Raw genomic sequence first — 72,089 nt, 5'->3', positions numbered from 1 at the left:
AAGTTAAGAATATATAGCAAATTTTAATACTTCGTTGCATATCATTTAACAAGCACTCAAATAACAGAAGAAAAACACGTGTTTGACTAATTGCCTTTTGATTATTAAAGAAACAATTGAGAAAAGGTTTTCATTCTCTGACAAGTCATCAAGTTTATAATTTCGAAATCAACTGTTGGCCACATATTATAGAAGTGAAAAGATGGAAAACTGTTTTTAAGTACAGTGACCTCTCACTTATGCACCACCTCTTTTATGCACCTTTTTCATTTATACGACGATTTTTATAGGTCCCAGTACATTAGATAGGAAAATAATGATAAACATCCTTCGTTTATGCGTCGCTCTAAAAGTCAATTTTTCAATTATGCGCCGAAATTTTAGACTAACATTTTAATTTTTTAATCCTTTAAATATTTTTTCTTTTCTAAAAAAATGTTTTAAATTAAAAATGAAGCAAATAAGCAATCCTTGTTACAGATGAAAAGAAATATATGTTGTTAGATCCTATTGAATTTGCTTCCCCCTGTGACCTTTTCATTTTTGCTGTTTCTGGAAAGACATTCTTTCTAGAATTTTGAATAGGGTGTCTTATCTGTTACACCAACAACAATGAAAGCCCATTCATCTTTTAGAAAATGACCATTCCTCTTGTTCAGAGGTTAGTTTTACTCCCATGCTGTTTTCTAGAGAAAAAAAAAGACACCTGGAATACGAAAGATGAAAGAGACCGCGATCACTTACTTGCAGTCAGATGGACATTATAAGACAAATAAAAGGAGGTGATCTGTTTAGTGACATTAGCAATCGAACAACTTATTGTGCAGCATATTATGACGTCAAGTACTTTTCTTAGAAATTTATCATGTGATGTTTCACCCCCTCCCATAAAACTCAAATTTTTTGTGAAGAAGTGTTCATTTATATCTAACTAAAACTTGTGGACGATAAGAACGTGGTGGATGATACTGACGAGGATGATCATTTCCAAATCACACAACAGTATTGGAAGCTTTAGACACTATTCGTGATTATTTACAATTTAATTTTGTTTCTGAAACTCCCCCTTATTCCACTTATATGAACTGGAGGAAACTATTTTTGAAATACGTCGGCAAAAACAAATACAAACATGTATTAAGATTATTTTGCAAGGAAATAAATTATCTTAAGTTATGTTAAATTTTTTCTTTGTATAATTATAGTACTAAATACCAAAACAGTATAAATATTAACATTTAATCTTTAGAAACATATTTATTCATATTGTCACTGCAATTTACGTTGCGTTTTAGAATTTTGAAATTTTTAACATATGCGCATCTTTCACTTATGTGCCTTTTTCTCTTGGCCCCTAACACCGGAGCATAAGTGAGAGTTTACTGCAATTAGATCATCCCTGAATTAGATCAGAAGTACTGTTTATGAGAGTAACTGTTTATGAACAATAGTAGTCGTAAATCCATAAAATTGGGTAGTCTGTTCAACGACGGCTATAAAAAAAATAAAAAAAGTAACTGTTTATGAGAGTTACTGTTTTTAGAGTGCACCAAAGGATATGATGTTTCTAAGCATTGTGCTGTCATGTAATAGAGACTTCTGGAATTTTGGAAGCATCTACTCAAAAACAATACCAAGGAACAATCCAATCTGAAATCGTATCGTAGGACCTCATTAACGCAAATTTGCTTAAAGTGAAATATCGCTTTACATGAAACGCATGATTGTTCCCGTGGGCCAACAATTATTAGTATTGTATTTTGAAATTTTAAGATGAAATTTTCAAGCTAATTATTGCTTAGCAGGAAAGGAAATTGGACATGTAGATGTACGCACAAATAGCAAGCATGTAAATAAAGTGAGTGAAAAATCAATCACTGACTATTATAACTCGAAATAAAATGTATAAATTATTGATATTGACATTACATTTTTCATCCGTTATTTTTAATAAAATAATTAGAAAAGTAGAAATCATTTTACAGCTAATTTCAATTTGTTTGGTACATAATATTATTGTTAATATACATTAATGTAGTACATAATATGTATTGTTAGAAGGTAATTTTTTCTCATGACCTTCTAACAATAATTGTTAGTAGGTCAAGTTGGTCAGTAAGTAAATTGTTTTCATGACGTATTGAATAAGATAGATAACATGAAACGGGATAATAATTATTATAATCCCGCCAATTTTCTGTTTTCGAGAATTCTCTGAGGTTTGAGTATTAGGAAAAAATGAAGCTTATCGCTGTAATGGATAGTCATGAAAAAAAACATCAGTTTTTTTAAAAGTATCTTTTTTATTTAATAACAAACAAATATAACATAAAATAATAAATGCTGAAGAAGCCAATTCAAAGTACCGATTATTTAATTTAACTTTTAAATTTAAAAAAAAAATTGCTGAAGTAAGATATCATAAAAACCTTGCAAAATACAAACTAAAACTTTAAATGCAATATTTCATGAGTTAAAAATACTGACAAGCATAATATTTAATAATGAATGATAAAGTGTAAACTAGAACTTTAAACACAATATCTAATTTGATTAGTAAACTGATCTTATTTTAAAAAAAACTAAGACAAACAACTCTTTAAACTATTCTATGAAACCTAATTATGCAGGAAAACATTTTTAACGTCCTCTTGCATATAAATGATGTAATTAACTGTAACTGTCTGATTTTTTTCCTTGTCTAACCGTACGTGTCTGAGAAAATGCAGCTTGAGTAATCATTTTAAAATGATATTGTTTGAACGCTTTTAGATGTTTTCTCTAATATTTTTAGTTTAGGAAAGAGAGATTGAAATTCTGTTCATAAAGACTTTCAGAGTCCTATTTAAACATTTCGTTTTAATTTGTTTTTGAATATTCTATGTGGTGGCAAGTATTCTTGTTTTCTTTATGACATTTTAAAACATTCTAGTATCAATTTTAGTTAAATAATAAACTTTAAATATTTGTTCTTTCCAGCTAAAAAGAAAAAGATATTTTAAGAAAGTTTATCAAACTATATGATTGTTTTAGTTCATAATAATTTTTTAGGAAACATACGCAGTAAATTTGTTTTATGTTATGTTTTTTTTTTAATAAATGAAAGTAAAAATTTAAATCATTAATATTTTTAAAAATGAAACAAGAGAGCCGGTGTGACCCCATTTCAATTGCGCTCTTCCGCGTAAGTTATTATGTATCTTTCATAAATTATTATGAATCATTAAAACAAAAATATAGCTCAAAATTATTATGTTGTTGTTGTCTTATTCTACTTGTCAATACTGAAAAGCAGCCTATTTTGAGACGGAGAGGTGCGCTTCTTGTTTCCCATTGGCCCCATCTATGGCCAAGAATTCGACTTCTGTCACACACATACAGCCTGTTTTAGAGCGGGGACACATTCACACACCATCCATCCACAGATCGTAATTTTAACCTGAACCACAGCACGTCAATCTCCAATCCAGTACCTCTAGAGCAGTGGTTCCCAACCTTTTGTGGACCATCGCCCCCTCTTGGGTTTGGCTGACACATATCGCCCCTCTCTCTTTTTGCTCAAAAAACCATTTATTGTTGCTTGTGAGCAACCAAACACTGAATATATGCAATGTTATCTGATTTTAATTTAAATTGTAATGCAAATAAGGAGGCACATTTATCCTGTCATTTTTATTAATTAAAAAAAAATTGTGCATCTTTTTTTTTTCAAAAAGAAATTATATTTAAAACGGAATAGTCAAAACAAAAGTGCATTTTTTTTAAATTCATATTTTAATGTAATCAAGAAAAAGTTGAAACATTAACAACTAAAATTTGCGAAAAAAAATGAAGATTGAGAAAGTACATTTTTACCACTTCAATGACTGCTCTGTGCTTGGCGTATTTCAAGCTAAAGCTTGAATGTCAGGTTTTATGCTCCTCAGATTTAAACGCGGGTCTCCTTTGAAGCAAATGTCCAACCTTTCTCTTTGCATTGTGAGCAGCTGGAAGACAGAACTATATTCTGTCTCTACTAAATATGTTGACGGGAACGAGATAAGAAGCGGCTCAGTTTGTTTCCACAATTGTGGATAAGTGTCCATAAGCTTTACCCAAGCTAACTTGTAACCGTATTTTTTTAAGACAACTTTAGCCTGACAGTCATACTTCAAATCTAAAATCTCAGTCTACAAAGAGGAAGTGAACTTATCCACAGCTTCAAAAGAGAAAGGATCGAAAATCCAATCCGGAATTTCTAATTTCATTCAATCTTTAAATCTTGATTCCATAACTGATCAAGGTGATCAGTAAAAGTTAAGATTTTATTTTCGAGAATCTCGATATCTGCCATTGAACACTTTTTAAGAGTTGGAAGTTGCATTTGAGACCAATGTTTGACTTGTAGATATCAAACTTGGCGATGATTGAAGATATGATTCCCTTAGCCTTGATAATGTTCATTTTATTTCCTTGAAGTTTTACGTTGATTTCCTTCATTTTTTCAAGACTATGAGTGAGGTACGCAGTTTCCAACTTGCGTTGCTTCAAACTCTCACTTAAAACAGGATCTGTGGTGTCGAGAAACTCAGTAACCGAATCCAGCAATTCGAAGAAACGGCTCAGAAAGCCGTCTTTTGAAAGCCATCTCACGGCTGTATGTAGGAGCAGAAATTCAAAATCTTCATCATTTTCATGGCAAAATTCTCGGAACAAACGGTTATTAGGAGAATTAGCTTTTATTTTATTGATGCCAGAAATAGAAAAATTTTCGCAGCCAAAAGTTGACGATGAATTACATAATAGTGAGATAACTTCCGGTACTTCTTTTTTAAGGTGACCAGAATTTGACAACCAGACTTGGTTGGAGCACCATCTGTTGCAAAAGCACTTACATTTGTGAGGGGAATTTCTTTTACCTCAAAATAATCTTCGACCAATTTAAAAATCGACGATCCTTTTGTATCTGTGTTTAAAGTTCTTGTAAACAACATTTCCTCGCTAATCTCCTTACCATACCTGCCAACTTTTAATCCTTTCCATTATCATTTTTCCCAGTGGTATTAAAATGGAATTAAAATTTCAATTTTAAGCAAACAAATACGTTGCATTTGAGAAACCTTAAGTTGACAACCATGATAGTAACGCATATTAATATATGTGCTTAATTTTTGTAAGAATAGTGGTGATAAAAGAAAAAATAGTATATATTTACTACCACTTTAAATAAAAAAATAAAATCTTCCGGAAAATCCGGAAGAGTTGGCAGGTATGCCTTACTCTCATTTATGAATCTCACGTAAGCTAAAACAGCTTTGTTATCTATCACAGTTGATTCACCAATCTGCAACGCAAATTTACCTTCTTTCAGAAATTTGATGAGTTTTGATTCAACGTCGGCGGCCATCTCATCAATACGCCTGGAAAGAGTATTATTGCTCAGAGGAAGAGAGTGACTTATCAGATTTCCGCCTGCGATACCAAAACGTATGACGAAAACGATCCTGCACTTGAATTTTTTTTAATTTTTAACTATCATAATTCTTTGTCTACACCAGAACCATAGGTTTCATATATATTTTCAATTTCAATCTCAAATAGCTTTTATTATTAATATTATTAGCAATTTTTATCTTTTGAATACTTGTCGCCCCCTGATCACCCCCCTAAGGATTATCGCCCCCTTGAGAAGCTCTATCGCCCCCAGGTTGGGAACCACTGCTCTAGAGGTATCCTCTAGAGGTATTGATTTGTTATGAGTACTTGGAGAACTTTGTGACTCCGACATATTTAGCATGCAGCAGTGACCATTGCTGTCAGTCTTCAGCCGGCTGGGATCAAACTCGCAATCTCTTGGACATAGGACAACGCCCTACCAGCCAGGTTCTTCCGGCCAAATTATTGTGTAAACTGTGTAAATCAACAACCAATCAATGACACAAAAATATAGGGCAGTTTGTTTTACTTTTGCGCTGGTCATAGCTCAGTTTGTTCTTGTCTTTCGCTGCTAACGCTTGAAACGAACTTAAATTGGTTTTGAGATCCTATACTTAAATATAGGCGTTTTTTATTTTATTTCCAATGGCTAAACGAAAGATTATATCAAGCAGTAGAACAGAGAACAATCGAACAGTAAAACAATGGGTCATGAAAAATAGAACGAAGAGCAGAGGACAATAATCATTGCTATGATTCAAAAGCATATCTATAAACAAAACAAACACGTAATTTCAAGTAGCTTCTTATTGGATGATGTCACTCTTACGTGATAACTTAGTTTATCACGATGATAATAATATATAAATAGATAATGATACATGAATAATGATAAATCCTAATGAATTATGATAAATGCTGAAAAGTCTAAATAAAATTTAAGAGTTTTTAGGATTTAGGACTAAAGTTGCTCCTTACATTCACAGTTTGAATTTTAAGACCTTAGCTTAAACGGTCTGGGAGTTAAATGAAAACTTTATTATTATACGCGTAATTTAGTAAATATATTTTTAGCAGCGGTGCTGTATATTAAAAATCTAGTTTACATCATTGAAAAAGTATATAGTCTTTATGAATAGAGTGAGGGGATAGAAACGAATGTAGAAATAATAGAGAATAATATCATATTACTATCATAGTTTTCTCTAGCGCAATATGTCTAGTATAAGACTTTAGATTGGCTCACAAAACTCAATATAACCTTCAACAGATTGTTGGTTGCCAAGCAACAAAGAAATGGATTACATATTCAGAATTCCATGGCCTCAAACAGTGTTTGGGAAAATAAATATTTATCTTCTGCTTATTATACAAATCCATACACTAAGAAATTGATGATACATTGGTTTACGAGATTTCAACGTTAAAGGAAGCGGTTAAGCAGGCGGCATATTCAACACATTTTATGCAAATTTGTGAGTTTTAAGTTTTATCTAAAATGTAGCTATGTGAAGTTTGCTTTAAATTTTTGGAAGAATTTACTCTAACTTCAAAACCTCTGTTTTCCTTTCTTTCATATTATAAACCTTTTATAAAGCAATATGCTACACTATATTGAGGATGTCTTTCGACGCTTTTTCGCCAAGGAAAATAAAAACAGCCTTACAGTTTGAGTGCCTAAAATTCAAAGTGAATCTTTAATTTTAAAATGTATATAACCGATTTGCTTTTGATCTAATAATCGAATTTTCTCGTACTTAGATTTATTCTTAATGATACAAGAAGCTGACTGTAGGTATCTTAATTAAAGCAGATTATATTATTTTTAAGTTACGAAATCAGACACAAATCCGTACTTTCTCTGAATAAACATACTTTTTTTATACCTATTCAGATTCTTTATTTTCAAAATACGGGCAGTAGCCACAATCTGCGAAATATGGTGCAAATAGTTTAATCAGCTAAGCGATCGAAAGTTTGTAGCTCTTTACGTTAATTTTATTGCGTATTTCATCATATTTAGATGACTTTATAAGCAAATCGAAAAATTTTAACGCAAAATTATAAAATTCGTTCATTTAAAAATAATTGCATAAAAAAATAATATTCAATAATTATTGATTATTTAATTTTAATGCATAATGACATTATAAAAACGTTTTTTTTATATGTTTTTTAACGTTTAAACGTTATTTTTTTTTAAATAATTCTGAAGAATGCAATTTTCATTAAAGAATACAAATATAATTTGTCCCTTTTTCAAAGTAATCTAATATATGTATATTATTCCAAACAGTTGTCCTAATTTTTGTTTTGATACTTAAAAAGTTTGTGTTGATTTATCGCGACTTATTATTTAGTTTTTCATTTGAATATTGTTTTATTTAGTTTTTTTAACTACTTCAATTTAGAGTATTATTTAATTGAATTACAGTAATAATTTTAATACAATTCAAGGAAAAATTACAGTTTTTCAGTTTTAAGAGTATATTTCCGACTAAAATATGATAATAAGAAATGATACTTTTTACAATTGCATATTATTTTAATTTAAAAATTATTTTCCCAACTTTTATATTAGTCCAAAAAATATTATAATATTATAAAGTCCATATATGTAGTCCAAAAAATACTATAAAATAAAACTTTTAATGAAGTCATATATTAAATTATACGATAAAGGGGCTGATTATTTGAGGTTGTGATGGAATTTAGGTTATACCAAAAAAACATGAAAAATGTATGATATAAATTTCTACGAGAAAAGAGTTATTTTCTTCAAAAAGTTATATAAAAGCTTTTAAAATAGCTCTGCATCAAATGTCTTATCTTTTTTTAGAACTCATAATTTTTTCTATTTTATAAAAGCAGATTTGTTCGCTTCCTTTTACCTTTATTCTTCCCGAAGGAGGAACACAAAGTTTTACTCCTTTTTGGTAAAAGTAAAATCTTAAATCATGAAAGTTATTTTAAGCAAACAAGCATTAAAATATATAGATCTAATTTAGTTTTAAAGCTCCCATAAAGAAATTTGGGATCAAATTACGGTAAAAAGTACCAGCACTCAGGGTGCTAGTACAATTTACCGCAAAATTCATTTTTATCGTAAAATACTGAGGAACAAAATATCTGATCTACCATATATTTCTCTGTAATATTTACTGTAAAATTACAGAATCACCGTAATTAAATAAATATTACTGCAACAATTATGGCTTAAAGTTTAACGGTAAAAATTTGTTCTATGTCGGACTGTATATTCGCGACAATTACACCACAATATCATGTGGTGCAATTATCGAACAATTGCACCACAACTTAAGAAGTACGATAATAGGGTTCAGGTTAGTACCATATTAATTATGTAGAAAACTTGAGTGATTATATGGTTCAACATACTCCAAACTTTAATGCAGTATATTATTATATTTTTTTACTGACCTGCTCATTAATTTTAATATGAGTAATATTAAAAATTATATGAAATTTGAAATATAAAAGAATCAACTTGTCAGTTAAGAAATCATTAGAAAATTTATAAAAGAATAAGTGTGTTAGCTTAAAATTTTCAGAAATAATAATAATTACTTGTTCTATACAGCATTTTTACGAGTCCGAATTGCCCACTCTGTAAGAAATGTGCAGTAATGGATAAGAAAGCACTTGATGGGATGTTCGGTAGTACACGGAGACTCCGAAGTGAAAAGATATTGGAGTGCTAGGCATCTGCTAATGAGTCATTGACTTTTTTCTCTTATCTATTTCATTTACATATATTCTTCTTGTTTAGAGTTTGTCAATTTCTGCCATTGGAAATAAAATAAAAAAATCTTTACAGAAAGTAACAAAGAAACAATATTTTTCAATTTATTGTAAAATAAATATTAGGATATATATTAAGTTTGTTAATTAAACATTTACTAGCATAATTGAACTAATAAAAATTATTAACTAAATCCTACAGACTAATTATTTCAAAATAGCTAGAAAAATCAGAATAAAAACAATGTACTTAATTACTTATTTAACATCACTTGAACTTCTTATCTTTCGTGATACTGATAATATTTTTTTTCAGTGAAAGTTAACGGTTTAAATAAAGTTTGCCTATCACGCTATTTCAAAATTAAGCACAAGAAATAAGTTTATTTTCAACCTTTTTTTAAAATAATAATTGAAACAGAACAGTAAGTTTTAATTTTTAAAACAGATTAAACAACGAAAGTAAGTCTAATTTTCTTAAAAGGAAAGAGAGAGAAAAAAGCTCCTTAACATTACTTGTCTTTTAAACATATTAACTGCAATCATAAATTTAAAATTCTTGCTTCGGGAATTTTTCAATAGATCTATAACATCATAAAATATATATTCACGTCTTTTAATTCAGTATGTTTGTTTAGGAGAATGAATTTGAAAAAGAAATGAAACAAACTCATTATTTTTAAAATAATGTTACAATTGTTAAGTTACAATGACTGTAAAGCTTAATAGAGAGATTTATCATATTCACTTAGATAAATTTTTTAAATTTACAAAATCAGCAAATCATGCATTTTTAAATATGAATGAAAAAAAAATTTCAAAATATCAATATCTTGGATTTGATATTTTAGTACAAATATAATTCCGATAAACTACCAGATTTTTTTAGTAACTATTAAAATGTTTTTTTTTTATAATTAAATATTACCAAAATATATTTTTACTCGCATTAGAGCTTCAGAAAAAAATGCAAAAAGGGTCACTGTTGTTCCATCTCTTCTAAAGGGTTAAAGATGCTTACATTGGTTGAACTCATATTTGTTTATATTAAAACTTAACATATCTGGGCTAAACAATTTGATTCAGAGTGAGAATAAGAATAAACTTTAAATTGAGCATTATTATAAATATTTTTACGTAATAAGTATAATATTAATTCAGATACAATTATAAAGACTATAACAATTTAGGAGTAATTACAAATTTATACAGCAATAATGTAGATTTAAAATGTTGCCATGTATTCTAAAATGTTTCCAAGAAAACAATTTATTTCTGAACTTAAGTTAACTTACAGAAGACAGAAGAAAAGGTGGAAAAGAAATACGTTAGATACTTATGAGGTAGTATTTGCATTATTGGAACTTACAATGCTTTCTTTAGTTCTTTTATTTCTCAGTTTCATTTTAATTCTTTTTTGAATCCCTTTATAGGATTGTTTCGAAAAGAATGTGAAGAATTAAAGTTGTAAAAAAGGTATTCAAGAATTTTAATTTTGGAGAAGAATCTGCTTCAATTGAATTGAATTTTTGTCGCGAGTGTCTTTTTATCTGTAAAAACAATTAATGCTTTTGTTGGTCTTGGAGATAAATTCCAACGCGTGAAACTCTTAAACAGTTTTGTTCCGTATAAAAGGACATTTTAACAATCAAAAAGAATTTCGTGAAACAATTAAACACTGCAAAAAAGAGAACAAAAACAATAGAACTATCACGTTGAAAAGCAATAAAAATAATTTGCTGAGAATTTCATTTATTTTTTTAAATGGGCTGATATAAATAAAATTAGTTTAATAATCCTTTAATTCATTTGTATTACTATTTATCATGTAGTTCTAGAATTTATCTATTTTTTTATCTCTTATACTTGGTCTCTTATACTTTTAAGTCTCTAATACTTAGAAAATATTTTACAGCTCTTTAAAATAACAAGAAAAACTTTAACACAAGTTTTAAACTAAAACAAATGTTCCATTATTTTGTTAAAAGTTTTAAATTAAAGCGGGGTTTGAAATTAAAGAGGATGTTGTTGGATATAATTTTAATGATTCGTTCATACTGTAGTAAAGAACTGTATTTGATTTGTTTGTTACTTTGGATTGGCCCAAAGACTGGATTTGCGCTATGCAATAATATAATATAGTGGATAATTTAATGTTTGTAATTAATAAAAAAGGACGAATTTTAAATACATCATTTTAATTCGATGATTTTTAATCGAAACATTTATAACAGCAAATAGCATTTATTGAATAATATTGGAGGAAGTTGTTGGTTAACTATGAAATTTTTCTTTGCTTCAGTGTGACCCGTTTTAAAGTTATATCTTACTACTCACAATTTACATTTTAATTCCCTATTTTTAAAACTGGGAATTTAGTTACGAAAATATTTTTAAATCATTTTCGCAAGATATTAGTAAAAGTATGACTTTCTTTCTGCCTTCTCGTTTTATATATTCTTGCATTATTCCATTCGTGTTTTGCATTTTTCTTGATGTTTTTTTTTTATTTCGTAAAACTTTTTTTTTAAATCAGTTTTTTCCCTTCCCTTTAGTGTTCCACATTCTATTGTATTGATATATTTGCTTTGGCTATATTAAGAAAGCATTATTTTTGTGGATATGATCGTGTTAGCTGATGACAAGGATTGATCTTTTCGTTATTATTTTCGTTACTTTTTAATTTTATTGTTTGCCCTTTTTTATTTCTTTCCTTATTTTCTTTACATTTTTATCATACGTATGTAAACCCATTGCAGTTTATACCGTATCTTGCACTTTATCTTACATACTATATAGGGCCAATATATAGCCTATATTTTACTATATAGTGCCAACATCGGCTCCTTGAAAACTTATTGAGTCAAAATTCTTGAATATTGGTCAAATGAGGGCCCAAGTTATTTTGCCGTTATGATACAAAATTAAAAGGAATTAAATTTATGAGAAATTAAAATATTTCAACCTCAACAGATTTCATGATTTTTTTAAATATAGGATATATAGACGTAATAAATATAGAAGTTGATAAATAAACCCTGCTGGCTAAGTAGTAGTGCTTCGCATTCCCATGCCACAGGTCCGGGGTTCTATCCTCGGATCAAGCAAAGAGGACTTAGCCTTCCGTCCCTTCAGTGGGTCGATAAAATGAGTATAAGCATGTTTGCGAACTAAATACTAAGGGTTCCGTGTTCAAATGACCACCCAACCAGAAAAGTCAAGTAAACTGGAATAGGCACCGAAGACTTTGGCCCACTCTGTGCTGTCATACCACCAGTTGCAAAATTTGTACCATCTAAGAAAGGTACTTTAAATTTAACATATGCAGTTGTTACTTACAACAGGAAGTGTTGTTGTCCCCAATGACACTAACAAGATCAAATCAGGTTTATGAAATTGTGCACCTTAAAGGAATCCAAAACCAACAATGAGTAAGTGATAAGGTTTTGCCTCAAGAGCCCCAAGCAAGGGAAATTTTCTTCCGCTGAAGAGGAAATTGGCGGCAAGTTTCAACACACTAAGTACCCTCTGAATAAGTGCTGTCTAAAGAAGAGGGTGATATGGTTTTGATCCTGTCTGCTGCAATCAAGTGCTTTAAAGCCCTGTTTTTTTTACTGATATCAAGAATCTGCTGTAAGAACAAGCCACTTGGTCTAGTTCTTGAGTTTACTTTAGAAAAAAAAGCATGAATGTACAATGTGTGAAAAAGTATGTGAGAGGTACAGAAGGCTGTGTGGCTTCAACTGCAGGTAAACCCTAAGAGCCTTTGGTACATTCTTATTTCTGTCTTAGTCCAATTGTCTGCACCTCATTACCAAAATTATAAACGTGAGACCCCTGAAACTGGATCAGATGGGACAAGAGAAGGTGCTTCAGTTTTTTGAGAATATTCATTCCAATATAATCTCTCACGTTGTTTTAATTGTTGTCACGTTGTTAATTTTTATGATTTTTCCATGTGCAAATCCATTTCAGATAAATCCATTGCCAAAATTATTTACTAAATAATTTCTTTGTTAATTTGTATAATTTTTCCATGTGCAAATCCATTTCGGGCAAATCCGTGGTTAGAATTATTTACTAAAAATTCCTTTACTAAATTATTTCCTTTGTTAATCTATACAGTTTTTCCATGTGCAAATCCATTTCGGGCAAATCCGTGGGTAAAATTGTTTGCTAAAAATTTCTTTATTAATTTATACAATTTTTCCATGTTCAAATCCATATCGTGCAAATCCGCGGCTAAAATTATTTGCAAAACAGGCAATTTATGTTTCTCTTTTCTATTTTATATTTTTTCTTAAATAAACATCTATCTTCTAAAACTATTTATGATCAATTTTTAAAATTATCCAGTATAATATTACCTTGCGCACTTCCATTTCGGGCCCATCCTTGGTAACTAACAAATCAAATCTCAGAATAACAAATCACTTCAGCTGTGCAGTAAGAACGACACTTTAAAACCCTCTTGTTACACTCAATTTGCGCTTTTGTTTTCATATTTTGTAATCTGGCAATCTTTCTGCGAAAACATTTTTAAATCATTCTTGAAAAATATTTCGACCATGTAAGTTGATCTGATTTTGCTACTCGCTTCTAAAGTATATACACATATAATAAACCTATACACATATAGAACGTTGATCTAATATTTGGGATTAATAAAAGTTTTATGTCAGTTAATCCTAAATAAAGAACATCTGAATAAAAATAAAGCAGTCGCTTAGTATATATATATTTTAATTTTGTTTGTTGAATTCTTAAATGCTTGAATTCCATAATGTCTAGAGCTTTCAGCATTCTTCTAGCTTTAAAATTTTTTAAAATTAAAAAGAGGAAATAAGACGTTTAAATATTTTGTTTTAAATCCAAGTAACTCCTAAAGCTTGAAACAGGGAGACATTACTTTAAAATCTTTAAAAAATTTAATTTTAAAACTTGTTCAAATAATCTGAATTTTACTTTTGTTTAGGGAAAACTAAAAATATTACTCAGGTCGGTCTGAAGTACTCAGGTAAGCAATATTTTACTTTTTACAAATAGAAATATACACAAAACAAGTCTGCCCTTTTTTAAAATGAAATATTTTTCAATGTATTGAAATTTTAAAAAAGTAAAGAATTAATGGCAAAGAGCACTTAATGACAAAAAATCTTCTATTCGATTAACTGGTAATTACATTAAATGTTATTCATTATTAAACAAAATTAATTTGATTTTTTACTGATTTTTTTGAAGTTTAATGATTAAAAATAAAATGGTTTTCCAAGAAATGTTTTTGTAGCTTTGTTTTTGTAAATCTTTGATATTCTTACCGAGAAAAGAGAAAAAAAATATTTTCCCTCGTCTTTCAATATACATTAATTACATGAATACATCCTAAAAGACAGAAACTATTTACTGAGTTTCTCAGTACTATTTGCTGTTCTAAGAAAACCATTGATCAAATAGAGAGTATAACTGGAAAGTTTATTTTCGAATGTTGATTTTCATTTAAAGAAATAGTCAAATTTTAGAGAGGGATATCTTATTAAATATTTTTGTTTTATTTTCTTAATTTTTAATTATTTATCTATACCTGTTTTTTAACTAATATCTGGATATATTTCCTACAGCATTTTATATTTCGCATTTTTTTTTTAAATTGAAAAGGAAAACATACGCTATCTGGGGCAATATATTTGTAAAATAGTTCTTTCATGAGTGCGTTTTTGCATGAAACTGATCTGCAGTGTTATTTTCAAATGGATACTTTACAAGTTTTAAAAATCTCCACCACAGAGATATTTTGCTGCATACATATTCCTCTTTACTCCGAATAGTAACATAGGGCTTCTATCATAGCTTTCCATCTCACTCTACTTATAGCCAGGCAGTTTGCCTCTCTCCATGTTTTTCTTATTGTTTTTAATTCACTTACAATCATCCTGTGCTAAGTAATTTTAGGTCTTCCTCTTTTTCTATTGCCCTCAGGGTTTCGAGCAAAAATTTGTTTTAATTTAAAATTCTCACATTTGCGTAGAACATGACCAATCTTTTTTAATTTGCATTTTTTTTAAATTTCCAGTTCAATTGTTTGTTTTTTTGTTTAATTATTTCCGCGTTGCAAATTTTGTGACACCACTTTATACTTAAGATTCTTCTTAAAATGTTGTTAATAAATGTTTGAAGTTTCTCCATGCTATTTCGGTGTAGTGTGTGAGATTCATTGAGTGAGACAGAATATTTAAATTATATATATTTAACATCAATATTCAAAATTGAAATATTTTACTACCTACTAATTAAACTATTTTATTGAAATATTTTACTATTTTACTAATTGATATATTTTACTGAAAGACGTAGTGTTTTTCCCAGAAAAAATTAAAAATGTGATTTATTATTATCTGGCCCCAGTTCTTCAGTTGAAAACCAATGGAAGTAATATTTTCTCGCAAGTAACAAGAGAGAATAGCCGCCAATTGTTTATTTTAGGGAACTATTAATAAAATTTTCTCATTCATAACAAATATTGCTTGTTGAGTAATTTTTGATGCAAAAATTTAGAAGCGATTGCAACCCTAGAAAAATTAATTTAAATAACCAGTTCATTGCTCTAAACAGTTATTATTTTACCTCAAATTACTAAATTGACGTAAATAATTGATTCAAGAAATAGTAAAAGTTTTAAATGTAGTAATTTAAATAATAATATTGACATTAAAAAAATTTAGTTTTATATAAAAGGTTAAAAATTTAAATTAGCAATATACAATTTCCTTGCTTAATTATCATTCCTAAATTTCACAAAATTCTTATAAAATTTAGAACTATCTTATGTGGGGCTTATACTTACCTAATTAAACCTGGCACCAATTTCTCTGACTACTTAAATAAAATTATTAACAATATTATTATAGAAGTTTTTTCATGGATTATCACAAGCAATCAACAGATTTTACTACTTATTAAACATAATAAAATTAATTCTATTGCGACTTTTGATTTCCAGGATCTTTACAATACCATTCCCCTTTCTAAACAAAAGATATCCTTTTGAATTATTACTATGATTATAAAAATATACTTAATTACAATTTCGATTATTGGGAAATTCTAATTAATTCTTGTTTTTTTAATAAATATCTTTACAATGGAAAAAATATTTTTCTTCAAATTAATGGAATACAAGGATCTAATTTTTCATCGCTATTAGCTAATTTATTTTTGCACTGTTATGAAAAAAATTCTACTCTTAATATTAAATTGGTTTTTAGATTTATTGATAATTTAATTATCTTTAATTTTCAAGAATATAACTATTCTATTATCCCGAAGGATCAATATTGCTTCGTAATCATGATGATAATATTAATTTCAATTTTTTGCGATTTGGTTATTATAAAAAAAGAAAATATCTGCTTTGCTGATTTATACGATAAAAGAAATGATTTTAATTTTAATATAAATAAACTTATTACTTGAAAAACCAATGTTTCTAAGAACTTCTGTTTAAATGCCGTTCTGTTAAATCCAATGAATAAAATTAAAAGAATATGTGGTAATGTTTATTTATCCAAAACACAAATAGACAAACTCTTTAAAAATTTGATTAAAAAAAACAATGGATGCCCAACTAAAGTAATTAAATTCTATATAAGATCATTGAGTTAATTGTATATTATTGCAAATAAATTTACTAAAAAACTTCATTGTTAATTTATATAATTTTTACCTTGTGCAAATCCATTTCGGGGACATCCTTGGTAACTAAAGAATCAAACCCACTTCAGTACGAACGCACTATAAAACAAAACCCCTGTATTTGTGCTTTTACCTAAATCCGAGCTTCTGTTTTCATCTTTTGTAATCTGGCAATCTTGTTACGAAAATATTTTAAATAATTCTTGAAAATTTTCCCGTTCATGTTAGTTCATTTGAATTAGCTACTCGCTTTATAGATTTCGTTTTATGTTTTATTCTGTTTTCTCTTTACATTTTATTTTCTGCTCTTACGTCAAATTTTTACTTAATGGGTTCAATTTTTTTTGTGCTCCTCACGCTATTGTATTGATATATTTTGCTTTGTCTCTATTGATACAGTATTAGAAAGCACTACTTTTTGCGGATATAAACGTGTGAGCTGATGAAAAGAATATATCTCTTATTTTACGGATTATAATTGATCTCTCGGATTATCCCTTTCTCGGATTTTTTTTCTTCAGATTTTTATTATTTTTATTATTATTTTTCTTTTGTCTTTATTCATTGTTCAGTAATTTTTTCCATATTTTCTCTATATTTTGAACTGATATATATATAATGTAAGTCATATATTAATAATACCCTATAAAATCTATATTTCATCACTCAAGCAAAATAAAATTTTCTTTCTGAGAATGAAATATCTTTATTTGAAAACATTTAATAATTTAGCTACCTAATATCCTTTAACCTCTATATTTTATCTTTTAAGCCAAATCAAATTTTCTTTCTGAGAATGAGCCGTCTTCATTAAAACGAATTTCTATCTTTTCGATCTAATACCTAATAAAATCAATATTTCATCACTCAAGCCAAATCAAAATTTTCTTTCTGAAAGTGAGCCGCTCACGTTACATTTAAAAATAAAATGTTATCATTCAGTTCAAGTAATTTACAAGCATACCAGGTCATTTTTATTTAGTACAATTCAAATCTAGAAATATTTTTTTGTAAGTTGCTGCTTTCGGACATAAAAAAAAATTTGATAATTGTTACCAAAACTTAATGATTTTAATTTGTAAGCTAAATAACTTCCCTAATTTTATAATCCCAATTAAGAGTATTCCAAAGATGTTAATCTTTACAAACCACAAAAACTGCTTTGAAAACTTAACTAATTAAACTTTAGGTAAATAAGCAATTCTGAAACGACAAAATATCAAATGACACCCTACGCGAGTGCTATTTATAATCACGCATTAAATTTTCACTTGAACCGTAATATTAATTTCACTTATTTACCTATTTATCATAGAGTAAAATCAATTAATTTAACACTGTTTAATTTCCCACGGGTAGGCGCTTTAAATATATGCAGAGAGGTCGAGAGTATATATATATAGTACTTCTCAAGTTTGCACAGAGAAATATTCCATGGGGTTTTGAGAGTATATTTGGTGCAGTAAAGTTGTTTGTTTGCAAACACATCTTTTGATGACCGCCACATGGGGATTTTCAGAGTAGGGCTTGAGTATGATAGCTGTCTGGTGTGAGGAGTTTTAATGAAATGAAAAGTACTTTCCATGCTTTTCAGCAGTCAGCACCTTTATATGTTTGTTTTATGAATTTCTAAATTCGCATATGAAAATAATTTTATCATTTATTTTAAGGGATGAATTTAATTTAGGCTGTATTGTGTAAATGTGTACCTTTGTCTAATTTTAATTTTTTATGAAACTAATTCCGAATTTAATTTGGGATGTTTTGAGTAAATGTGTACCTTTGTCCGATTTTAATTTTTTATGAAACTAATTCCGAATTTAATTTCACGGGGAATTCAGTAAACAAATTTATAACTTTGTGAAACAAATTTGGACATTTGTCTATTAATATACATAGTTTTTGGTACGTGAATTCTGTCATATACAAACAACTTATTAATCAGCTACTGCAAAAAAAAAAACTTAATAAGGTGTCGTACATTGTCGTACACTCGTTGCCGAGTGGAAGGATTAAAACTAAACTAAAGTAGCGAGTAAACTAAACTAAAGTTGCCATTAATTCTTTACTTTTTTAAAATTTCAATACATTGAAAAATATTTCATTTTAAAAAAGGGCAGACTTGTTTTTTTGTGTATATTTCTATTTGTAAAAAGTAAAATATTGCTTACCTGAGTACTTCAGACCGACCTGAGTAATATTTTTAGTTTTCCCTAAACAAAAGTAAAATTCAGATTATTTGAACAAGTTTTAAAATTAAATTTTTTAAAGATTTTAAAGTAATGTCTCCCTGTTTCAAGCTTTAGGAGTTACTTGGATTTAAAACAAAATATTTAAACGTCTTATTTCCTCTTTTTAATTTTAAAAAATTTTAAAGCTAGAAGAATGCTGAAAGCTCTAGACATTATGGAATTCAAGCATTTAAGAATTCAACAAACAAAATTAAAATATATATATACTAAGCGACTGCTTTATTTTTATTCAGATGTTCTTTATTTAGGATTAACTGACATAAAACTTTTATTAATCCCAAATATTAGATCAACGTTCTATATGTGTATAGGTTTATTATATGTGTATATACTTTAGAAGCGAGTAGCAAAATCAGATCAACTTACATGGTCGAAATATTTTTCAAGAATGATTTAAAAATGTTTTCGCAGAAAGATTGCCAGATTACAAAATATGAAAACAAAAGCGCAAATTGAGTGTAACAAGAGGGTTTTAAAGTGTCGTTCTTACTGCACAGCTGAAGTGATTTGTTATTCTGAGATTTGATTTGTTAGTTACCAAGGATGAGCCCGAAATGGATGTGCGCAAGGTAATATTATACTGGATAATTTTAAAAATTGATCATAAATAGTTTTAGAAGATAGATGTTTATTTAAGAAAAAATATAAAATAGAAAAGAGAAACATAAATTGCCTGTTTTGCAAATAATTTTAGCCGCGGATTTGCACGATATGGATTTGAACATGGAAAAATTGTATAAATTAATAAAGAAATTTTTAGCAAACAATTTTACCCACGGATTTGCCCGAAATGGATTTGCACATGGAAAAACTGTATAGATTAACAAAGGAAATAATTTAGTAAAGGAATTTTTAGTAGAATGCTGATATCCAAAATATTAGATCAACGTTCTATATGTGTATAGGTTTATTATATGTGTATATACTATATGTGTACTTCTATTATATGTGTATAGGTCTATACACTACAAAGTAAATTAGCAATAGACAAACTATACCATAAAATTCAATCTTACTTTATAATTTTAGAGTCTTTGTCAAAATGAAGTCATTAGGAGAAGTAAATTAACATTTTACCTAAGAGAAAACAAGAAAAAGCGCTATCGAAAAATGAAAGAATAAGTAATAAGAGAAACTGGACTAAAAACAACAAAATCTGTTTTAATGCCGGAGAAAACTGTGCGGAGTTCTTAGGCGATTATTGGATATACTAATAAGTATGATCAGTACACCAACCTGGCTTCAATGCTTTTTTACTGTCTTTTTTAAAAGTAATTTGCGAGTCGCGGTGGCTCAGGAGATGGAGCATTCACCTCCCGATGAGGTATCCCAGGCTCGAATCCCAGAGGTGGATGGTTAATATGAATTCTTCTTCCGAATCGTAAACACAGTGCCGACGTAAAATATCCTCAGTGGTTGACGGATCATGGGTTAGAATTCCCTTGCTATCGGGCTAACGGTGAAAGGTTTTCTTCTCCATGTAACGCAAATGAGGATTAGTTCCATCAAACAAGTCTTCCATGAAAGTTAGTTTGTCCAAATGCTTGATAAAGGAGTCTTCTCGGTTAGGTTCAAAATTGCAAGGCTGCGGAGTTGAACATTGAGAATTGTATACTCAGAACTGAGTCTGCTGCTCAACGCCGGTTATAAAATACAATAGTGATTCACAGGACTGAATTAATTCTATTGATATTTCTTTGATTAAATATTAATTAGCGAATTCAAATGTGCATATTTTAAGCATTTCTTAGTTGACCCTGTTATTATGTTACATTGTAAAAAAAAGATTTCTTTAACTTGAGTAAAAATGTATCAAAATAGTTACGAAACAAGTATAAATTTGAAAACCCCGTGTACTCATTGCTGAGTACAGTGTTATGCTCAAGCAGTACATACTCATTTTTGAGACAATACCCACTTTCGTTTAAAAAGCATATTAAATGATGTCAATTTTAAGACTATACATTTTGGTCAAAAATGAGCATATGTTGTTTTGCTACACGCATAATGAATTCTCGGGGTTTTCAAATTAGACTATTGGTTTTGAAGCTATTATGACACGTATTTTCTCAATTTTAATAAATCCTTTTTTACAGAGTAAAGCCTTTAATTGGAACATGAATAATTTATAACTTAATGGTGTAAGGGAAGACAAACAACTCCTGGTCAGATGTATTATTGATTTTGATTCCCTGCTTTGATATTTTGCATGTTTGAAATTTTGAAACATATAAACGATTAACTATAGATAAATAATAAGGTTATGTGCCAGCTCACAGCTTTCATAAGATTGTCATATAGTTATAAAAGTGCACTGAGGAAATAATATTGTCGAAAGTACCAGAATATGGTAAAATTTACCGTGTTTATGGCTCAATTAGAACACCAGAAAGATCGGTAATTTTTACCGAATCACTTTGGTAAAGATTTTGGTAAAATTAACATCGAAGTATGGTTTTATAATACATGATAAAATTTAGTACTTTTATCGTTGTTGTTGTTGTTGCTAATTCCCATCTGGTCTGACGGGGTCAGACCAGATCAATGAATCCGTTGACATTCAGAAAATCCGAAACCAGAATGGGAGAGGAATGAATGTCATTCCAGTCCAGCCCTAAACAGTTCAAGATGTGCTCAGGTGATGCCTGGTTTTGTTGGCATTTAGGGCAAAGAGGAAAGATTTTTTGATTTGCAGAAAATGTGAGACTTTTTAGGTGTCCACTGGCCAGTCGACTGCAGTCCGGGATCCTGCCGACAAGTATGCTACGAGGACATCGCTCAATATTCTTCAGTTAAATATCAACGGTACGCAGAGAAAAATGAAGAGGATTTGTATTCTTTTAATGCCATAGAAATAACAAAAACTATTCAAGCACACCATGAAATATGATTCTATAGAGGATACGACACCAACCAACCAACTGGCCAGTCGGGATAAGCAGGTGTTGGTTTGCCTATCACCAGGGAGAGATAGAGAGAGTCCTGGTCTTTCTGCTTTATACCAGTAGTGAATAGGTGGAAGCAGCCACTTTTGTTTGTTCTGGGCCTTTTGCCTTGCAAAAAGTTCAAGGTATGTAAGCTCTGAGGTGGAGGGAACTGGATGGTCTAGTCCCTTCTTTGCAAGAGTGTCAGCCAACTCGTTGCCGTGGATATCGACGTGGGACGGGATCCATTGAAAGTGGACCTCATGCTGTTGGGAAATGAGCTTTACTTTTTGTAGGATCGAAAAACTGGTTTTATCTCCAATGAGGGCCCAATTTTTGAGGTGTTGAATTGAACTACGGCTGTCAGATAGTATCCAAGTATTTCCAAGGTGCCCTTCACTCAAGATTTTCTCTAGTCCCCTGTTGATTGCAATTAGTTCGCTTACATTGAAGCCTGGAGTAAAATAATTTATTTGGTTTAATTTACTATTCAGTTTTGTATTTTTTAGTAAATATGTGCTGTACTAAACTGTAATATTAAAAACATGAATTTCTGGTAATCCGTTACAAAATGTTACCTTTAGTATAGGTAAGAATATTCGATGAAATTCGACATAAACTGGATGAAGGGTTTAAATATCTTAAATTTTAGTTTTGTAAGCCAGAACTATAGTTTTTTTACGGTAAAATGTCATTACTATAGAGTACGGTAGTTTTGCAAGAATTTCTTTTATACCGCGTAATTGTACTGTCAAGTAATTATAATGACTCAAACAAAGAATTTAATGATGTTTGAATATTTAAGTTGCGAAAAAAGTAAGAAAAGAAATGCAAATTTTGCAAATAGTTCATTGCCTTACCTTTTTTAGATGTACTATTGATAAAGAATCTGCTGAAATAAAAAATAAGACAGAAAATTTAAATTACTATACATCTCTAATGACAGAGAATTATTGATGTTCTGTTGAGAATGAGATTCAAACCAATACATGATACAGTTAAAAAAATCTTTACACTAAGTACACGTAGAAATATTTTGTCCCAGCGTTCAGTAATCTACGGTCGTAACATTTCTTAACTTAACCCTACTGTTTTATTCACCTTCTCTGCACATAAATACTATTTACCTAAATACGACTCGAGAATTGAGAACTAAACTAGGAAAGCCTATGTTTTCGTTTTTTGTTAATTTGTAATAAAGTTTTACACTAAGGGAAAAAGGTATGGTCAAAACTACCAGAATATTATAATATTTGCTGTGTTTCTGGATCTGTGGCAATGCTAAAATGAATGGCAGTTTTCATCAAAGCGCTATAGTAATGACTTTTAGCTAAAACTAACTACACAATGCAACTTTTATTACCATGCCGTTTTGTAGTAAATGCTGTAAAACTTAATTTTACGTAATTTTAAGCAAAAGTCGGTAGTTTTAACAGTAGTAGTATAGTTTGAGATAGTGCAAATAAGTTGTATTATATTTAGTAAGCACTTGTTAACTTTTTTTTGTTGGTTAAATGTTTTATTCCTGTATAAGCTAAAATTTAACATCTACCAATCTTTAAAATTATTAAAAAAAATGTGCAATTGTGAACATAAAAATGCCTGGACAAGGAATTCGTTCCTGGACTCCGCTAAGACCTACCGAGTACATGTGATATACGTGTTGTAAAATCTGTGCAATCGAAAGTCCTGTGGTTTAGTCGCCGAGCAGTACCATGGGTACAGAGATCTGGAGAAAATTTTCCTCTTCTTCAGTTCTATGTCTAAATTAAGAAACAGGTTCACAAAAAAGTTGATTGCTTGTTTTCGGGATGTTTCCCAGACCATCGCCAATATCCCATTGTGCAGCTTCAGAGCGACGTAAATAAAGTACCTACCTGCCTGGACAACACTGGTATAAAGCAGTATAGTTTGTCTACGATAAGAACTCCCTCCGCCGTAAAATCCGAGGCCGTCTGCTGTTATGGAAACAAGAATATCCCATTTCATTGACGGTAGGTTTTATAGCTTAGCTGCTTCATATCAGGGCTATCTCAATGTCCTTAAATAGAAACATGGTGGTATCAGGTTCAAATTTAACCGTAACCCTAGAGGCATCTATTTATTTAGATTTATTTATTTATTGATATTTGTTTATTTAATAATATTTATTAATTCAATAATATTTTTTTATTTATTGTTACTCACACATACACAGGTATGTTTGCTCAGTACAAAGCGCGGATTATATGCACTTGAGTCGAAATACGGATAGCACAAGATAGAGTAAGACATCGCAAGCATATATATCCAGGCACACGGAGGGATTTGAACCCGATATTTCCATTTTACTATAAATGCACATTTGGTATTTCTTTAGACTGTTGTTGTTGTAGTTGTAGTTCATTTACGTCGCACTAGAGCTGCACAATGGGCTATTGGCGACGGTCTGGGAAACATCCCTGAGGATGATCCGAAGACATGCCATCACAATTTTGATCCTCTGCAGAGGGGATGGCACCCCTGTTTCGGTAACCCGACGACCTGCACGCGAAGTCGAGCACTTTACGGTAGAACAGTTTAACGAGTACCAATACCGCACACCCTCGGTCCCTACGCAGACTGATCCAAGTGGTCACCCACCCGCACACTGACAGCAGCCAGTGATGCTTGACTTCGGTGATCCGCTGGGAACCGTGTCTTAACGATCAGTGCACTGCGGGAATTCTTTAGATTGAGCAATCTGTTTCTTCAACTTGACAAGGACTTAAAATAAGTCGTACTTTTCAGTGAATACACAAACCTACATATGTATGTGAAACAATATAAAATTTCTAGCGATCATAATGTTTTTTTTTGTTGTAATTATTAATTTTTTTTTATCGCAGTCTCATCTTTTCACTTAGCGCCTCTTAAAATGCAGCTAGCGGGTTCAAATTAAAGCATAACCCTGTATCTGCAACAGTAAGTTAATAAATTTGATTTAGATAAATAACTAGGTTCTTGTGCTGAATGCGAAGAATGCCTTGTTTCTTATCAAATTGAAAAACAAATACCACCGAAATAAGAAGAACAGCACAACGATATTAACCCGCTACCTGTCTACGCTTCAGAGCTTCTAGCGAAATGACACACCACGCGACAATGGAGACCCCAATAATATATGATTGCTTTACTTGCATCTTACCCTGAAGTATTGCTGTTTCGCTGAACGCACTGAAGCGCAGATGTAGTGGGTTCGAATCTTTCGAATCAATAATCTTGCTGTCTTTCGCAATTTGTGTTACTGCGCCGTAGCAGCTTACAGTAACACAACAGCGTATTCTTGCCACATTGATGAGGTAGAAATGCGAAAAATAATTTGCTTTCAGGATATAGAATCAGTAAAAATAAGTTCAGTTCATATTGCTCCGAATAATTCATAGGAAGTAGTTTTAAGAAGATACTGTGAATAATAAAAACAGAAACCATTTTTGGGGTTATCATACATTATCATTACGTATTGAGTGAAGATAAGACAAGCAATTATCTTTATTGAGTCATTTTTTATAAGCTGTCAAAAACGTTTCGTGTCAATTAGATTCCAACATAACAGCAGGTTAATTTTATTAATGGATTTTGATCATTTATTATCAACTAGGGTACGATTTTTATATATTTTGCAACGTGAAATACGTATGAAAAGCTTTTCTTATGAAAGAATAGTCATCATTATCTTGAAACAGAAATATTTATTGTACTTTTTTTAATTATTTTGCCCAATATATGTAAATTTGAAAACTTAATTGATGGCAATATTGCTATCTATAAATTAAGTTTTATAGTTAGGTGGACAATGCAATGTAGTGGTTCTGTCTTGAAATATGACACGATTTTTTTCCACAAATTTCTCAAGTTCGATAAAGATTTCAAAAATAAATATCGTTTAATAAAATATCATATGTTGATAAATCAAAAGAAAGTTATGTATGGTACGTAACTTATTTGTTGCTCATCAAAAATAAAATGCAATTTCTTGAGGTCCGCGTCGTTCCGGAAATTGAAGCCTAAAAAATTTCGATCTACTAGTGAAGTTTTCTTTCCCCCTCTTTTTTTGCTGGGAACAATAAGGAACGGCTTGCATGCATATAAATAAAATGCAAATAATATATTTTGTTGCAAACAAATGTTACGGTACGAAATGTGAAATTGTCATTTTCTACTTCCTTTTGAAAAACATCGCTCAAATAGTTTTCAAAAATAAATTTGCCTTTTGTTATTTGAAATATTTTTAATTTGAAATATATTTCTTATGTAAGTCAGCATCGTGTTTCATGAAGAAAAATGCATTAGCAACCATCTCTATATTTGTTTGAAGTTGACAAAAAGCTTGTAAGACGTTTTTTAAACAATTTTCATCTACAAAAGTTAGGTAATCTGTTTGTGCACACTAAAAAAAGAACTCTTTATTTGAAGCAAAATATACTTCGATCATTTTTCTCTTATGCTATTGAATATACTTTTAAAAATAATGTAAATGAACTGCAAAAAATAAATATCTTCGATAGTTATTTTTTTTTTCAAATAATAAGAATCCGCAAAATACGAATAAGTTTTAAAAAAGGAATTCTCAGTGTAATTAGAAATTTGAACTCCCTGTTTAAACTCATAAAGTTATGAGATTTTTAAGTTTACACAACGAAAAGACATTTTTTATACAGTATTTAAAATGAAAGACTAAACGTTCGCAAACATTGAGCTTTTACATATTTTCCATTTTTTTGTGTAGCATTTTTTTATAACTTCTAGTACGAATTATTCAAATAAAATCATGAGAATGGAATTTTTATGAGTTTCAAAATGTTTCTACTAATTTCATCTAATCTGTAAACTGCTGCATAAATGAGAACAACTTTAAAATATTACTAATTAAATATTAATGAAGATAAGTAAATAACGTTCTATTGATTTTTAAATAAATATATTTTATAATATTTTTTGTTATTTGTCATCATTGTAGGTTTATGGTTACGGGATGATAATAGAATTAAATTGTTTTTGAACTTTTCATTTTGTAATTGTTGTATCATAGTATTAAAAAGTTTTAAACTTTTAAAAAAGTTTCAAACTTTTCGGTAAGAAAATTCATCTTTTTGTCACATTTCAACAAAAAAGTTTTTTTTGTTGCAAAATTTGGAAGCTGCGTAGAATTAACAGAGCTTCTTTGTAATAGTGAAGAAACTAACTATATTTTGTCTTACATCATTATTTATTGCATTAAGAATTGTGAAATGTGAGTGAGTTCATAAAAAAAGTTTTGCGAAAGTAATTTTTTTTTTTTTTTTTTTTCAATTTAAACGACTTAAAACTCCTCATGCACCACAAAGTATAGCATGAGGCTTACAGTTGTAAGTAAAAAACAAAAGGAGAAAAAATTTACAAATTTACATTAGAAACAAAATTCCGCAAGGCCGCAAGACTTTCAATACTTTTGACCAGTTCTGATAAGACAGGTGGCCAACTAATTGAAAGACGTCTCAAATCAGTCTTTAAATTCATTCGGGCACTCGCATAGAGACTACAGTGAAGAAGAATATGTTGCGAAAGTATTGGAGGATGATTTTTTCCAGTGGAAAGAAATATATATATTTAACTTGATCCTAAAAATTACGTCCAAATGAATTTTTCTTTCTTATTCGGGTACAGTAATTTTCGGCAGAGGCACCACATAACCAATTCAAAATGGGCCCAAATAATATAAGCCTGAAACAAAATACCGTAAAATAGTTTTCTGTGGAGAAAAAAAACTAACCATAAAAATTCTTAAGATTTGCATTTGGCAAAGATTTTCGAAAATTGGCAAATATTTTTGATATTTGGCTAATTTACTGGCTAATAATTCGAAATCATTAGAGCAGGCCCTGATTATTATATATATATTAGTTTCATGAATTTTCTTTTTATTATATTTCCTTCATTGCCTTTCCATCAAACTCCAAGAACTATTTCCTTTTGAGAACTTTAAACTGATGTAATTCTCAGTTTTAAACATATTTCTCGGTTTTGAATACATTTATCAACGCAAATACTATCTACGAAACATATTTTCTTTCATAATAAAATGATATGTGGAAAGAGTAACTGTACTGCTGTTAAGTTCAAGTTGAAAATTTTTACAAATTAGGGTACAATAATGTGTATTAAAATTTAAAATATTTTCTCATTAAATAAAGTAAACTCAGTGGCGCAACAACCCATGGAGGGTCAAGATCTTCAATACAAATCCCGTTTGTCTTGACCCTGAGTACTGAGGTACCGGAGCAGTTGAATCTGTTGGATGGTTAGCCGCGAACACGAAATATCCAATGTTTAGTCACCAGACATGCTTGGTACTCATTTTATTTCAAAATTTTTACATACCCTATATTTAGTTAATGGTGTATATTTATAAATATATCGTTACTTCACAAGGGGAAGGTTTAATTTAATTGTAGTAACTTTACAATTGAAGACAGACCTACATGTCACGTTTACTAACCGAAATATATTTGTAGAGTTCAGTAAATTTTACATATTAAGGGTCTTTTTGACACAAAAAGGCGATTTTACTTTCTCTATGTTAACCCACTGGGAATTATATAAGACGAATTTCCTTATTATTTTAGTAAGGGATATATTCTGCTTCTCTTTATTAATCTAATTGTGCTTTTGAACTTAGCTGTCGAAGTTTGCCAGCAAAGCTACCGAATTTAGAATCTTAGATTTTTAGCTGTTAAAATTGAAACTTAAATACACTTCGAAAATTTTTAAAAATGCGAAGCTCATACGGAAAACACTAAAGTATCATAGAAAACTCAACAGGAAATATGATATGCAGTGGCCGAAATTGAAGAAACTTAACAATAAATTTATTTATTTATTAAGTATTTACAACACTTTTCTGATATTTATATCAAAATATACAACAACATCGTACAATATCAAGGTTCAACATACAACCGAAACAATTATTAAGTACAATGAAAAAACCGATATCTCACAAATATACTTTCAATTTCAGGATCTACGTCAATACTCCCGGTAACAGTTTACATGTCCTCGAATGACTACTTTATCACGATCTTCGATTTCCAATAACCGTGAAGATTACAAGAGTAACGCTCAGGAAAGTGGACAACACTCGATAACTGCAGGACCTATAGGCAAGAACTTCTCTGACAACGTGAGGCGAGGGACATTCTATGACGTGTCTTTGATAGGTTTGTTTCCTTCGCTCGCAGTCATCTTTCTGTGGTCCGATGCACGAGGCAAAGGCCAGTGCGTGCGGCACGTATGTTTGTTCAAAAACGCCTCGAAACAGATGTGACATAGGTCCTTCAGCATAAACTGGCACGTCCTCCCCACCATGTGTGTCCCATCTTCTTGGAACGGCACTTTGTTGTATATAGTTTTTGTCTTCTGCGTTAAAGAAAGACATAATAAGTGATTGTATTAAGGATATAAAAGTCAGATTTTTTTCAAAAAAAAATGTACAGCATAAGCAAAAATATTTAGCTGATTTTTTTTTTTGTTTTGTTTTGAAAAGTAACCTTTTTCAGATTTGAAAAATTTCATGCATTTTGCTGTTTTCTTGTCATTGTCGAAAAAAGTGTTGCATAGTACGGGTATTGAACTTTTTAGACTTGATTGTGTACTTTTTAGACCTCTAAACATATTACTTTTAGGCCATCTAGTACTATAAAAAATTTAGTCAAGCTATATTATAAACAAGACACTTTTGATCATAAAATGGAAGTTATCTTTTATGTTGAAATTGAATTTGATTAAAACTACCTAAAGACATTACAGTTATTCAAACTTTAATTAAAACGCATACGCATTACTATTATTTACTTTAATTAATTACTTTACAATTATTTACTTTACAATTATTTACTTTACAATTATTTACTTTAATTTAAACTCATACGCATATTGGTGTTACATAGGAACATCTCAAGTTCAAGTAGTAGTTCATTAATGCTTAACGTTGAGAATAAAATTTTTTAAATTTATTTGGAACATTATTTTTCTATTTTTTTTTATTTTCACTGTTAATTTAATGTTGTAGCTTTTCTTAACGCAAATCTATCTCTTTATCATAATGTATCTTCTGTAAAATTACAACTTTGTTTTACTTTTTCTGCCATTTGTCTTACTATGTGACAACAAAGTGTGCATAGGTTTTAATAAAATATTACTGTTTGAGATTTTAAAACGTTGATCATAATCAGTTTCAGTTTTGAATAAGTATTCCCTGTGTTAAACTTATCTACTGGTGGCGGAAATCATGCGTTTAATTCTATCTTCAAAAATTAAAAAGTCAAAGTAAATTTAATTAAACTTCCTCAAATAGATAAGCATATTAATAAAAACTTACTTATGTTTTCTTAAATTTAAAAACGCTTTTTAAACATTTATAAACTGCATATTAGAAAATTCAAGATATCTAGATTCCGTACAAACATACTACTTCCATAATTATGTCGAAAAATGTAATGATTTCTAGTAGACTTAGCTTTAAATTGTTTGGGATTAAACCGAATTCAAATAGTTCTACGAACGAATAAAAAGATTCAAATAGTTATGAACGAATAAAGAAAATTATTTTTAAATTATTTTTTCGAATTTTATATTCATATCGTCCATAAATTATGAAACTCACGGATGCAAAAAAACAATTTTAACGAAATAATTTTAATACTTTAAATTGAATAAAAAAAAGTAAAATGCAAATGGATATCAAACGTGCTTTGCAAAAAAGATTTTTTAGTTTTCCCAAAGTGCAATAAAAGTTTAGAATGGGAATTTGGAATTTATTTATTTTTTCTTTACATTCGTATTTTTTCCTTTGATAAATTTTGCTTTTTACCTTTTAAATTTATTCTGAATGCATTTATTATATTCGAATGTAATTTGCTTTTTTAACTTCAACGTGAGGCAGTAAAAAATATTAATTAGTTATAGTATCTGCTTTCAATATTAATGTAAAAACGATTTCATTCCATTGAAATATGCATTCTATTTTAAATGTTGCAAATATTTTTCGTATAAATGTGTTATGTACTGCCGTTTAATGTAATGTGTTTAATGTGTTATGTACTGCCGTTATGTAAACGTGTTATGAACGTGATTCAATGGCCTACTTTACAAAATATTTTACAAGATCAAGTTCTTCTTTACAAGATCAAGTTCAAGCGTTCACAATAGTAATGAACTGGGGGATAGAGATGATAATAGTCTTAAAAATTCAGGGTGTCTCACATTTTGGGAAAACAAATCGGATGAGAAATATTGATGGTCTTAATGATGCAGGGTGTCTCACATAGTAGGAAAGCAAATCGAATGAGAAATAGTAAGAGTCTTAATATATAATGCAGGGTGTCTTAAATTGTAAGAAAACAAATCGGATGAGAAATATTAAATCTTAATAATGCAGGGTGTCTCACATTGTTAGAAAATAAATAGGTTGAGAAATAGTAATAGTCTTAAAAATGCAGAGTGTCTCACATTGTAGGAAACCAAATCGGATGGAAAATACTAATAGTCACATTAATGCAGGGTGTCTCACGTTGTAGAAAAACAAATCGGAAGACAAATATAAATCGTCTTAATAATGCAAGGTGTCTCACATTGTAAAAAAACAAATCGGGTGAGAAATATTAATAGTCTCTATAATGCAGGGTGTCACACATTGTAGGAAAACAAATCGGTTGAGAAATATTAATAGTCTTAATAATGCAGGGTGTCTCACATTGTAGGAAAATAAATCGGATGAGAAATATACATAGCCTTAATAATAGAGGAAATCTCAAAATTTACAAAAGAAGACATTTTAATAAAGAATAGAGATTGGTATTAAAATTTATGAATATTTTTCATTGATTCTTAACAAAAAAGTGTATCGGGTTATATATGGAATCAGATAAAGGGTCTTTATGGTTTTTCTGGCAAAACTCTTCACTATTTTGTAAAGATTATCTGCTAAAGTTTGCTGCCGTAATGCTTAATTTCTTCACTTAAGGTTTTTGTCAATGTGAGTTTGTTGACGTAAAACTTATAGATTTAAATATAGAAACTCCCATGGCATTATATTGCAGGGTCTGAGCGACCAATTCTGATCACCAAAACAAAATATTACATGACCAAGAAATAATTGAAAAATATTGAACAAAGAAAATACCCTTATATATTTGTAACCTTTCATTTTTAATTCCCACATGTATAATTACCAGCTTAGCCGTTCTCGTTTATTATGTTGGTAACATATTGCAAAAATGCCATAAAATTTCAAGTCTTTTGAGTATTTTGGGACATTATTTAATTCAATAATTTATAAATTGTGCACAACAATTAGTTAAGTTTAAAACCCACAAAGCCGATTTATTTCAGTGTACGTAATTTCTAAACTTTTCGTTGAAGTGTTTTCCTGAATAAATAGCTATAATATGAAGGAAGAAAACAGTTGAAAATATGATATCTTTAGTAATTTCACAATGTAACACGAGTAATTTTACGTTACACTTATGTTTTCAAAGAACTGCTTAGGATTAAAAATATTTGCGCTATGTGCCAATTCCTTAATTAAAGTAGTCGATCTAAATTATTTATTGCAATGTAGAATATGATCCTTAAATTAAATTTCTGGAACTGATACAGTTATTTTTCTCGTAACTTTGAAGTGTAGAAAGCATTTTAAGGAATTTGCATGATCTAATTAACATATTTGTATCAACTGTGTGAGGAGCAAATGCTATCGAATAAATTCACCCAATAATTGCTTATTAGTATTGTTTATAGCTTAGTTATACTTAGTTAGTTATAGTTTAGTATTTAGTTCTTATCCAGCAAAAAACATATACTTTGAAATAATTTCAAAATGTTGGTTAGGAAATTGTTATTATAAAGTATTATTAGGCTATTTATTATTCAGTTATTATTAAGTATTATTAGGCATTAAAAACTACAAAATCTTACCAGTGTTGATAGAAGTAAGATTTTCACGGCCTCCTTGAGAATTCTGATTGTAACCTGGTCCATTTGCATAAATAAGGGTTGTATATGGTAAGCCATCGACGTCAGAAGGTTTATCATCAAGACCTATAATGGATATCATGGTCAGTCAGAAAAATAATATATGAATATATTGTTAACATCTATCTCTTGAAAGTGATAGATGTTTTGAGATATTCTTATTACTAGAAAATGGAAGCTATATGACATTGCACGGAACTGTTTAGTGGGAAAGCATGCTAAGTGGAGTCAATTTAGAGATTTCGACTGAAATCTGATAGACAATGTATAGAAGTATCAAGAATCTGACAACAAAGGATAGTTACTCTTAATCTAGATTTAAAAATAAAGACTCCGTGGTAATTCTGATAGAATTTACCACGGATTTACAATTAAAAAAAAGAAAGAAAGCATTTTTCTAATTTAACCAACATTCATGGTATTCAAATCATTTATTTGATACTTATTTCAGTTGTATCATAACTGTTTTCAAAATTATCTTTCTTGCTATCATACATTTCATTCAGCAAAAATAAAAACTGATAAGTAAATTCAACCGAATAAATAGTTTTTATACCGTGCTCTAATGTATAATGATAAAATTACCAAATTTTATCAAATCTACTACCAAACAGCATGATAATAAAATCGTATTTTAGCTCTAATTTTCAAAAAAGTAATTACCAAAGCGCCTCGGCAAAATTGTCCGTAATTTTTGGTGTTCCCATAGAGTCAGAAAAACAGTAAATTTCACCATATTCTAGAAGTTTTGACCATATTTTTTTCTCAACTTGCATTAAACCACATTTTGATTGTTTTTTTATTTTATTGTTCCACTAGGATCTTGATTATCATACTTTCATTTTGTTATTTAAATGAGGAAATAACTATAAGATCATATTATACGGAATCATTCATAATCACAATTCTTAATACATAATTTTTAATTCGTCTTAAAAATGAAGTCATGAAAGTATACAGATTAGAGCCAGCGTAAAAATTTTAAACTGAAGAAACAGAAGCTCTGTCTCATTCTGTCGAATCACTACTGAAGAAGATGGGATGAATAACGTTAAATTTAGTTCGATTCTCTGATGAAACTTTGGACTGTGTCTAATTACACTGGGGAACAATTCTTATTCGTTTTCTGTTGCATGCGATTTTTTAACAAATCTTAAAAAACTTCAAATTGCTGATTTCAAATGTGTAATTGGTTTCTTTCTCCTAGCTTCGTTTTTTTAAAATGATATTTTTAATCCTTTTTTTTTTGTCGAAATTTACAAGTTTGAAAACGTCGTACAAACGCACAAGAGATCACATACATATTGCGACCAATTTCTAGAGGAGTTAGGGCTTATCATCAGGATTAAAATTGAATCGGAAATCATACTCGAAAACGTCATACGCCGCTAGAGGTGCTTCTTTGTTATAAACTGCTTCTTCCTGTGCTTCTGAATAGGTCATGACAAAAAGGAGTCTTTTGCTGCGGGGAACGACATTTCCGGGTTTTGGGTTCCAATACAGTTTTAATTCTGATGAAGTGTCCTAATTCTCCAAGAAGTTATTCGTACCATTTATGCGTTCCCCTGTTTTATAGAACAATTTTAAAATTGTACATTTCGACGAAAAATAAAAAATGGCATTTCAATAAACATCTGTTGCTTTGGGAGCAAAACTAATTTTATATTTAAAGTCCCCTCGCACCAGAACCTCATTAGGCAAGATCAAGTATTTGTATAAATGTAACAAACTACCTAATGCAATCGCCTTTCAACTCCTCTCTTTTCATTCCGCAATCAAACAGGTTTTATGTTTTTTTATCAGTACTGATATGTTAGTGTCCCGATTTCTAATGTATTACAGCGTTATTAGTTTACGAGTGCTAATAAAAATACTTTTTCTATGCGCAATTAAATAACTGTGCTTACCAAAAATAGGGTTTCCTCGTTTAGGGTAACCTCCGAATACAAAAACGTGAGAGTGATCTGATGTGACCACCATCAATGTTTCATCCTTTCGTGTCATTTCCAACGCTGCAATGATTGCGTCTTCAAATGCCAGTGTGTCCACTAAAGCCCGGTGTGCATTGTTGAAATGATGACTGTGATCAATTCGACCTCCTGCAGAACATAATATTTCATGTTAAAATAACTGGCAGAAAATAAAAAATATGTAATAATAACACAAAATTGAATTTATAATGATTTAGCCTCTTTTGGCGACCAGCTTGGTTAGCTTTCAAAATTATCTTGTACAACATATAAACTTTAATGGTAATGAAGCTGAATAAACAGAACTGTATTTAAACATTTTAATTCTGCAACTCCTTCTTTGATTCTAACATTTTTGTTCGAAACTATTGACTTACTGCTCGAAAAATGTAAGTATAATACGCAGTAGTAAAACATGATGAGGCACTCTAGAACCGTTTATATTTTCAATTTCTACAGTCATTTCAGAAAGAAACAAAAATAAATCTAAAAAATTGCTTCCTAATTTAGTTTTTATTTCTATAAAATACAAAATTATTCTAAGTAAATGCTTAACTTATAACTAACTATTCAACAGAGTTTATCATTTCAGATAACCTAACAAAATGAATAACTAAAGATTGCCAATAAATCGGGAACTATCCAGAAAATCTGGAATTTACACGATTGGTAGATAAGTACTTTAGGTACCTTATTTACGTCACACTAGAGTTGCACAATGGGCTATTGGCGACGGTCTGGGAAACACCCCTGACGATGATCCAAGGACATGCCATCAGAATTTTGATCCTCTACAGAGAGGATGAATCCCCTGCTTTGGTAGCCCAACGACGTGCGTGCTAAGTCGAGCACTTTACGGTAGAACCGCGCGCCTTTGGTTCTTACGCAGGCTTATTTAAGTGGTCACTCACCCTCTTATTGACCACAGGCAGAGATACCTGACTTCAGTGTTCTACTGGGAACCGTGTCTTTACTATCAGTCTACTGCGGGACTTACACGATTTGAATCTAATGCATATTATTGATTTTTAAATAAAGTAATCATCACAGATTTCAAACCATGTTGCAATGGTAATTTATTTTATTAATAAATATGTTTTTATTGATATGTATGTATATGCATTAAATTAATGTTTATCAATAATAATTAAAAAATTGTTTGTCCCGACGGGACAGATTTTTATTATTTCTCTGAGTAGATTGAAATAGGCAGATTTTTATTATTTCTCTAAGTAGAATAAAATACGTATAATTATGCTCTTCTGTTTTTAAAATCCGTATAATACAAAAAAAATTTTTTTTTACTCACGAAAATAACAATTCATTTTTAATTTCCCATGTGGGATACAGAAATAATATTTTATAATTTTCGTGAAATGCAAGGATACCAATTAAAAAATTAACAGTTCAAAAAAATTTAAATAACAAATAATTAGCTTTAACAAAGATGATTTTCAAAACATACAATTGATTTTTCTTAATAGAAAATAATAAATCAAAACTTGCTCAAAAATTCGTCTAACTTTCTAGCAAACAGCAGCTACCTTTAAATTGACGTGTTACCACTGCGATAAAGATAAAATTTTATTTCTTATTCAAGTATTTTAAATTTAATAAATACCAAACACATTCATATAAACAAGTTTTCAAAATTGACAATCCAATTCGCTGTTTTCGTGGAATTGCCCCGCAGCCATTGCGTAAGTTTGGAATTTAATGGGACCGAAAAACTCTTAGATATAATAAACTAGAACTTCTTCTTACAAATAAAAATCTTCGCCTTCCTTTAATATGAAATATTTACACTCATTTTTCAATGACTAGTTTATTTCCTTACAAACAAATCAAATTAAATTTTATCTTAAATGAAGCACAATTTTATTAAAAAAAGGCTTCAGTTTGATCGTTTATATTTCTAGACTCGTAGACATTGAGCAATTTTTTTTCCAAATAAAACGTAATAAATCAAAGTTTATGCAAAGCCAGTATGTTTTGCATGCTAAATTTGATATTTTGTTGAAAAAATGAATGAATAGCTATTGATATTATTTAAGTTTTGTGTACACAGATTGAAGAAAATTTGATTATGCTTGGATCGCATTCGATGATGTGATGTAACATCCGTCCGAAGTTTTTGTTGAAAAACTCTAAAAATTTTATGAATTATTACTTTATTCCAGGCTAATACCGAATCGAGCATTTTTCCACACTTCAAAATGTGTAATTTGCTTAAACCAATCAGCTGATTGGTCACAGGATTATTTTTTGATGTATGAAACTGAATTATTATATACTAGCAGTTGCCTGAAGCTCCGCCCGCGTACGTTTTTATTTTCTCTGCGTGTAAGGTTTTATTTTGTAACAAAAAAGAATTTTTCCGCAAATAAATTGTAGCCTAGCCTGTCTCAACTCTTTAGCTTAGCTAGCTAGACCTCCAATTTTATCTGCGCACAAAATAACGGAGATTTGTTGCTAGTTTTTACGTTAAAACGTAATAAACAGACCGACAATACACTATTACGTCTTTGTATAGAAACTTATTTCCGCAATTATAATATTGGTAGCGGAATACGGGTTTTATAGTGCACTATTTTATTCCATTTACATGTTAATTAAATTAAATTAGTAATTAAACTAATTTAAATTTACTTAATTTGAATTTAATTAATTTGAATTTAATTAAATTGAATTTAATTAAATTAATTTGAATTTAATTAATAAATGAATAAAATTAACATGTGTTTTTTTCCAAAGTTTTCCACGCTACACTTCACTACAGTTAGAAATTTAAATCTTTCACAGTGAGTAGCACTATACCAGCTGTCAAAAATACATTTGAAGTTGATGAATTTACAAAAAATCAATATTAGGTAAGCAGGGGGTCTACCCAAAACCGAAAAACATGGCAAGGGAACTACAAGACAAAAATGTTCAGATACCACTGATCTAGAGCATACCGGACAGTGTCACTTAATTAGACCTAGTATATATTTCGGACATTTACCAAAGCGACTATGTGATAGTCAATATTGTCCAGTGGAAGTCAACAACCACCAATTTCGATCATTCACAGTAACATATATTTAAACTATTTAACTAAATGCTTTGCGTAAAATGATGGAAATGCATGTTTTAAGCGTAAAACAAATGATTTTAGACCATTATTAGATGTTAAGAATGAATAATTGTGCAATTTAAAGATAGTGTCAACATGCCAGCCAAAATGGCGACTTGCTTAAAAGAAGTGTACTAGTTAAATATGAGTTCTTCTTGTTGGATTTAATTCCCAGACTAGTTAAATCCTAGTGAATACGAAGCAAGTTTCAATATTCGTTACTGATTGATAAAAAATATTAATTGCTGTCGTTTATTTGTCGGGTAATTTAAATTTTGTTGTCGGATTGCTTTAAAAAACAACTCAGATTAACTATTATAAAATGCATGCATGGTTTCAGTTGTATAATGATGATTTTTATTTTTTCATATAATTGACATCTGTCAATTGTGTGAAATAATTTTGTAATATTTAACTTCTATATACTTCAGCTTGTTCAAATTAACATTCATATTCGGCCTGTGATGTGTGTATGTTTGATTAACAGTCTAATTTTGTTTTAAGAAACATTGAACATAACTTATGCATCCTAAATTTATGATTCTTGCTTTAGATTGCATCGTAAAAGCTACTTTACTGATTCTAATGTGTATCATATCTTACTGCAATTATAAATTTCGGTGTTACTGTGTTACAAACCAGGGGGGGGGGTACTTTTGACCAAATAATGTAAAAGAGCAATTTAGACATTTTACTACACATGGAACTACCCTTAGTTTTCGTGTAGTGGAACACTAAATGAAACATCAATTTGGTGTAAAGTAGTTGCCCCCATTTTAGGTGTTCAAATACACGAAATTTCTCTATATAGAGTGTATATTTACTACCAAACTAATTAAATTTTAAATGCGGATGGGAAGTTGTTTTCCCACCTCTGAGTTCTGCTGTAATTTTCTGATAATTTCAAAAATTGCAAAAACTAATTTCTTTGCTTACATAATGTGGGTGACAGTAAATTTTATTGTGTGCGGTCAAGAACAGAAGCTAACACACTAAGCGCTATTTTCTCCTGTACATCATACCTTCGTTCTTTTGATCATTTTTATAGAGTTAATTTGAATAAATTATTGTATCCTATAGAGGGTTAAAACTGAAGTAAAGGGACATACTTGAAAGTTACTGGAGTTATTAGAAGGAGTGAAATTTATCTGAAATTGAAATAAATTTATGAAATATTACCTTCTACCATAAGAAAATAACCTCTAGAATTTCTCCTTAATATTTCAATGGCTTTTGTTGTCATCTGAGCAAGTGAAGGTTCGCTGTCTTTATCACGATCCGATTCATACGCCATATGTCCAGATGTGAATAGTCCTGAATTAGAAAAGTATAATTGAAAATACGCAGGTATTGCTTACATATATTACTGCTGTGAGCAAATGTAATAAATTTTTTTCATACAAAATTTTTTAATAGCATTTTTCGAAGCTTAACACAAGGAAAAAAAACCACTATTATAGAGACCTTTCTCAATTGTCGAGGGTTTGGAGACGGGGAATCCTCAATATTTAATTTTGACAAATGAATCGATGTTGGATATTTATTTTAACTGGCAGTAACTATCGATGCATGCAAGGTGTTACCTAATCAGAGCTTAAGACATAAAGCTTGTGGAACTTCAAATCAAATAGTATTTAAAACTCTATTTGTCAGGAACTATTCGACCAATTTTGCTCACATTTTGCCATGTAAATTTGCATTATTTAAAATGATTCAAACGAATACCTTGCAATTCAAAATTTTTACAACCATTATTAAATGAAATTTTAAAAAAAAATATATAAATCTTTAGTTTAGTTCATTTTTGCATGGAATTATCTTTGGATAAACGAATTTTATAATTGTTTAGAAATATTCTTCAATTCGCTTCAAAAGCTCTCGAGATATGGTGAAATACTCAAAAAGTAAAATTAACACTAAGAGGACCAAACTTTGGAAATCTCTCCTGACTAACGATTGTTTTCATATTTTCGAGATTGAGGCTACCCCCTATATTTTGGGGTTCAGAAATCCAAATCCGTCGAAAAAAGGTATGTTTGTTCAAAGAAAGTACGTTTTTCTGTCTGATTTCGTAACTTAAAATATCGTCTGCAATTATTGATTAGCATATTTAAAATCACCCCTTTGAGCTATTAAGATTGAGTCCTAGAACGTAAACATCCCGTTATTTGATCAAAAGTTATTAAGGGCAATTCATTTTTTAGCACTGTAAACGTGACAGATGACATTAAGGATCCGAAAATTTCCTTCCATTAAACGATTCAATAAATTATTTTACGGGTAAATTATCACATTTTTGTGAATTATTGACTTCATCAATCTGAAGAATGTACCCATTACCTTGATTACACTTTTATAATATAATAAAATTATTTCGATGACGTATTACTTGTTATAGCTTGAGAATTTCAATTAGTTTCTCCCAATTTACATGCATGTGGTATTTTAACAAAAAAGTATCGTGTAGATCCCTTTTAAAACATAAAAGAGCTCGAATTTATTTTCTAACCCGAAGAGGTGTGTTCTTTCCATACGGAATCAACCAAAGCCATATCTAATTCCGGATAAAATTTTCTCCGATTCTTTCATAGAATTTATTTTGGTTTATATTTTTTTCTCCCCCAAAAGAGAATCCCTACCCAAATTCGATACTGACCAAGCAAGTAATCTACTTTGTGTGGATCCACCTTTTCCAGTTCTTTCTTTCTGGCCACGTATTTGTATGATAGTCCTCTGGCCTTCTTTTCTTTTATCCACTCTTCAATCAAGTTTCGACCATCTTCTCTGCGTCCCTCTCCTTCCTTCTTGCTCATCGAATCACTCTGCTTCAGACGAGGTAACAAGTACCTCCGACCACCCCCTAAAATGACCTGTTAGAAGATAAACTTCGTTTTAGGTATGGATAAAGAGTACAGAAAGAGAAATAAAGCATTGTGGATTTATGAACACAGTGGGGCCATATTTTAAAATGCATCTACTAATTTCTAATATTCCTATTTTGATGTTTTTACTGTAATACATTACATCAGTGTCGATTTGCAGATTAAAAAGTTACACTTTAAACCAAAGTTGAACCATTTTGTGAAAATTTTTTGGTTTTAACTGTGATAACTAATGATCCCTATGTTGTGTTTAGAGAAAAGTTTGACAAAATTTGTGGAATTTTTTCCTATGGTAAGGTAAAAAACTCGCAAGAAAAAGATTCTCTAAATACAGTGTAGTGTTTCTTTTTCAGTAAAATTTTGCTAATTGCTAAATATGACATTTTTTTTAAAAATTTCTACATTGTTGTGTAGAAATTTATACTTTATAACGAAAACTATATATGAATGTTTTACTTATTCGAGCCTTAAATAAGCTTTCATTATTGTGCGCAGCTAATAACGTTTTTGAACAAATGAAAATGAAAAATATATTTAAAATGCTCCTGTAGCTTTTGTTATCCGAATAAAAAGAAACCTATTTTTGATTTCTACGAAAGATCTATCAAATTCAGTTCAAATTGTTGTAAAATTGCAGATTTTTTTTAATGGTTATGTACACAAATTTATCTATTGATCATATAAGATATGTTTTTTAATATAAGACCAGTTGTAAACTAGAGAGTTACTCAAGATTCTCAACCTTTAACAATTACAACTCATTGGGATTCATATTGGAAAGAAATTTTCTTGACAAAGTGTGCAAGTTTTAAAACGTTATATATAGCAGGAGTTCGCAAAAATACTGTGTCAAACTTCCAGGGTAGTTAGGGCATATCATCAGAATTTAAACTACAAAAGAACCCATGCCCCAAAATCCCATCTTATGCCACTAGGGGTGCTTTCCTATTGCAAATTGCTTTTTCGCGTGCTTCTAAGCAGGTAATAATAGGGAAGCGCCTCTAGCTGCTTATAACGACATTTCTTTGCAATTTAAATCCTGATAATGTGCCCTAACTCCTCTAGTATTTTGTCGCAACAATTTACGCTACCCTCTGTTTTATATAAAGTTTTTAGACTTGCAGATTTTGACAAAAATAGACTAAAAATGTCATTTAAAAAAGTGTAGCTCTAGGAGAAAAACTAATGTCAGGTTTAAAATTCCCACCCTTAATATTAAGTACAATTTGTAATTATCAAGTACAATTTGTATAAATGCAACAAAAAATTTGCTCCCTTATGTTATTTATGATAGTCACTTATTGTACTTGGTGTAGGTTTCATTACAGTTTCATGAGTCACGTAAATTTACGGATAAAATTACTTCCATTTTAAATTTAAAACAAATAAGGTCATCTTCTTTGAAAAAAATATCAATTGTTATCAATATGCATCATTTCAGTAATATGTTGAATCAGCTTACATTGATGTTCCGGCCAGGATCGTCTTCAATTAGTTGCCTCGCGATATCTTTGCAGTCTGTTTTTGATGTATCATTTGCCAGTTTCTCATCCCCTTCCCAATAGCGGTTCACTAAGTGAGCGTACATTGCTGCAGGTGTAGCGTGCGTGACTCTGGCTGTTGTCACCAGTCCGGTCGATTTTCCTATAAAAACAAAGAGTGAAATACTAAATAAAATCAAATAAAAACTGCATATTTATTAACTTACCGTTATGTGTATTACAAGAATATTATATTCATAAAAATATTATTTACATAATATTATACTTAGTGTATTATAAGAAGTATTGGCGTTTATAGTTCGCAAGTCATATTTGCATTCCAATGTAGTTCGAAGTAGTTCACGTCGTTTTGCTTTGTCATAGTTTTGAATACTTCAGTGAAATTCTCTTGGCATTATTGTCTTTTTTATGGTCCAGAAATATTTCAGTCTCCCATAAACCTAATGCAGCCTATTTACTACGTGATTAAATTGCTTTAAACGCCATCAAGCATAGAGATACAAAGTTAATGTTTCTGTTTCGGAAATGAGACGAGTTACTAAAGAAAGTTAACTAGTAAGTAGGTATACTTCATAAGCTCACCGGACAAAAAATTAGTCACCTTAGTGCGCAAGCACCGATAAATCGTTAGGTTTTGTTAGATGACGCAGTGGTCAAGTGACGTGCTCAACTGCGAGCACATTGCTTCAACGTGATCACAGGCAAGTACTATCAGTGAGATATTTTTGTTTGAAGCGGAAATCGTGTGTAAATATGGATAAGTGTAAGGATGTGATACAGTGGCAGAAAGAGGCAATTGTGTTAGGCCGTGATCATGGTCATACAGTGAATGAAGTTGCTGGATTTGTTGGTTTTTCGATGCGGACTATTCAAAGTGTCTACAAGCAGTGGTGACGAAAGACGACGTCAGAATTGTGGTCGGAAAAAGATCCTGCATGAAAGGGGCCGGGGATGTGTTTCACGACTTGTCAATCAAAATAGCTTCCAAAGCCGACAGGAATTGCTTCAATTAGTAAATGAGGGTCCATCCCAACCTATTAGTGAGAGAACATTGATACGGGAGCTGCATGCGGTGAACAATTGGAGTCGAACATATCGTAAGAGGCCATTGCTCACACATGAACATAAAGCTGCGCGACTTCAGTGGGCTAGAAATCACCGAACGTGGACAGTTGCTAGCTGACGGAATGTAATATGGTCTGACGAATCACGTTTTTGCTTTTTTTTCAAAAGACGCACTTTGCCGATTGTAGCGAAGAGCAGATGAAGCATTTCATCCTGACTGTGTGCAAGGTCAGGTTCAAGACGAAGGAGGGTCTGTCATGTTTTGAGAGCATTTTTCTTATTATGGATTGAGCCACCTCACTGAGGTGGTCCATAACATAAACTAACATGTTTATTTGAACATTCTGGATGATTAGAAGTTGCCTTTCCGTCTACAGTTTCATGAAAAGTGTGTTGTCGATACGTCTATTTTTCAAGATGACAATAACAAAGTTCATCGGGCTGGGAGAATATATGACTGGTTTTATGAACACTCAGACACTCAATTACATCTCAACTGGCCTGCAAAATCACCTGACTTCAACCCAATTGAAAATTTGTGGAACATATTGGATCAACGGGTAAAACACCGAATTTATCATTCTCGAAATTTAGTTGATTTGCGCCGTCAAATCCTCAGCGAATAGCTTAAACTGGATTCGACGTAAAAGCAAAATCTTGTGGACTCACTTTCTAACCGAATCCAGGCGGTTATCGAATCCAGAGCAGGTGTTACATGTTATTAAATAATGTTTTTCATGATTTCTCTAAGGGTGACTATTTTTTGGTCCGGTGTGCTTAAATTGTATATGCAAATAAACATTGGACATTAATTTGGAGAACAGGACTGAAGAGATGCAATAAATATTACTATATATCAAATTATATAACATCATCATATGCAGAAAACTGCGTTATTATTACCGTCGTAGTAGCCACTATTTTCTGCGCCTGAAGATGTCGTATTCTTTTTCACTGAGCTTGAAGAAATTGCTATTTTTTTAGTCCAAAAGACGGTGTTTTATTCTTATTTCATTTCACTGATCATGTAGGCATTACTATTGTTTAGTCTAGCAGACGGTATCTTATTATTTTTCACTGATCTACTACTTTCTAGTCAAGAATGCAGACTGGTTTTCCTTTTGACTTCATATAATATTTCTTAAGATCTATTAAATGCAGAGTTTAAGCTCAAAAACCAGAATCTTTGAAAAGAAGCTAAATACATAAAAAAGAGAGTTTCAGAGAACAACTCTTGTCAATTTGCATCAGCTTTACGATGCAAATTCTTTCAAATAAACAAGCTTTTTGAAATGCTACCTCAAGCAGTGCTTATATGTTTATTATTCTGTACGTTAATAATAGCAAAATAAATTTTTGGACAAAATTGAGAACTTTCTAACCCATTTTGATCTAACCCATTTTGGTTTTTATTTTCTCTGTAAAAGATAAGGATAGAACAATTGGTTTTATAATTGTGTCAATATTTATGACAACATATCTTAATGTACCATAAGCTTAAGTGAGTTACTGACATAATTTATATTTTCTTCGATATTAAGCAAATGAAGAAACTAATATTTTCCTTGATGTTTTTTCTTACCAGCTGTTTGAGCCCATTCTGCCAAGGAAGCTACTTTTGCTCTTGCGTTAGTGTCACATCTGTTGAAAACACCACTATCATCCAATCCAACTGTCTCAAAACGTCCCTTCACTCCACAAAGCAATGCTGTTGCGCATGCGCCTGAATCACCAACTTGACTGTCTGTGTTGTATGTCTGTAAATTGAAAGTATCGTCATTTAAAAAGAAATGCTTTTGAAGAAAAAATAATCAAATTAAGATATTAGTTTATTCATAACAAAGTTAAAAAAAATTATCTTTTTACATTAGGGTAGTTTAAACTTAGAATCCAAAGAAATACGGGATTATTGATGTAAGTTTTCTTAATACTTGTGTTATACTTAAAACTATTTTTTAAATTTAGAATGTTCTAATGGTTATTTTAAAACTGTGATAAGTTTTTGTGTCACAGAATTAAGTGTCACATATTTATTTTCCCACAAACCACAAATATCACAAAATGGTATTCAGGTACATGAGCTATTTCCTGAAACTCCTGATATCTTAAAAATGGGGATTATGAGGCTATACTTTCCGTTAAGCTAGTTCTAGTATGTTTAGCTAGTTCTGTAGGTAAAACAGTACAATTGATACGTTTTACAACAATACAATTATACGTTGAACAATATATATGCTTTACAATTTATGTATATTAATATACAGAATAAAATGCGTAAAACTTACATGTTTCGGAATGCTTGGTTTTAGATTGCATAAATATAAAAAGGAAAATATTTTTTTAAATTAATTTGTTATTGCACTTACGTCAGAGTTTAAGAAGTCTGAATATAACACGTATATTTTAAACGCTTCATGTGCAATTTATTTATTCCCGCTAGTAGAAATACAAACTAGAAATAAAAACAAGCAAAGTTGTGGTAAAATGTTACCTTCAGCTAAAACTAAACTAAACTAAAATGCTACCTTTAACTCGGGAAAATACTCTGGAAAATTTCGACTTGTGCTATACAGGGTAATTTTATTTTATTTTATAACCGTCGTTGAACAGTCGATCCAATTTTCGGGGTTTATGGCTGCTAATGTTCAACTCCGTAACTTTGTAATTTTGAACCCAATCCGGACGACAAGGGAATTACTGGATTAAGTATTGGAAGAAATTTTGACTTTCTGGAGGTTTTTTTGATGGAACTAACACGTATTTGTGTTACATGGAGAGGTAAACCACGTAACCTCCCACTGTTCACCTGACGGCAAAGGATCCTCTACCCATGATCCGTCTACCATTGAGGATATTTTGCGTCAGCATTGTTGACAATGTTGGAAGTCTATCCCCAACACGAGGCTTCCGAAGTATTAAGAAACGTTTATAGGAAACGTTTCATATTAAAGAAATCTGAATATTACAGAAACAGGCTTCCTAAATATTCAGTACTTCAACAATGTACTTCATTAATGTACAGTACAGTAAGTACAATGTACTTCATTAATTTTTAACCTACAAGGCTGTTACAGCATCTTTATTTTAAAGACAAAGCATTTGAAAATATTTCGAAAGTTTTTTTACATTCGTGTCTGAAAAAATATGCTAAGATTTGTGTCGCACGACACAACACTTTATGAATCAGATAAAAATAAGCAAAAATCCAGCAATTTACCTTGGCAAGTGCAACATACTGGAACTTATCAAAAGCCAACTCGTATTCCTCTCCTTTGAGGCCTTTCAGCTGCCCTCTCAAAATCCTGGCCGTCGTAACCGTTGTGAGGCCCATTCCATCACCAATGAATAAAATGATATTTTTAGCGATGGCTGAATTGTCCTGATCCTTCATGTTTTTCAGGATTTGAGCTTTTGCTTGTCTGTACCAGTGAAGACGGTCTATAAAGGAAATAAAAATTGTGCATGATTGAAGATAAGGAAAGAACTATAATTTATGTAAAATGTTGTGTCTGTTTTTATGAAAAACTTATGATTGTTTAGTTTGATAAATATCCTGAGAACGCAGCTTATGCTTTTGTAAAATATTACATGCTTATGCGCATCGTATTTTTTGTTAAATAATTTATTTATTATATATCAGTTTGAAGATGGCAACGAGAAGAGTTTTTGTGGTTGCCATGGTAAGTTTAGAATGTAAATATTGTTTTTGAGAGAGTAAGAGATTTGTTTTTTGGAACTGCGATGCTGTATTTTTATTGTTTAGTTAATAACTCTTCCTTTTATATTAAACGTAATAGTAGAGTTTTAATTATTTGATTCGAAATCCTTTGAGTTTTATTTGAGGTCAGTAAGTATTTTGTATTTTTTGACACTTCTGTTTAAAAGTCGAAGAGCGAATTATAAATTCACTTATGAAGAAGGACCAGAGCAAGTACACTGTAAAATATTCCGGATCTAATTACAGTATAAAATACCGGCACTCTTGGCATCCGTAAATATCACTTTTACCGTAAAACATCATACCTTAATTTTTACAGTTATATTTATTTAACTTGAGTGATTCTGTAATTTTACGATAATTATTACTGTGAAAATTACGGTATATCAGATATTTTGTTCCGTAACATGCTCTTTAAAAATTATTTTTACGGTGAAAAGAACCGACCCTCTGAGTGCCGTTACTTTTTACCGTAATAATTTAATCCGGATATTTTCAACATGTAGAGTGCAAAATTAACAAAAAAATATAATAACTTTTGTTTGAGTTGCTGTGGCTCAGGGGATAGAGATCTTTCCTTCCAATGAGGTGAACCGGGTTCGAATCCAATAATATAATACTTGGTGAATACGACTTCCGCACTCGGCTCATACAACATAAAAGCTTAAATATATACAACATGCAGTGGAACGAAAAATATCCTCAGTGGTAGACGGATCAAGGATTAGAGTTTCCTTGCAGTCGTAGGTGGTAGGTGGTTCCTTACCATGTAACGCAAATGTGGGTTAGTCCTATCGAAAAAGTCCTAAACGAAGGGAAATTTCTCCCAATACTTGATGCAGGAGTTCCCTTGTCTTCTGGATTGGGTACAAAATTTCAAGGCTCCGGAGTTAAACATTAATAGTCGTCAACCCAAAAAAATTGGGTCGATGTGCTGTTCAACGACGTTTATAAAATAAAATATCTTTTGTTTCAATGATCACTACGATCATTAAAACATTATGTATCAAGGTGCATTCTGTTGTTGTTGTAGTTAATTTACCTCGCACTAGAGCTGCACGATGGGCTATTGGCAACAGTCTGGGAAACACCCCTGAGGATGATCCGAAGACATGCCATCACAATTTTGATCCTCTGCAGAGGGGATGGCACCCCCGCTTCGGTAGCCCGACGACCTGCACGCGAAGTCGAGCACTATACGGTAGAACAGTTTAACGAGGACCAATACCGCACACCCTTGGTCCCTACGCAGACTGATCCAAGTGGTCACAAATCCGATCAAGGTGCATTCTAAATGGTTCAAGAATATATGCTAATTAATAAGCCAAAGGATACATAAGTTAAGAAATCAGACAAAAACACGAACTTCCTCTGAATAAACATAAACTTCATTTTCGAGGGATTCGAGTTTATCCTCAAAATATTGTTATTCACAATCCGGAAAGATGGTCGCAATAATTTAGGCAGGAGAGCCATCGAGAATTAGGAATTCTTAGCGTTATTTTCAGTTCTCCGTAGTTTATCATATTTTAGCGATGATTTATGTGAAAAAAAATCCTTATAATTATAAAACTCGTTTTATCAAAGATAATTTTAATTATAATATAATTTTTTGAAATTTTTTATTATTCATAAAAATTTTCAATAAAATGTTTAACTTGTAAGGTAACAAATTTCTAGGAGTTTCTACGAAAAAAGTGGCATGTCTCGTAATGGCATGTCGAATTTCGTAACTTGAAATATAATTTTCAAAAGTAAACTCGAATACTTTAAATCAATATAACCATTCAAAATTGTCGCATCTTAGTAAAATTACGAGCACTGTATCAAAAGTAGTTTCAATGTTTCGATTTTTATTCTGCCCTCAGAAGATTCCAAATAGTATTCTGTAAGTGCGTTTCCTTGAAAAACTCCTGTTTGATGTAATGATATAATCCTATTCCTCTGATCTGAATCAAAATTGAAAAACTTGCAAGAAAATGTTACATAGCAAACTGTTTGAAAAGAAAATTGGTTTTTTCAGGAAAAGACCTTTTTATTTATTTAACAAAATAGAATCAATTTAGTTTTGAAAATTTTATACCAAATTTCAAATCTTATTGGACTAAGTAATCGTAAGCTAAACTATTTAGTGTATAGTGTAAGTGCATTCGAAGAAAAAATAGTTGGCGAAGACTTTAGAAATAGTACATTAAAATTTTTGGTTTCGTTAATTTTCTTGATTTATAGTACTGAAATATGCCTTTCGTTTGACGCCATGATTAAAAGAGAAAATTAACATTGATAATTTACCTCATTAACATATTATAATTGCATTAACACATACAATTAACATTTTCTATATGAACCTTCCGCATTTATAGAATATCAGCTTTTTCTTTTATGGCGCGCCGGATTTGCTCATAAAATTACAGTTTAAATTTTCTAAAACTTTTGAATTTTAAATTATGAAAATATTTAATTTATATGTTGATGAAATACCATTGCTATATACATATATGGATGTGCGATAATTTTTTTAAAATGATTGTGTTGAAATATCACAATCTATTAACAAAGTTAAAAATATTTTAAATTTATATAATAGAATAATTACGATCTATCTATTAAATATTAAAATATCAACTAATGAATTATTGATGAATATTAAATAGATGAAATTATGAACTATTGAAATGTCGCATTTTAATAAGGCTATTTCGTTATGAATAATTGAAAGCAGATTTTTGTATTATGCATTATCGATATTTTGGCTCGAATTTTAAACGAAACATAATTAGTCTCAATAAATTATTCAGCAACAACTTGATTAATTAGTTTCAAGTGTATTGTTAATTTTTCAATTTAAAAGATTTAAAATAATTGAATTTATTCATACAGGATAAATATCGTAACAATGTAAAATCTGAAAAATGGAAAATGTGGCAATTATTAATCTCGCTTCTTACCGTAACAATAATATTTAAATAATTTTAATTTGTAGTTTAGACTAGAAATTGTTTACTTGTATTCTTCAATGCTTAATAAGCAGGTAAAACTAACTCAGATCAAAATAGCCGCCCTTAAGTTTCAAATCTCATTCAAAAATTAAACGTTTCAAAATTACCAATTAATAATACTCCATAATTTTTCAAATTCGTAAATGCATTGACATTTAAAAATCGATAGAATATGTGTAAGATAAAATTTGAATTGCAACAATTAAAATGTATCTCTTCCATAATTCCGAACCGTTTCATCTAGGATTCAGAAATTGCGACGGCGGATTAAAAGAGACAAATTTATCTCCAATGTCCAAAAAATCATAATAATAAGTTTAATTTGTCCATTAAGAAAAAACGTGTTAAAATAATTTTTTCATTAGGCCAGCGTTACGAATTTCACAATTTAAGCTTAAGACCCATTTTATTTGAAAGATAACATCAGTGATGTTTGAAAATATACAGCTCTATTTAATCAAAAACGATTTTCGCTAGGAGAATAATCAACTGATAGTTTAAAGTTATGTTAAGCTATATATCTAATTTATAAACACTCCGATTTACATCTAGTATATAAAAACACATATTACGAAGAACACTATTACACATTTTTAAAGAATACTAAGTATTTGTTCTACTTAATTTTTGCACTGATTCAGTATTTTGTCAAGCAATGTTGCTCAATGACGTCGATTACGAGGAGCAATTTTAGCCCCCCCCAATCCGAAAAATCGTTGAATATTCCGTTCATGAGAAATGCTCGAAAAATAATTTTCCCTCATAAATTTAAAACTAGCCACTGTTATAAATAAAATTGTAAATGATTCTGTTTACGATTTTATCACGCATTTTTTAATGCTTAATTATTTTCTATAAGTTCAGTTATCAATGTGAATGACATGTGGATAAGTACGACGTCGAAAATTATCTGAAACCACGTGTTTATTTATAGTTGTGTTTTTAAAACGTGTTTTTTTGGGAGAGAAAAGTAAATTTTTTTCAAAGACTTAATAAATCCAAAAACGAAAAAGTATTAAATAAAATCTCTCTTTAAAAAAAAATCGCAAGTAGTCGTAAAAAACCGTTGTTTTGTTGCTTAAAAACAAAATATGTTTCAGAATTTTGAAATTACTAAGATGTGCACAAAAGTGTGTAATGTTTACAATGGGATAAAAAAATAACATTCAGTAACTTATTCGAGAAATGTAAATTGTTGTACTTGTTGGAAAAAATATTGTAGGGGGCGCTGTACAAACCGCAGGAATGCAACAACAGAGTTGAAATTTAGCTCGCTGAAAGGACTTATGAACTCGATACATAGATTTTTTTTTCAAAATTCCGATTTGTTCGAAAGTTATAGTATTTTTTAGGGCTATTTTGAGACTTTTTTTTGTTGCTTTACGTTACATTTTGTTTTGTTACTCAAAATCTATAAAACTATAAATCACAAATGAGCGTAGAAAAATTTATAAAGAGTTCGATGGAATAAAAAAGAATTACGATTTGATTATTTGTTCGGCATAGCTGTTAAATTTGTAGTAAAAAAAGTGTTGGTCAATCTGCTGGTCATCGAAATTTCAACTTAAAACTTAAAATTGACGCTCTGATGGGGTTGTTCCATTTTGTTCAATAATTTTAACATAAGTTTTTTTTAAATTCCTTATTGTTCGAAAGTTATTGCAAATTTAAGGGCTTTTTCATGATTTTTTCTAATCTTTTTTACTTTATATATTGATTATTTTTCCTTCACGAGATCTTTATTTTATAAAACTCGAATAGACGGCAATCAAAAGTAGCAAGATAGTGATATGAAGAGAGAGAGAGACAGAGAGAAAGAATTCCTGTTGCTAGATCTAAGTCTTAACATTCTTCGTCAAGTTTTTAAAAATAAAAAAAAAATTAATAAATAACGATAAAACCATTCCCTATTTGAATTGTTATAAGTCTCTTCAACAAGTAAAATTAATTCTCATTAATTTCTTCTTCTTAAATATCACAATCTGTATTCTCTAAGTTAAATTTTTGACAGCATAGATAATTATTTTTCAAATCTTGGTAAACGACTCTTACGTTATGATTAACACATGAATAAAATGTTGTGACGTAAAGCTAAAGTAAATGTATATTTTGCAAAAAAATGTTTCATGTTTTGTCGAAAATATTGACGTTTAAGAAGAAAGGGGAACATTGAGAATAAACCGATTTTCACTGATTTTTCATCTGTTTCCGTTAAAAAAATTTTCCTAAGAAATTTTTACAACACATTTTTTAACTTTATATAAAATGGATATAATACATGAAAATTTACCGAGACGATATTACTCGATTTTTATGAGCTATACGCAATTTACTACTTTGACGTGAAGATCCATGGGAAAATCTTTATTTTTAATTATTTTATTGCCAATTTTGAAAATCATTTTATTACAAATTTTGAAAATTATTTTATTACAAGTTTTGAAAATTATTTTATTACAAATTTTGAAAATTATTTTATTACAAATTATGAAAATTATTTAGTGGTATTAGTTTACACTCAAGAAACTCTTGAATAATGTTCCATTATTTTAAAACGACACAAGTTAAATTTGTTTTCGCATTGTAATTCTATGAGAAATGATTATTGTTATAAAAACTATTACGTCGTGTAGATGAAATATTCCAATTTGCATGCAAAGTTGATCAGAATAATTAAATAAACCAGTAAATTAAAAAAATAGAAACAGTTTAAAAAGTATTAAATTATTGAATTTTTTTTTAAAAAGAAATTTGGCAATTGGTAAAATTTATCCTTTCTAACTGTAAACTAGTAGTTTTTGTCAAAACTTTTAACGAGTTTTCATCTTAAAAAAAAGTTTGAAATGCAAAATATTTTTTATTAATATTTCTTTAATTAAAATGGTTTTGTGAAAATATTTCATTTTAATGGATTTTCTTGAATATTTTTAATGAGCATTTAAACATAGTCATTACTATTGAATTTGACAAAAAGTGGGAAAAAAGTTTCTTTCGACAAATATATATTTCATTTTAAGAGTAATTTTAATGAGTTTCAAAACTGTTAAACATTTTTTTAAAAGAAAGAAAACACTAGTTCAATGAAATCTACATTACAAAAAAAAGTTCCTTGAATACAATTTTGTTTTCAGTTCAGTTTTAAACCCTTTTATTGCATCACCTAATGTTATATTCTTTGCGGTAACAAATTGAATGAAACAATTTAGCTAAAAATCATAAATTAATTAGTGAAACAAAGTCAATATTATAAACTTTGTCGAAGCTTCTTAACATTTTATTTTTTTTACTTTTTCTCTGCAATTTTTAAAGTTTAATTTAGCTAAATGATACAATATGTCTATCAGACGAAATATACAAGTTTACAATAATTTAGATTAAAAAAATGCATTCGCAAAGAATAATACTTAATAATCGAATAATGAGTAATTTCGACTGAAAACTTAAAAAAGAATAATTTGTATAGAGGCCAAAAAAAGGAGAACTACTCTGAATAACTTTTGATCTAATGATCGGATTTTCACTTTCTAGGATTCAATCTTAATAATTTGAGGGTTGACCCCAAATATGCTAGTAAATAAGTGCAGGCGACATTTTGAGATGCGAAGTCAAACACGAAAACGTACCTTCTCTGAATAAACATACCTTTTTTTCGACGAATTTGGATTTTTAACCCCCATAAATCTAGGGGGTGGCAGAAATCTAGGAAATATAATCCCAATAATTTGGTCAGGAGAGCGCTTCAGAGTTAGGACCCCTTAATTTTAATTTTACTTTCTGCGTATTTCACCATATCTCGAGAACATTTTAAGTGAATTAAACATTGTTCGAAAAAACAATTATAAAACTCCTTTATCCAAAGATAATTCCATGCAAAAAATAATTTTTAGTAAATATTTACTCCTTTTATTGTATTATTTAATAATGGTCGAAAAATATTAAATTGTAAGGTATAAAATTTTTTGCTTCTTTTTAAAGAATATAATTGTACAGGCAAACTACAAATTTCGAGCAAAATTTTGAAATCGGTTAAATAGTTCCTGAGAAATTGAATTTCAAAAAAGTTTTTCTATCAAAAGTTCATTGATTGAATTTCAGAATTTCAATCATTATATCAAAAGTTATTTAAGATGGACAGCTCTTGTTTGCGCACTGTACTTTATTTAGGAAGCACGTATTTTGCTATATCTCAAGAATATTTAAGAAATTAGAAGCATTTTTCGCTTAAATAAAATTAATTTATCTAAAAATATTTCAGCGTAAAAATAATTTTTATATACTATTTTGTTATTTACTTAATAATAGTTAAAAAAATTTAATTGTACAGTATGCACATTTTTATATAATTTTACAGTATATAATTTTAAATGACAAAATACAAATTTTGAATGAAATCAATCTAAAAGTTCTCGGGAAATCAAATTTTAAAGTTCTGCCTTTTTAAAATTGGATAAATCAGTTATTTTTCGACTGAATACGTTCTAAATTTGTATTTCGACATTTGTAACCGGGTCACATTTCGTCATTTACAACAGGGAGGTATTTCGTCATTTATAACAGGGTCACATTTTATAACTTATAATAGGATCACATTTCGTCAAATGCATAGGATCATGCATAAATACCCAACGAAAAAAATGCATATTTATTTATAGACAGTATGTAGAGACAGTAAAAAAGCATTTTCAAAGTTATACGGTAAAATTTTGAAACTATCAGCATTTTGTTAAAAAGAGTAATCAGAAGCCCGCGTACATATGTTTCGGGCACATTCGTAATGATTAAAATCCATGTGAATATATTTCAACAGTATAAAAATTCGAACAATCTGAAAATTAATAAATCTTACTACGGTTTCATATAGACAACTAAATTTTAAAAAAAAATATACACACATTTAAAATTTTTTTTAAAAAAACAAATATTTTCAACGCATGCAATTAGTAACAGCTAAAAATTTGAGTCGCTCGCTCTTTACGACAGGTAACAAAGCGGGTCTATTAGGTTCATTGCTTAATAATTCTGCCGAAAAAGTTGCTTGATATTTCTATATATTTCACGCACATTCGTCACGTTCGAAACCAATGTGAATATATTTCAACAGTATAAAAATTCGAACAATCTGAAAATTAATAAATCTTACTACGGTTTCATATAGACAACTAAATTTTAAAAAAAAAATATACACACATTTAAAATTTTTTTTAAAAAAACAAATATTTTCAACGCATGCAATTAGTAACAGCTAAAAATTTGAGTCGCTCGCTCTTTACGACAGGTAACAAAGCGGGTCTATTAGGTTCATTGCTTAATAATTCTGCCGAAAAAGTTGCTTGATATTTCTATATATTTCACGCACATTCGTCATGTTCGAAACCCATGTGAATATATTTCAACAGTATAAAAATTCGAACAATCTGAAAATTAATAAATCTTACTACGGTTTCATATAGACAAATAAATTTTAAAAAAAAATATACACACATTTAAATTTTTTTTTAAAAAAACAAATATTTTCAACGCATGCAATTAGTAACAGCTAAAAATTTGAGTCGCTCGCTCTTTACGACAGGTAACAAAGCGGGTCTATTAGGTTCATTGCTTAATAATTCTGCCGAAAAAGTTGCTTGATATTTCTATATATTTCACGCACATTCGTCATGTTCGAAACCCATGTGAATATATTTCAACAGTATAAAAATTCGAAATACCTGAAAATTAAAAAATCTCACTATGGTTTCATATAGACAACTAAATCAAAAGCTATACACCCATTTAAAAAACAAATGTTCTCAGCGCATGAAATTAGTAACAACTAAAAAATATGAGTCATTATCTCTTTACGATAGGAAACATTGCGGGTTTATTAGGTTTATTGTTTAATAATTCGAACGAGAAAGTTTCTTGATCATTTTTTTTTTGTTATCGAATTTAAATTGTAGCATTAAATTCAAATTAAAAATTAATGTATCAAAAATAATTATCATTCAATGTCTTTTTTAATAACTCAAACACTTTGCACTAATTTTTTATTATTTTTTAACTAAATTCTCTTATTCAAAGTAAAATTAAACATTTTCCCTAATACTACTACAATTTATAGCAAATAAAAAGTTAATACAAAAAAAGCTAACGTTATTTTAACTGTTAATTTTCGATCATCAGCGACGATTCTCTAAATGATGAGAAAACATTTTTTTATGAAAAAAAACTAAAAGCTTCAAATGTTTCTTAAATAGAAAGTCTCTGGATCATTTCTTTTGTTATGGAATTAAAGTTGTAACATTATATTCAAATTAGAAATTAATGTAACAAAGATAATTATCATTTAACATCTTTTTTTATAATTCAAACACTTAACACTGATTTTTATTATTTTATAACTAAATTCTCTTTTTCAAAGTAAAATTTAGAAATTTTTTTAATACTATTACAATTTAAAATGAATAAAAAGTTAATGCAAAAAAAGCTGATTAACGTTATTTCAAATGTTAATTCACGATCATCAGTGACGATTCTCTAAATGATGATAAAACATTTTTTTTTATTAAAAAAACTAAAAGCTCCAAAAGTTTCGTATTTAGTGAGGCCAATTATTTTATATGCATTTTTAATATTTCTTTTGTTTTTAAAATCAATATTACGAAGTTTAATCATTTAAAATATATGTTAAAAATTTTCAACATACTTTAATGCACAATATTTTTACGCACACAATACCATAAATTTAAAAGTAGGAAAAAATTTTTTAGTATAAATTTACCTTGAGCAAAACAAGGGCAAATGGCAAAAACATAGCAAAGAAGGGTAAAGATAAAAACGCGCCAAGTGCTTTTACTGAAGAACTTCATCAATAAGTCCATCTTTTCCTTGTATTCCAGCCGGAGTGATCTCAACAGCACATCCGCTCCAGAATTCTCGCCAAAGTAGTCTCATTCCTATCTTTTCAGTCCCGACGAATCCTCTTTTCAGGAAAATAGGTATTAATCAACAACGCCATCTGTAGGGATCTTCGGGATATTTATCAGATGTAACAGAATTAATGTTACACTCAGGATACTCGATAAAACTTGAAACTTGAGCTTTTCAGGAGAAGATAGCTTTTATTAATTGAAACGAACAAGACGCCAGCTTCCTTACTATACTTGATTACTTGAATTCATTTAATACCTTGCTATGCTTGAATTTATTTAATACTGTATTGGAAATATGGTGTCTTATTAATTTGCGGTTATTATTAGGGAATAAGTAAGAAAATGTTATATATTTTTAATCGTTATAAGAATTTTGTTCAATAACAAAACTGTTTGTTAAATCTTAAACAATAACATTAAGTCTCTATTTTTTATTAACTTTATTTTATAAAACCTTTTATCTAGAAGATAGCTTTTAATTGAATGGAATAAAGTATCAGGTTCCTTACTTGATACTCATTAGTACTGTATTGGAAATATGGTATTTAATTATGTTATGGTTATTATTGGTATTCTGTTAAAAAATTTAATGTTATATTCCTGATTTTGCTTAAAATATTTTTGTTTAAACGAAAGATTGTTTTAAAACAATCTATTATGTTTTCTGAATTTAATTTAGAATTTTTTTTAAAAAAATGTAAGATTTTTAGTAGATACTTTTATTATTTGAATGAAAAAAATTTTTTTGGCAGTACTTTATAGTTTGAAATATTTCTGTAGAGTATTGAAAAATATGGTGTTTATTATTAATGTTTTATTTTTAATTTAGTATAAAATATGTTATGAACTTTTTTCATTACAAAGATTATAGTTTTAAAAACAGAAGTTTTTAAGAGACAGTTCTTAATAATTTATTTTTAAGTTGTTATTATCTTCTTTCTGTAACCCGAAACTTGAATTTCACAGGAGAATTTTATTAATTGAATCCAGCAAAGCAGTAGTTTTCTTACTATATTGATTACGGATATTAATTTTACATTGAAAAATATGGTGTTTTTTTAAAAATTAAACAATCATATATTTGTATTCCTTTTAAAGACTTAACAACAAAATAAAAACAAAAGTTTGGAGGAGTGAATTTTACACCATGGCATTAAGACATTAAAAATTGATATATATATATATATATATATATATATATATATATATATATATATATATATATATAGTGTTTCTTATCTCCGAGAGTTCATGTGTTCGAACCCGGCCGGCCGAAGACTTCCCGTGTAGTAAAATGGAGACTGATGCACGTTAAATCTGTCGAGTCGCAAAGTCTTCCATGTTCCCATAACAAATCAATACCTCTGGGTGTACTGAATTGGAGATTGATCGTTCCTCGATTCAGGTCAAAATTACGATCTGTGAATGAATGAATGGATGTATGAATGAGTCCGCCCTATAAACGGGCGTGACGCAATGGGTGTAGTAGAAGTCGAATTCTTGGCCATAGTTGGCGCCACTGGTAAAACAAGAACAATCGCACCCCTCTGCCAAAACAGGCATATGTCAACAACAATAGTGTCTCTCATCTAGACGTATTCCTTTACGATAGTGAAAAATACATTTCAAAATAGTGATATTTCGATAGTGAAAATACATTTCAAGTGAAAAAGAATAATTATCCTATCACGTCTATGCTTCTAAAAAATTTTTAAAAACATTTAACTGTAAATGAGTTTTAGATGAAAGGAGAAAAGTAGAATCCACATACCGAAATTTTTTAAACTAAAATAAATATGTGTTAAAATTAGATGCACTTTATTTTTACTTCATTTAAAGTGAAAGGATTCTACGAAGTAAGGTTGCGAATGAAAAAATTTTGAACAATAGTGAAAATCGTATTTTTTTCCGATAAGAATGAAGTGATAAAATTAGAAAAGAAAGTAAGAAACCTTAAATTAGCTTTAGTTTTTATCCACATGGTAGGTCAAATTTTCACCAGCAAGTCGAATGGTATGGAATTTGAGGTACATGCAGGTTTTTAAAGCAAGATATAAGTTTCTTCCATACCACGGCTAACACTTATTTAAAACCTGACCAGATCGGTTATAAAAAGTTCAAAAGATTCAAAAAAGTTTTAATTTTATTTTCAAAAAAGAACTTAACATTTAAATTTACAAAACATGTTTTTTTAGAGTCCATTCTCAGAAAAATAATACAACGTCAATTTACTGAGATTTAAATGAGCTAAACCTTGTTTTGGTTTAAGATGAACTGTTGAATCATACAACCCAAGTCAAAATTCTTAATGGTCCCATCAAAACATTTTGATGGTTTATGTTGGTTTCAGTGTGGTTCATGATGGTCCAACAACATTTGATGGTCATCATCATCCAATATTTTCCATTATGAGTTCATGGCTTTTGATATGCCAACAAACTTTCATTATTCCATGATGGAAAATGCTACTTTAATACTACGATGGTTAACCATCAAGAGAAGTTAGATTCCCATGGACCAACAATTCGTGATGGTCCAAAGCGTTTAAACTATTCGTTTCCTTGATGGTTTAATGGGAATTCTTGTTGGTATTCAGGAATAAACCATCAATTTTTTTTAAATCTTGGACCATCAAGAGTCAATTCGAATTCCTACATCGGGATGATGGTTGTTCATGATCGCTCCAACATTGTTTTCTAAGAAGCTATGATGGAAATTTCTGATGGTTCAACATGAAGAAAATATTAAAACAATTTTTATTTTTTATGTTGGATCATCATAAATAGGTCCAAATTCCTACATTGGGATGATGGTTGTTCATGATCGCTCCAACATTTGATTTTCAAGAAAGTATGATGGAAATTTCTGATGGTTCAACATGAAGAAAATATTAAAACAATTTTTATTTTTTAGGTTGGATCATCATAAATAGGTCCAAATTCCTACATTGGGATGATGGTTGTTCATGATCGCTCCAACATTTGATTTTCAAGAAAGTATGATGGAAATTTCTGATGGTTCAACATGAAGAAAATATTAAAACAATTTTTATTTTTTAGGTTGGATCATCATAAATAGGTCCAAATTTCTACATTGGGATGATGATTGTTCATGATCGCTCCAACATTTGATTTTCAAGAAAGTATGATGGAAATTTCTGATGGTTCAACATGAACAAACCATCAAAACAAGCTGCTATTCTTATGTTGGACCATCACAAATCAGTCCGAATACCTACATTGGAGTGATGGTTACTTATGTTGGTTATCATCAAAAAATATAATGGTTCATGATGGAAATATTGATATTGATAGTTACCATCAAGATTATGTTGTTCCATCAATGGAAAACCATCAAAGATTTTAACTTGGGAAATAATTATAAGAAATAAGATAATATATTTTACTTATCACCATTTTATGGCAGTAAAAATGTTAAATTATTATTATTCAGCATATTTTGTTTACCGTTCCTTGAAAGTTTTATTGAATATAAAATACATACTACTTTACTTATATCAATATATCTTTGGAAATTCTGCAATAAAAAGCATTTCTAAAGGTAATCGTACCGAATACAGAAAAGGAATTCTTTGATAACAAAAGATACCATTGAATATAGTATAAGTATATGCGTTAGACTATTGCAACTTTAATCATATCCTCTACATTTTGCATAAAAAGCAGACCAAGATTTTGTTTTCGATAACATATCATATATAAAATAACGTAAAGTTGCAATTCTATGAATAAGATTTGAATTATACCCATAGTACAAATAATTCGATAATACCATTATATAACAAAGTATATGGTCTATTTCTAATGTTACTTTTAGGGATATATATTAAGTGGTTTAATTTTTTACGAGTAGTAATTAAAAATGCCATCTTAAAAGTTTATTTGAAAATAGAAGAAAACATCTAAGAATTTTTTAATTAAAAGATGGAAAGAATTTCCCATTTTATTGTTATTTAATAATACTTATTTTTATGAAAAATGAAAATTAGATTTTAACAAAAACTAAAGATGCAGACTACAACCGAGTGTCATAAAAATGACATACCATTTAAAAAATCATTTATGGAAAAACGGAAAAAAGAGGAAATTTAAGGTGTGTATTCTGCTTGAGAAACAAATTTTTTATTCTTATTAGGCTTAGAAATTATCAACAACATTATATCAACATATGGCGGTGTTGAATAAAAAATCTATTCACTTGCGTAAATTATTTTAAAACTGTTTATAATGAAATTAGAACTTTTGATTTTATAAAACATTGAATGTTTTATATGTTCTAATTAAGATATTCACTCAATTTCATTTTCTTAATTAAATATTAATTAGGTTAAAATAAAATAAAAAATTAGAATGGATGGGATCGTGCGTAACAAAAAACCAGCTTATAAAATCGCAAATAAAAATGTTTTAAGATGAGAAATAAAAATAAAAATATATTTATTGTAAAAATATATGTATGAAAACATTTGTATAAAAAGCAAATATGTTATGAGTGAAACCTTAGAGACACTTCGTTTATCTTTCAAATTGCTTTAGGAGAAATATTTTCTTCCTTCCTTTGGTAACAAATAGAAAACATTCATTAGGTGACAGTCCATTATCATCCGACATTTTATTTATAATATTTGAGAAAATACGAAAATAAATCTTATACATCTATAGAAAATTTCTTTTTTCAATTATAGGTTTATTTATGAGGAATATATCTACATTTCTTTTTATGTTTTATTATAAAAAGAAGAAAAAAATGAGATTTCAACCATATCATTTACATACAGGAGACAAAAGTTATTTCAATCAAATTATATGTGTATGTGTGTTACTGTAAAAGCTCAAAATCAGATAAATCCTAGGTTTTAGCGCTAAAACCTAGTTTTTAACAAAGTGTTTCGTAAAAGTTTGAAGTATGCTTTAAAATGATTCCATTTTGGACTTTTCCCCGTCCTTTGAGGTAAAACCTAAAAGTTACCAACGCCTTCCGATAAGAGATCGAAACGGAGGATTAATGATAGGATTTTCCATTCCCAAATATATTGGATACTGTTCTGTTAAAAAAGTCGTTCCGTAAAACTGTTCCATAAAAAGCCGCGGTGAGCGAACAATAGAACCCAAAGGCAACCCTTCACCTCAACAGTCAGTATTAGGAATAACGGAGGCAATGGCACATAACCTTAAGAAAATCAGTGTAGGATATACCGGGCAAACATATACCTGAGATTATCACTTAACCTTAGAAATATTAGTGCAGGGTATGCTGGCCTGTAGCATTTAAGCTTAAAAAAACACCTGTTTAGGGTGAACCAGATAGTGGCACTTTACCTAACAAACATCAGCATTTGCTATACCCTGTACTGGCACTTAGACATGAAAAAACATTGGTGTATAGTATATTTTATTTCATAACCGTCGTTGAACAGTCGATTAAATTTTTTGGGTTTACGACTACTAGTGTTCAACTCAGTAGCCTTGTCATTTTCAACCCAATCCAGAAAACAAGGGAACTCCTGGATTAAGTTTATCGGGAGAAAGTTGCCTTCATGGGGGAATTTTTTAATGAAACTAACACGCATTTGCGTTACAGGGAGAGGAAGATCACTAGAACTTCCCACGGTTAGCTTGACGGCAAGGGGACTCTAACCCTAGATTCGTCTAAAACTAAGGATGCTTTACGTCAACATTGTGGTCGGTGCAAGACAACTGAGGAATTCATATCGACCAGCCATCGCTGGGATTCGGATCCGGTTCGCCTAGTTGGAAGGCGATCGCTCTATTCCCTGAGCCAACACGGCTTGTGTATAGTACAGTATTGCGTACTTGTATATCAGCAAACTTGTATATACTTGTATATCAGCAAACTTGTATATACTTGTATATCAGCAAACTTGTATATACTTGTATATCAGCAAACTTGTAAATACTTGTATATCAGCAAACTTGTATATACTTGTATATCAGCACTGTTTGTGTACTTGTATATCAGCAAATGTATACCGGGCAGTAGAAATCGCATTTCTTGATTAATTAGAATATTAAAAATAATAACAGCAATTATTCTTAATTGCCAACTGCTCCCTTTATCAAAGTTATATAGTGTGACTCAAAAAGACTCATAAATACTTTGATTATTTAATTAAAAATATTAACTGTAAAAGTGATCAAAATGAGGTATGATTTTGTTGATGGAGCGTTACAAGAAATTTATAATAAAAAGGACAAATAGTGTTAGATTTATGTCATTTCACTAATAAGATTCCATGTGAAAAATCTAAACTGAGGCACAATTCTTTAATAACTAATGAGGAGATTTCAATACTTTTTAAAAATAATTTTGGCAACAGTTAAAAAAAACTCGGGAAGTAAAAATACATTAAAGCATGGTTCAAACTTACATTAAACCACTTAGGTAAATATTAAGTGTTACCGGTAAAACCTAGGTTTTACCAAACTTCAGGCTTTTGCAGCAACATATACGTATACTGTAACTTTTATGTTACTCGCTGTATATGTACACGTTACAGTGTGTTGCTGTATATGTACATGCTACATGTATATGTTATATTCCTGTAATGTTACAGTAGCAGTAACATTATAGTGGCATATAACATATCACTTTAAATGTATGTGTTACTGTGATGTGCTATGTATTATGTATGTACATGTTACGTTACTCTAATGTTTCAATAACATTACGCTAACATATATACTTACACATGTTTAGTATCTGATAAAAAAGTTTTATTTTATACAAAATATTAAAAAAAAATTATGTAACAACATTTTTTGAATAGCATTACACATAAATTATTATTTTTTTGATTAAATATCTATGCATAAAAATTAATCTTTATCTTACAAGCCAAAGGAAAACCAAACAGACTGAAAACATATTGTTTTACATATTTATAGAAATCAAAAATATTTTAATTAATTTGCTGCATAATAAATATACGAAAATTAAAGCATATGAATAAAAATAAGACAAAATTAAAACAAAAATAAGACAAGAAAGTTAAATTTCTTATTTTTGTCGATAAATTGGACAACATGAAACTGTATCTATTTGTTAGTTTTTATTTTTGCTTAGGATATATAATTCACTTATCAACTATTCCCTAATTTAATCAAAGATTTTGGATAAAATTCGCTAACTAAAATTAAACGAAACAAGAAGAATGGAATTTTTTTTATAAACGACATTTTTTATGCAGCACCAATCCTTTCATTAGATTTATTATTTCAAAAATCAATTGTTACATTGATTGAAACATTTTATATTATTTATTTTTTTGCAAAATTAAGCAGAACTTTATGATGCCAGAAGGTACATTTACTTTTAGTGAAAGAAATAATATTTTGTTTTGTATAATAAAAAAGGGAAACTTACATTTAAACTATGCAGATATATTTAACATTCTCAAAACAAATAATGGTTTTATTATTCTGACATATCTTATTACAATTCTTTTTTTTATTACATTTTAAAACAAAATAATGGAGTTTGGAAGAATGATTTCTAGTAAGAATGAGGTTGTGGCAATGAATTATCGAGACAATAATAAAAAATTGCTGGCCATTACCTTTTAAATACCCTATTCTAATTAATTATTAATTAGTTAAACTTTGTTTGATATATGTAAAGACATAAATAGAAAGTTTTCTTCAGAAAGCTATTTTATCATTTTTATAAACCATAATACTCAGTTATGTACTATTGATTTATAAGCGCTATTACTTTTTCAAAAGGTTTGTCGTAATCTTTAACTGTTACTATTCTTACACGGAGAAAGAAATTCTAGTAAAATTAGTACTGTAAAGGAATGGCGTACTTGGTTTAAAAAAAAACATAATTTTGGTCAATAAAACCAAAATATACTGTATTTAAATCATTCAAGTGGTAATTGTTCCGTTAGTAACGGTTTACGGATACTACTGTTGGTAACGGTTTAATGATGCTATGGTTAGTTACGGTTTACGGAAAATGCGGGCTTTCAAAATAATAATTCTTATCAACACACATTTAGTAAAAAATACGAAACTGTGAAGTAAATTTAACAAAATAGATATTGGGTGTACAAATTAGTTCGGTCCGTTTTTAAAAAATGGCTCTGCTGTTATGAATGTTATATAGTGACAGCTGGTTTCGTTGGTTTCAGAGAGGTTAAACATCTGCCAATAATATTCAGTTTATATCGCTTTGAGTTTCATACAGAAACCCTGTTTTTTACTTTGTTGAACATGTCAAATTTTGCGGTAATGAAGCACCATTTGCGGGAGGTTTTATGTTTCTTCTTTAATTGGAAGAAAAGTGCAGCTGAAGCGCATCGAATGCTTGTAGAAGTTTATGTTGACAATGCTCCAACTGATAAATCATATAGGGAATGGTTTCGACGTTTCAAGAATGGTGAATGAAGAATGGTAAATGGTGAATGATGAATAGTTTTGTATACTATGAGCTGCTACAACGTGGTGATTCCATTACGGGAGATCGGTATTGGCTACAATTGATTCATTTGAGCAGTGCATTACGAGAAAAACGGCTGGAATACGAGCAAAGACATGATAAAGTTATTCTTCTGCATAATAACGGTCGGCCTTATGTCTCAGAAGTCGCAAAAAATTGTAAGGAAACGCTCAAGTGGGATATTTTACTGCACCCGCAGTATTCACTGGGCATTTCTCCTTCTGAATACTAGTTGTTCCGACAGATGCAGCATGGTCAACAGTTCACTTCGCTCGCAGAAATTGAAAATTGGCTCCTAACTTGGATCGCCTCAAAAGACGAGACATTTTTTTCGAGATGGAATTCGAAAATTGAAAGAGTGGTGGAAAAAAGTAGTAGCCAGCGATAGACAATACTTTGATTAATCTGTTCATTCATTTTGTTCTGAAATAAATGCATTTTTGATCACAAAAAACGGACCGAACTAATTTGTACTCCCAATAGTTTTAATACTACGCTCTAAGGAAACGTGATAAAACTACCAAATTTTAAGACAATTAGCAAATTTCAACTCATATTTTAAAACAATATGTTTTTGTTAATATTACTAAAATCATTATCAAAGCACTTTTGCAAAATTAACCAATCTTTTTGATGATCCCATAAAGCCAGCAACACAGTAAATTGTATTTTATTCAGGAACTTTCGATCATACTTTTTTCTCAGCGTGCTATTGGAGGAAACGAAATATTAATGATTTGGAAAGAATTTGAATGAAATAACGGTTAAAAAAGTTTGGACTATAATTACAACTCCATAACATATTGATGTATTGAATAGGTTAGTGTTTACATTAAATCTGCTGCAAAAACGTCATAGATCAGTTCCATTTGTGTTCTACAGTTTTATAAATTTCATGATTTACTTTCCAAAAAATCGATCTGAATATTTGATGAAGCATGACAAGTGCAGAGGTGCCTCTCTTCTTCTTCCCAATGTAATTGAATGGACGGGATTGAACTAAAAAAATATATAACAAAACACCAAAAAAATGCCACTCGTGAAAATTACTAAATTAATACAAGGTGCTTAATTCATTGTTTCAAAACAGGAACTGAAATAAAACCAGAAATTTACAAATTTCTGTCATTTCCATCATTTGACTTTCTTACAGTTTTAATATTTACACGTTTCTACAAGGTCTGGCTATTAATTTCCAGGACTCATAGAATAACTCAGAAGAAAAAAAAGTTAAACACATAGCCATTTAATATTATTCGAAGTAATCCCCATTAGCCGTAATACACGTCTGTGCTCGGCTGTACAAATTTCGGAAAGAAGTTTTAAAGTCCTCTTTTGGAATGCTCTTTATTAGTGACGTTACAGTTTTCGTGAAGGCTTCGACATCCTGAAATCTTGTTTCCTTCAGTGAATTTTTCTGCTTAAGAAACAGGAAAAAGTGTGTGCTAGGTCTGGCGAGTATGGTGGATGCTGCGACTCAACGACACCATGCTGTGCTAAGAATCGCCTCACAGGCAAACGCAATGTGTGGACGCGAACTTTTTCAATTGCTTCCGGCTTGCGTGCGAACTGCGGCCGAACTGTGTGCGGATCATCTTCCATGCTTTCGCGTTCAAAAGCGTTTAAACCATTCAAAAGTTCTTGAGCGAAATAATGCTTCTTTGCCATAAACTTGTTTTAACAATTTGTAGGTTTCTGCAGCTGTCTTGCCCAATTTGAAGCAAAATTTAATGTTAATTCTTTGCTCCATTTCACTTCGACAACAGGAATTTAAGAGCTCCGTTTTAATGCGCCTTTCCACGAGAACCACTCACTTCAGAATGGCGCCGATTGCACTGCATATGCACAAGGAAACACTCTTCAATATGCAATCATTAGCGCCATATTCCGGCTTTTCTTTCTCCTACAGTTACCTCAGTCCTGGAAATTAATAGCCGGACCTTGTATATTTTGTTTAATGCAGTTTTGAAATTTGCACGTTTCTTTACTTTGTTTTTCTTGCACTTTAAAAACTAATCCTCTCGTTTTTTTGTTGCTTTGTAATTCGAAAAATAACACACTGAAAGTGTCGTGTATTTGCGCCTTTTCATAATTTGATTTAATTTAAGTGCTTATTTAACCAATCATATGTTAGCTTTATTGGTTGGTGTCGTATCCTCTATTGAATCATATTTCATGGTGTGCTTGAATAGTTTTTGTTATTTCTATGGCATTAAAAGAATACAAATCCTCTTCTGTGGGGTAGTTTAAGAGGTGAAGGCCTGCAGCGACTGCAGGGCAGTTAAAACATGGTGTCAGTTCCACATTAAGACAGTTGCCACAGTTTTGATATTTTATAGTCCCATCTGTAGAAATTTTCATGTTTTTATGATGTTTTGTTCTTAGTCTGATGAGAGTAGTGGCTTATCGTGGTTCTATCGATGTCAAGATTAGGTATTTGATCGTGGGCTTTGATTTTTAAAGGGGTGAATAGTCTTGACTTTGCAAAAGCATTTGCATGTGCCAACGTGGTTGGGATTGAATTTTGATTTAGATCTCTGGCATTTTTAGCCAAGGAATCAGCTATTTCATTGAACTCTAGGTTTACATGGGCGGGAATCCACTGCAAGAAGCAATTTTTCCGGAGACGCTGAAGTTGTCCAAGTTGTTCTATGATATTCAGGATAAGGCTTGAGGTACCTTTGCTGATTGCCTGTAAGTTAGCTTTATTGAAACGTATATATAGGACGATTATAATTTAAGTTATGATTTCAAAAATCGATAACTTCAAAACTACTCGTTAGAATGACTTGATATTTTAGCATAACAATCGTGAGTCAATGGAAATTTGTTTGGCGATGGAAAAAATGCTTCCAAATTCTGTCGATAGATGACGCTCTCAGGGTAATGTTGGGAGAAAGACCAAAAATGGATTTGTTACACAAAGGACTGTTGTTCTAAAGGAAATAGTGGAGTTCAGGGGTTTACTAAATTTTTATTAACTAACAGAGGATAATGCGTGTTTACAGAGACAACATTGATTATGCCAAAAAAGAGTTTAATGAAACAAACATCTTTGTCATGACTAAGGCAAACGTTGTTCGATGTGCCCTCCACCTTTTCCCGCTACTAATTGGGAGCGCAAAACAGCATGCTCCACAGCAGATCGGAGGGTATATGTACTGATGCAATGGATGTGATGCTGCCTTCAAGTCTGCTAAATTCCTAATCAGCCCGCTGTAAAAACATTCTTCAAGTACTCCCAAAACCAGAAATCCCTTGAGTTTAATTCGTGACAACTTGACATTAACCTTGTTGGAAAATGGAGCCTTAAGAACCTGTCATCTCCGAAATGAGCACTCAGCAGCTATTTCACAGGAGTAGCAATGAGCGGAAGAGTACCATCTTGCATGAATATTGCGCGATCCACACACTGACGCTGCTGAAGTGCCGGAATGACATGAAGGAAACAAAAGTGCTTCATTCCGCTTGCTAGTTACGGTGAAGGTAACAGGACCCGCAAGTGTGATCTCCTAAAAGAAAATCGGACCGACGATTAAACGCTGCCATTATTCCACACCACACAGTGACCTTTTTCAGAGGATAGAGGCTGTAGCTGGAACAGATTTTCGGTCTCCCATATCCTGCAATTTTGCGTATTTACAGAACTTTGCAAATGGAAATGGGCTTCGTCTACTGATAGCAGAATGTTTCATGGTCATTAGTTGTCAGCCTTCATCCGGGCAAGCAATCGTAGTGCGAAGGATTCACGTGCTTCCAGGTTAGCAGGCACCAACTGCTTTATATGATTTATCTTGTACAGGCAACAGCTGAAGATGCTCCGTAGGACTTACTTCCTAATAGCTGTAAATGCACACTCATCGTTCTTATGAAAAAAGGCTTCAAGAGCAGAGCACGATCCTTCATAGTCAGAGCATTCAGGCAAAGAGCTGGCGCTCTGCATTTTTATGATCGAGTAATTTGCATCTCTTCAGACAATGTAAATCTAGCGGCAGATTGGAACTATTTTTTTCCTTCGCAAACAAACAAAATAACATTGCCTCACAATTGTTCTGCTAAAATATCAGATAATTCTGAAGTTTCAAGATAATTAATTTTTTAAATGGTAACTTTAATTATGATAAACCTGTATGTATAGAGCCCACCCTGCATATGTAGAACCTTATATCTAGAATGACAGGAGGAGTCAGAGTGACCTCTTAGGTATTATAGTAGATATCGCATAATTCCAGTTAGGTTTAGATACAAGGTACTCTTTGGTAAGTATTAAGTATCCTAGTTTCATTTAAAAATGCATTCCAACATATATATATATATATATAATTATTATTTATTGAGTAAAGGAAACTCAATATGTGTGAGAATCTGAGCATTTCAGCATCTGAGAAATTAATTTGTAAGTATAATTGAAAAGTCAGTGTTCTTTTCAAAATTTATTGTTGGCCATATCGAGGGAAAAACCATAGAATTTTGATTATCATATTTAAAGTGGGTTTTTATTATATTTCTTATGATTCCACGTCATTCTTAGCTTTTTGATGTTAACTGATCTACACACAAATAATCTAGAAAGAGCCAAATTGGTTCCTTCACTCTTTCTAGATATACAGCAATGTTCAGTCTTTCTAGTGTTAAGATTTATACGTTTCTTTAATTGATTTGTCGCAAATTTAATATTTCAATTCATCACCTTTAAAGTAGTTTTTGCATTTAACCGTTTTGTAATTACTTAAATCAAGACAGTGTTTTTAAAGGATCTTACAGCCCTTTTTTAATTATGCGTTATGTCTTTTCAATGATCAGTTTATCTTTTGAAATTTATTGATTCACTAATTTTGAGGACATTAAAATTATTATTTAAATAAAAAAATTTGTTTATTAAAAAACAATTAAAATTATACTGGATATGATAGAAATATGCTTTCATTGCAACTTAAATAAGCTAAAAAAAATTTCTTCAGTTTATCGTCTTTCTAAATATAAAAGTAAAAGATTTTCAAAATTTCTTAAAACACTTTGTAAAGAAAAAAAGCACAGTAAATTTTTCTTTGAACCAAAATAGTAATTTTGTCTCGCGTAGAATTTCGCAAAACTACGAAAGCATTAAAAACGTACATTTTCTGAGTAAAATGTCTGTTCGTAATATATAGCTAACAAGCACTAGAAAGCAGCAAGAATGTGAGACCAAGAAAAAACTAATAGACCACGTAAAACGATATCTTTATGACTTACTTAAAACAAACTTCGGTATAATTTCTTTTGCACGTATTCTTCGTCTTTGGAATGTTTGGTTTTTCTTCTTCTTTTATATTTCTCTTGTCCCTCGTGTTGAGCTGGAATGAAGATGTTATTATTCTATAGATAGAAAACGTCAAAAGTAATATTTTTCTTTTATCGCGAGGCTTTTTTTTTGCATACGCTTCGAAGAATGTATTAGTTTTACGTGCCATAAAGTTACTTGTCGTATTTTACTGTGATTCTGATTTTTTAAACCTTATCTTGTGTTTTATGACTGCATATTTTAAACGAGATTTCAGGAATAAAATTATTTTACCGTTAAATAAAGCAGGAAAAGAAACAAATAATTTCATTTAAATGGCAATACCATTGTAAAATATCTAATAATTTTTTCTTACTCAAATAGACAACATGGAAGTTCGAGAATATTTTATTTTCAGTTTAATTCAAAACATTTATAGTTAAGAAATATGCATCTAGTCTTGTTTTTATGGTTTACAATACAAGACAATATACTGTAGAAAGCCCGATTTTAACGCTGTTTTATTTATTTTAGGCAATAAGTAAGTAGTTCGAGTACAATATAATTTAAAAAAAGCAACAACAAATAAGTTTAATGTAGCTAGGAAGGCATTTGAAGCCTTTGGTGAAAAATGTTAATTTATTACTTAACTGAAAAAGTTACTAAAAATTGGATTGGCCATATGAAAGCTTACATATTTAAAGCTGTATATCTGATGTAAACAGTGTATTAGATATTCAATACATATTAGATTTCTCTAGCTTTTAATAATAGCGTTATTTAGAATTAACAATTACCTAGACAGTGGTTATACTTTTTGCGGTCTATCATTTTGGGGTAAACGTGGATTCTGATACGAATAATAGTAAACAATCTAGAATTGAAGAAACAAGGAACTGTGAACAAAGAACAACACTGGGGAACAAAAGTTTTATTGCATTTAAACAAATGCTCTATCTTACTTAATTTGGATGTGGAGATTTCAAACTTGAAATTAGTTTTCCTCCTAAGGCTACAGACATTTTTAGTCTATATTTTTGTCGAAATGTACAAGTTTAAAAATGCTATTTATAAAAGCAGATCTCGCAAATGTAGGGATAAACTTTTAGGCCA

At 30.1% G+C, this 72,089-nt stretch overlaps 1 protein-coding gene across 2 annotated transcripts; it reads right to left on the bottom strand.

Annotated features, from left to right (window-relative positions):
• Nucleotides 1–28,899: 28,899 nt before the first annotated feature.
• LOC107441911 (alkaline phosphatase) lies at nucleotides 28,900–71,027 on the bottom strand. Of its 2 annotated transcripts, none has more exons than XM_087166257.1 (9): nucleotides 70,949–71,027; nucleotides 46,825–47,045; nucleotides 45,190–45,364; nucleotides 42,503–42,684; nucleotides 40,815–41,028; nucleotides 39,338–39,472; nucleotides 34,981–35,172; nucleotides 33,017–33,139; nucleotides 28,900–29,458 (listed from the first exon to the last, which is right to left on the bottom strand). In XM_087166257.1, the coding sequence occupies exons 2-9, from the start codon at nucleotides 46,996–46,998 to the stop codon at nucleotides 29,115–29,117; spliced, it is 1,539 nt and encodes a 512-aa protein (XP_087022383.1). In that variant the 5' UTR covers nucleotides 46,999–47,045; nucleotides 70,949–71,027; the 3' UTR covers nucleotides 28,900–29,114. The 2 variants fall into 2 exon arrangements, with proteins under 2 accessions (XP_087022383.1, XP_042903136.2); XM_043047202.3 differs by lacking the exon at nucleotides 70,949–71,027 and adding an exon at nucleotides 57,085–57,279.
• Between the last annotated feature and the right edge of the window lie 1,062 nt (nucleotides 71,028–72,089).

This window comes from Parasteatoda tepidariorum, chromosome 6, assembly GCF_982258835.1.
Source record: "Parasteatoda tepidariorum strain Cologne lab strain chromosome 6, Ptep-v5.0, whole genome shotgun sequence".
NCBI classification, from domain to species: Eukaryota; Metazoa; Arthropoda; class Arachnida; order Araneae; family Theridiidae; genus Parasteatoda; species Parasteatoda tepidariorum.
Note: the sequence above shows the minus strand (reverse complement) of the source record. Positions and strands in the feature narration are given on the sequence as shown.

Coding starts and splice junctions, on each gene's coding strand:
- LOC107441911 (XM_043047202.3), bottom strand. CDS start 57,184: ATGGACTTATTGATGAAGTTCTTCAGTAAAAGCACTTGGCGCGTTTTT. Junction 39,473..40,814: donor CAAAGTAGATTACTTGCTTG/GTCAGTATCGAA, acceptor TTTCTAATTCAG/GACTATTCACATCTGGACAT. Junction 35,173..39,337: donor TTATTTTCTTATGGTAGAAG/GTAATATTTCAT, acceptor TATGTTCTGCAG/GAGGTCGAATTGATCACAGT.